General features: G+C 35.6%; 1 pseudogene; it reads left to right on the forward strand.

Annotated features, from left to right (window-relative positions):
- The first annotated feature begins 383 nt into the window (after window positions 1-383).
- On the forward strand, window positions 384-42,450 carry LOC109079081 (annotated as a pseudogene).
- The last annotated feature ends 20,050 nt before the right edge of the window (window positions 42,451-62,500 follow it).

Raw genomic sequence — 62,500 nt, forward strand, 5'->3', positions numbered from 1 at the left:
CACCCAAATCTACTTGTGATCCATTTGCTTGCACAATTACAATACAAGCAACGCTGACAAGGAACTTACTTCAGTCTTGATTCAGTCTTGCACATATATAAAGGCCAAAAACCAATCAGTTCGTTTGCTCCTGTGTGCTGCCTGATTATAACAGTTTTCTAAGGCCACGGGTACTCTGGGATCTGCAGAAAACCTACTCCGAGCCTGGATGAAACACCAGAGGCATTAGTCTAATTCCAACACTACAGGCTAAATGCTATCCTCTACCGATGCCATGTCTTTTACAAATTAAAGCAAACTGCCCTTCTGGGAATATTGCGGCACTGAGAGGCGGTTGGCTGCTTAGCTTCTGAATGTACGGTTATGATAATGAGTTTATGGACATGGGGATTCTTTTTGGCACAAGGGACCAGGTAAGTTCAGCAGACCTCACCTTTACTCTGTATATTTATGTATACTTGAATTGATATATATTAGCTTATATTTAAAATATAGCTTTTTATATTACTTTATATTTCAATTTGTAAAATTATCATATAGTAGTTTTTATTTTAAAATAAATACAATTTTATATATATATATATATATATATATATATATATATATATATATATATATATATATATATATATATATATATATATATATATATAATAAAATATATATAAATATTAAAAATATGAACAAATTTTAAATAAAACAGACATTAAAAATTCAAATGTTTGATTTCAGTTCTTTTTTTTTTTAATTCAGCAAGGGGTGGATTAAATTGATCATACATGACAGTACAGATATTTATAATGTTTACCAAAAAAGATTTCTATTTCAAAACATGTTTTTCTATTTATCAAAAAAAAAAAAACAAAGAATCACAGTTTTCTACAAAAATATGAAGCTGCAAAACTGTTTTCTACCACTATTCACTAATAAGAAATGTTTCTTGAGCAGCAAATCAGCATATTAGAATGATTTCCTAAAGGATCATGTGACACTGGAGTAATGATGCCAGAAAATAATAAATCAGAGAAATACATTAGATTTTAAATTGTACTCAAATGAAAAATCAGTTCTAATAATATTTCACAACATTACTGTTTTTTACTGTATTTCTGATCAAATAAAGTACAGCCTTAGTGAGCATAAACTGACCCCTAAACTCAAGTAATGTATATGAATGATAATTTGTATACATGTGCATGTCAATAAATTCAGGGAATGTAGGTGGAAAAGTACATTTATTTCCGTAATCCAACCTGCTAAATTGTGAAACTCATGTATTGGGCCACACAGAATTCAGTGCGCACAGACTGGAAGTAGTTTAAGTCTTTGGTTCTTTTAGAATTTGTGATGATTTTTGTCTCACATTTAACAAAAAAACAACCACCAATTCACAATCTCAACAAATTAGAATACTTCATAAAGACTAAAAAAAATGGGAAAAAAAAACATTTTTAGTGAATTGTTGGCCTTCTGGAAAGTATGTTCATTTACCTGTACATGTACTCAATACTTGGTAGGGGCTCCTTTTGCTTTAATTACTGCCTCATTAAGTACATTGGCATGAGGTGATCAGTTTGTAATGCACTTGCAGGTGGTATGGAAGCCCAGGTTTCTTTGACAGTGGCCTTCAGCTCATCTGCATTTGAGTCTCTTGTTTCTCATTTTCCTCTTGACTTGAGAATAGATTCTCTCTCTGGGGTTCAGGTCTGAGTGAGTTGCTGGCCAGTCGAAGCACACCAACACCATAGTCATTTAACCAACTTTTTGGTGCTTTTTTTTGGCAGTGTGGGCAGGTGCCAAATCCTGCTGGAAAATGAAATCAGCATCTTCAAAAAAGCTGGTCAGCAGAAGGAAGCATGAAGTGCTCCAAAATTTCTTGAGTAGCGGGTGCAGTGACTTTGGTTTTCAAAAAAAACACAATGGACCAACACCAGCTGATGACATTGCACCCTAAATCATCACAGACTGTGGAAACTTAACACTGGACTTCAAGCATCTTGGGCTATGAGCTTCTCCCCCCCTTCCTCCAGACTCTAGGACCTTGGTTTCCAAATGAAATACAAAACTTGCTCTCATCTGAAAAAGAGGACTTTGGACCACTGGGCAGCAGTCCAGTTCTTCTTCTCCTTAGCCAGGTAAGAGCGCCTCTGATGTTGTCTGTGGTTCAGGAGTGGCTTAACGAGAGGAATCGACAACTGGGCCAAATTCCTTGACAATTCTGTGTGTGGTGGCTCTTGATGCCTTGACTGTCTCCGGTCCATTCCTTGTGAAGTTCACTCAAATTTCTTGAATCGATTTTTGTGACAATCCTCATAAGGCTGCGGTTCTCTCGAGTTGGTTGTGCATCTTTTTTCTTCCACACTTTTTCCTTCACTCAACTTTGTGTTAACATGCTTGGATACAGCACTCTATGAACAGCCAGGTTCTTTGGGAATGAATGTTTGTGGCATACCCTCCTTGTGTCACTGTGAATGTTTTGTCCTCTGGACAACTGTCAGATCCAGCAGTCTTCCCCATGATTGTGTAGCCTAGTAAGACAAACTGAGAGACCATTTTGAAGGCTCAGGAAGCCGCAGCAGGTGTTTTGAGTTGATTAAGCTGACTGGCATGTCACCATATTCTAATTTGTTGAGATAATTGTGAATTGGTGGATTTTTGTTAAATGTGAGCCAAAATCATCACAATTAAAAGAACCAAAGACTTAAACTACTTCAGTCTGTGTGCATTGAATTTATTTAATACATGAGTTTCACAATTTGAGCTGAATTACTGAAATAAATGAACTTTTCCACAAGATTCTAATTTATTGAGATGTACCTGTATGTAATAGTACATATGTTTACATATTTTAATGTTTTGTTCTCTCCAGACTTCAAGACAAACTTCGCTGGTCCCATCCGAGACAGTAGATGTGTATAATGTTTTGTGCAAGGCGCTGGGGATCGAACCCCTGCCAAAACAACGGCTCGTGGTCTCGTGTGGAGTGTATGTTGAGGAGCTCGGCGGCGCTGTACGAGAGAGCGCTCTGATCTACAGCTTCCTGCTGTTGCTGCTGCTGCTGCCACACTAGAATATTCCACCACTGCATCTCACAACTCACAAAGACTATATCAGACTGAAAACTGCAAGATAGCAAATATGAAAACACATATTTTATGCCTTAGTTTGTGCCAAGGCTTCGGATAAATGTCCAGAAAAAAATTTTTATCGGCTTTTTGCTGCACTGGCTCTACTTTTAAAGGTTGTAAATATCATTAAATGCTGAAAGAGTAGAAGAAATTATGTTGGGTGTTGAATAAAACAATTTGCGCATTTCACTGAAAGAGGTTTTATTTTTAGTAAGATATGATCTTTTATTATATCATTTATACTCAGTCATGATAACACATAGAGCAGTTATTTTTCTGATTACTGTAAAATGACTTGACTAGTTTTCTAGTATCACATCTATGTCAAGATATGTACTGCTTTGAATGTAAGGCATTATTTTATTACATTGTTGTTTGTTAAATTTCTACCGTAGATTAAATAACTAGTTTCTCCCTCTCTTTAGGACAGGGTTTGTACTACTTTCTTTCTCATAAAAAATAAATATATTTCCCTCAATAAAAGAGGTTATTTCTTCTAGACTTTTTTTTTTTTGTAATATTATGTTTATTTGTAACTACATGTTGTTCATTCACATTTTGCAGATTTAAAATATATTATTGATATTGTTAATAGGGGACTTGTTTATTCTATATGAGCTTTTACAGCAGCGTTCCGCCACGAAAAACTAATGAGCTCTTTCTCCATCTGCTGGTCTTGGCAGGAGAACTTCAAACGATCTGACGTTTAATATTTGTTCCACATAATTCTATATTTTATTTCCACCTCTTTGTTGACTTATGTTTATTTATAAAATACATTTATTTTGACGTTTTAGTTCAGCAAGGCCTCTGTAACATGCTTTAAAACTCATGAAAAATATATTTTTAAGACTGAAACTGTGAATAAAATGACAGGAAAATGTATTAAAACTTTGATGAGTTTCATGACAAGAAGCACAGTAAAAAAAAGATCTTTTTTTTCCGCGTTAACCAGGTAAAAGAGTATTAGTAACAATGAACATTATGATGGCGCCAAAAGACAATTTTGTCTGCCAAACTTTAAAACCACACTACAAACACCGTCATATTGTGTGTGTGTGTGTGTGTGTGTGTGTGTGTGTGCGTGTTGTGTGTGTTACATGTATTAATTTTATTTTGTCAGTAGAGTAGTAACCAGTGTGATAGATCTATAACTTAAGGCCGTTTGCTGATATGCATCACGCTTTATAAATTATTTTAATATCTGCCATTTCAAAATTAAATCCTTAGTGACTCCTGCAAGTACAGATGTCGCCTCTCTGCCTACTTAAAAGTTTCCGTAGACTTTTGCACTCATTCTTTCCCTATTTTCCCATCAAACATAAAAAACAAGCTGAACCAACAACCAAAAGTGTGTTATAACCAGTCCGGGTCACGCATTTTTCATAGATTTTTAGTTTTTAAGGACACTAAATGAACCTTGGAGTGTGTTGAGTTGCTACCTAGCGAGGGCTACATAGTCAGATGTGGCACGCTTTTCTACTATGGTAAAGACTACCCTGCGATTAATCTTTAATCAGTTAATGCTGACGTTGCTTGTGGTTGCCTTCCTCTAGGTCTCCCAGTCAGTGATTAATTATTATCATGCGGCGAAGCTCTCGCATTACGACATTCGCTCTGTCGACCTACGCACCAACGTCGCTTCTCGGCCAATCAATCTGGCTATTGACGAACGGCACGCTGCTACGTAATGAATAATTCATAAACAATCCCCTTTTCATAGTAGACCTCATGCAAATTCGCCAGTCGAAAGAAGACGGCTGGGGAGCTAAGCAGAACCGAGAACGCTTGTCACCGCGACGGACTGTAAATAAGTTTCATTTTTTCGTCACTTTTGCGGATCAGTTGCGGTGGATAATGAAAATACCTGTGGAGTGAACTCTTAGTATTTACATCTTAGTTTCGCGTCTGAGGCTTAAAAAGTTGAAATCGTCCGCATGTGACGCGCATCTCGACGTTGTTTGTATTAGGGTCCAGTGGATCCCTGAAGGCGTTTCGAGATGTTTTCATACATTTGGATGAGCTTAACGTGGACAGTTGGGTTTGTGTTTTCTTTAACTTGGCGTGATTTGTAGTGCACATATGATGTTCCTTATGCATTTGTGGAGGATTTGAAATTAGCAGGCCATTTAAGCTGTCCTAGAGCCAGCCAGGCTGTCTGGCTGATCATCATCATCATCTCAAGTGCACTGTTGTCATTAGTGAACTGCTCGGATGCAACAGTTGCATGTGCATTTCTTGTATAAAGTGGCTCAGAAGACCAGGCTCACTCTATGTCCCCCCTCTGAATTGTATACGCAATAAACACAGGGGGTGTGATGAGTGAAATCTGGGCTGTGAGCGTCAAGGGGCAGGCAGCCTGTCTTCTGTTGTGCGCACGTGAGGACATGTCACCTTCCAACAGCAGCAGCAGCATCATGCATCCTGATGGCCGAAGCCGCCACGCAGCATAAGATCAGCAGCAGGGTCGGATTTCCTACATGCCCAGCAGCGCACGTCTACCCGTCTCTCTGGGTCCTCGGCGTCGCGGCGGGCGGTGCTGATCCCGACCAAGCTCCGGCTCGTGTATGGAGGACTCACGCTCACCTCCCAATACGGTTTTTCCTCAAACTTCCTTTTTTTATAGTGTCCCTTCGCGTTGTTCTGTTTCCTGCTGCTGATGGGTGTCTCGGGCATGCTGCTGGTGAAGAGAAGCCCCCTGAAGATCAGCAGATTTGGCACCAACAAGGAGACAGTCATCGAAGCTCGTGGATTTATTCAATAAGTTAATGGTAAGACAACGTTATACACAAATAAAGCAAAACAATAATTTGCACTGTCACTGCTGATTGTTTCAAGACTATGGCTATGTCTGACTGGGATGCTATATACAGACAGATAGATTGACATTTAGATAGCATTAGCATCTATCTAAAAAAATATCTATCTATCTATCGATCTAGCCTATCTATCTATCTATATCTATCTATCTCTACACAAACAAATGTATTTTTTTCGTATGATTTTGAGGTAACATAAATATAATAAATTAAAAAAGAGAAAAATGTATATTTATATTTCATTTTCAATGTAAATTTATAGTTTATATGTAAATAATTTATAAAATGACATGAATAACCAGGTTTAGTGAGATTCACTCACACTGTAAACAAAACAAGAAGATATATATTGGACTATCTATATACACAAAAGTAAATGATTAACAGCACAAATTTATTGGCATATATCGTAGAAAAATTCCAGTTTTTACTAGTGCTGTCAAGCGATTAATCGTGATTAATCTCATCCCAAATTACAGTTTTTGTTTACATCAAAATGTGTGTGTGTATTGTGTACATTTATTCGTGTATATCATATAAATAAACCTTACATGCATTAAGAAAATAGGTTATGTTTATATATTTAAATCGTGTGTTATACTATAAATATAAATTATATGAATATAAATATAAACATTGTAAATGCATGTAAATATATTTTCAAAATATATACTGAATGATGTTTGTAGTTTTATATACTACATAAATAAATATACACAATAAACACACATATATTATGTAAAAAAACTTTTATTTTGCGCGAATGCGATTAAATTGTTTGACAGCCACTATCGTTTTTACAAATCAGCCTGGTCTTCTTATGGTATATTATGTTGCCTTTCTGTTGTGATTTTGTGTTGTTAATTTCAACCTGATGGCCGTAATAATTCTGCATGATGGTTTCCAGGAATCTTTTCTACATAATGAGGGTTGTGTAAAGTTGTCTACGAGTGATTTATTCTGTCTAATTTTTGTCTTCCTGACTCTGTAGGGCCGTTTCTCTGTACCTCTGCTGGATTCAGCCCAGACCAGGAGGGTTGTGGTGTCTCTCAATGTGGATAAAGCCCTTAAAGAAGGTGAGTAGTCCAGTTGCAAGCAGGATGCATGGAGACCCCGACAGTTTCTAGCGGCTTCCATGATTTTTAACCCTTTGAACGCTTATTTTCTTCTGATTTGTGAATACATTGTGTTGCCTTTGACTTCAAGCAAAGTAAACAGACATATTTACTCCGGATGAAAATCGTGCACCCTATCAGCATCTCTGTCTCATGGCATCTGACGTCATAACTAGCCCCATTGTTTATCAGTGAATTGCTGTGAAATTCCTGGTCGGGTTCTTCTATGGTGAGGAAAATCAGTTGTTACTGACGCGAGCGTCTTACAGATCCGCCCATCTGTGGCGGCCGCTCTCTGAAGGGAGTGCTCATGTCGTCTGTTAAAGTCTTTCATTCACGGCGATCATTTTAATAGGCCAGAGAGGGTGTGATGTGTGTCAGCTTGCCAAAGAGAGAGAGAGAGGGATGATTGGGATCCGTCAGGTCACACCAACCTCTGTCGCATAAAAAGTGTTTGTCTTGGCTGATGATGAGCTTCGCTCGCGGCCTGCTTTGTACCTCTCCCTGTTGAAAACTGTAGGACATGTGCGGATCTATGAGTAATATCGTAATTGGTTGTTAAACCAATATTGCCAGGGGCGTCCATCGTTGGCGACCTAAAACAGTCGCATTTGCGACCACTAAAAATTTAATTTGCGCAGTGACCGTTTTTTTGGCTGAGATCGCCACTGGCGACTACCCGCCGAAAGCCTCGGGATTTAACCCTAAAAAAGGTTTTCTCAAGGCGGATTGATTGCTGCATTCTAGCAGCGCCCCGTCTGTGATGAACGACCGGGCTGAGGTAAACTACACCAACTACACAGAGTGTGACCTGGGTGTACAACAGCTTTTCAGCCGAGATTCGGTCCATAGAGAAAAGCTGTCGTCAGCCAGAAGTGTTTTGTAGAGTCGGCGCGGCTCTGGTCCATTATCTTCTCACCGATGCCGAGACTGAAACGACAGCGACACATTTCAGCCAGAATAAGCCCCGAGTGTTATTGCTATTGGTATATATTACATGTTATAACTTAAAAATTTGAAGTAATGCCTTTTTCCCTAATTGTTTTGCGATCAAATCTTTTGTTATGTTGCGTATTAAACTGGGGCGATGCGCATTAAGTTTTTAGTGGAAACAGAGAGTTTCAGACAGATCCTCATCTCTGCCGCACATCAGTGCTGCCGCTTACAGTCTGATAAGCGCAGCTCCGCTGTGCAGCGAGAGAGAAATGGCGGAGGCATAAGAAGGGGAAAGTGCAGAAAATACGACAACGTCTGGCCCCCGTTGCACAACCCAGAACAAACTAGAACAGGTAAAGCATCCAGCATGTGTGAATATGGCAATATAGTTAAACAATTCCTAGTTTATAATAAGTACTAATATGGCTTCTTCTAAACAAGATATTTGGTCTGTGTTGTTCTTTTAATGCCGTGAAAACTTCATTATTTGAAGTGCAACTGCCGTCCAATAATCGCAAAAAAGCTCTGTGTGCTTTGTCACTTGTTAATAAAAAACGTCACCAGCTTTAAAATTATTCGAATTCATAAGTAAATTCAAACTGGCCAAGTTTTGGCTTTCCTTAATGCAGTAGGCGCGGTAGCTTTGGCGCCTCAGTTCAGGAGCAAGTGAACTATTTAATCTTCCTCTCTTTACTAATATAGTACAATAGTGAAACATGAATTAACATTCAAAAGGTAGGGCTATTTAATAAGAGATCCTACAGTACAACTTACTGAAATGCATCTCATGTAGGAGGAGCCCAAGCTACCACCTCAGTGGCCAAAGTGATCCTTATGGCTGCCATGATACGGGTACAGATTCTGTGTAACTAGACAATGCTTTGTGGGACTGTAGATTTCAAGCTGGAAAACGACATTTAGTTCCCACTTTAAGTGACACCTTAGTTCCCAGGTCATGTACAAGATGGATTAAAATGCTGATAAAGTCAAGAAAAAGATGAGACAAACCACACTTTGACAGTATGATTGAAATGTTTAAAATGTAAATAAATAAATAATTATAATGCGTAAATATAAATAAAACACGTGTATTCTGTGGCACCTACAAAAATTATTTGGCTCCTAAGTTTTTTTTTTCTTATAAGAGCCAATGGCTCTACTTTCTTTCGATTTTTTGTTTTGGAGCCCTGATATGCAATGTTGCGGATTTTATCCAAGTATATCTCAAATAAACAAAGAGACACACCCAGCAAGTGCATGCATTACACTACATGATGTAGGTTGGTTAGACTACTGCACAAGCACATATAGAGTTCACACTTTGGCTGCAATGGGATGAGGGTTAACTTCATTCTTGTCCTATGTTAAAACAGTGTAGATGCAACCTAAATTGACTCATTCAGATGCAGTTCCACCGCTTCATTTGCAAAACACAAATTTTGTTGTGCTGAGGATTTCTATTTGATTGGTAACAGCCCTACAGTGTTTTATTATTTAAATGTAGTGATTAGATTTAAGAATTTGACACAAAGATTATGCATGCATTTAATTCGGTTAAAAAAATGGCATTATACAGGTAAACAAGGCACTTTAAAAGAAAAAAAAATCGATTTAAGCTTATTGGAAAAGGGGCATTTCTGGTACTCCTGCAAAACTAATTCACTGCACAGAATATGAAGAGAATATCAAGAAGCTTTGGGCTTCCAGCTTCCAAACAAACTATCTCCTTTTGTTTTTCATGGAAAAAAGATTTGGACATCAGAATGAGTAAATGCCGGCTGTTTTTATTTTTTTGGGTGATACTATTCCTTTAAATGCTCTGTTATGGGTTTAGAGGTGAATACTGGACATGTGGACATCCATCAGCTCCAGCACACCACAAAGGCGTCAGAAGCTATTTTCACCTTTGATCTCTGTCAGTCCTGAGACCACGTCTGTGTTCCAGGCGCTCAGACTGGCTGGATTTCTTTGGTTAATCCACAGAGCTTTAGAGTCCAGGAAGCAGATGCAGAGAACCGTTTCAGAGAAGGCATCTGGGGTCTCCCACAGACAGCAGTCTCAAAAGTAGGCGGGTCTAAGGACCCAGGATGTCTGATATGTCATTGCATTAGATATTATTTTAGATATAAAAACAGGCTCTTTATCTGTGATGGACATGCTGGAAATAGTTGTTCTCTTTCATAACATCATTCTTTGCTCAGTGACATATAATCAGATGGTGCTTTGGTTATTTTTAAAGTAGATATACCGCTGTAAAGTCAGTCCCGAATATTCACCTAAGAATGAGAAATTTGCATTAAATGTACTCACCATCAGGCCACCAAAGATGCAGATTAGTTTGTGTTTTCACTGTAGAGACAGAGTTGAGAAGAAATGTCGCATGGCATCACTTGCACACCAAAAGTGTCCACCTCTGCAGTGAATGGGTGCCCGTCAGAATGCGTCATCCAAAACAGCTGATAAAAAACATCACACAATAATCCACACCACTCCCGTTATTTAAAATAACATCTTGTGTAAACAAAAAGCTGCGTGTTTTTAAGAAACTCAGTCACGTGAACAGTAGAAGTCAATGGAATGTTCCCACCATAAAAAGAAAAAACAAGCGTGTGTGTCTAGCAGATTTTACATTTTTTAGGGTGAACTGTTCATTTTACGTGTTCTTGTTGCTTATCTTTTCTTTTTTAAATAAGCGGACACCGTAACAATTAATAAAATAGGGATGTAAATATTAACTCTGTGAGCCGGTTGAAAATCGAATAAAATATGTGACTATCAAAATCGTTTTGCAGATGCCAAACAAATCGTGGCCTAATTGAATTAGGAGTTAATATGAACCATGTATCTCTGAGGGGAACTGACACTCTTTAGAAAGAGGTTTACATGGTATTTTCTTTTCAACTTGCCTCTAGACAATGCATATTAAAGAAGAAGTATAAGTTCATAAAGAGGCGCAGCTCTGCTTTGTTTTACAGCGGTAACCCAGGAAACACTGTATATCACTGCTGTTCATAAGCGCCACCTGCTGTCAGAGAGTGAATCTGAATCTCATTCAAGCTTGTCTGCTGTTTACACTTCGAAAAATGTTTTATGTAGGATAGTTTTCACAAAACTAAAGTTATGCATTTTTGTTTTTTATTCATATTTTGGAGTTGTTTTGTTTAATTAAGTTTAAAAATTTATCATTGCTGTTCAAAAGCACCATTCAGCTCAATGTTTGATTAAAATCTAGTGGTTGCCTCTAATTTTTAACTGGAAAGAGCACAGACAAGCCTTTAGTTTGCTTGATATTAAAAGATTTCTTTTTATTTGTGTTTGATTTGGGGCTTTGTTTTAAAAAATTTCAATTTTAGGTTTTGTTTTATTTTAGGTTTCACAAAGTAGCGTGCAGTAATAGCCTAAAAAGCGAGAAAGTCTTTTTAATAAAGTTCTGTGTGAAAAAACAGACAGTTTTGAAATCATTATTCACTGAAACTCAGTAGGTTTTGGTAAGTCAGTAGGTTTAATTAATATTTTTATACAGCAAAAGACATTTATAATGTTCACGGAAGATTTCTATTTCAATAAATGCTATTCTTGTGAACTTTCTTATTCATCAAAGAATCCCAGAAAAAAATGTATCAAATTGACCACCAAAAAATGAAACAGCTTTAACATTGATAATATATTTCAACATTGATAATAATAAGAAATGTTTCTGTAGCGGGCAGCAAATCAGCATATCAGAATGATTTCTGGGGGATCATGTGACACTGAAGACATAATTAATAAATTGTCATTAAACTATTATTATATTAAAAAAACAGTTAGTTATTTCACAATTTTTACTGGTATTTTTGATCAAATTAAATGCAGTCTTGGTGAGCATAAAGAGCGTTTCTTTGCGTTTCTGACAGCATTATGGCCCTTTCTTTCATGATTCACTCCTGACCAAAAGGATTATGGGTGTTTGTGGGTGTTGTTTTTGTGTTGAAAGGCCTAGATGATCTTTCTCACTTGCTCTCTCCTTACAAGATGAGTGGTCTAAGGTGAGAACGACAGCATCTAGTTGTTGCAGGTGTGGCTGTGAAGACTCGTGCACACAGGTCTGGTTAAACCGAATGAATGATGTGCACTGAAGCCGTTTCTGATCGTTCTTTGTGGACTCAATCCCTCCTGTATTCTGAGACCGCAGGGTGTCACATGGAGGAAGCGATTAATTAGATTGCCATTTGCATTCTCATTGGTGATGTTTGCAAGCAAAACTCACTTTAACCATTGTCTTGCTTTAAACCGGTGTCCATAAAATGAAAATTTCTGTCAGCATTTACTCACCCTGTTGGTCCAAACCTGTATGACACAAAAACACGAAAAGGATAATGTTTTTGTAGTAAAGTTATATTTTCTGTCCGTGCCACTTAAATAAGCCAAAGGAAGGAAAACTTGCAATAGAATAGTGTCAGCAGCACTTCCTGACCGCTCAGCTTGGGAAAGTCAGCATCCTTTGTATGAGGTCCACTGTGGCTATAAATAGTGCTGTTTCCAAGTTCGGGTGGAAAAATGCCTGCAAACCAGTTTTTCAATACACTGCTGTAACAAGGGTGTCACTGAAGCGTATCACTCAGCTGCCAGATCTGCTGTGTTTTGTGACTGTGTGAGTGGGTTGTGGTGGGTGTAGGATCTTAGCATCATTAGAGGACTGTTGCAGTCATTGCCTAGTGCCTTCACATTCATGCCATCTGCCACTGCTGTTGTGTGTGTATGTTTGAGGTGTGGTTTGTGTAGCTCGTTTCTTGATGATAATATGCAAAATGATGACAATTTTATTTCTATCCATCCGTATAAATTTGTTGGATTTTATCTAGTGACAATACAAGACAGCAGATTCTTCATTTAACACCCAATAAAACCAGTGTTGCTGATTAGCTTGAGTTTGCCTTCGTGACTGTATTTTCTTTGGTTGCTCTGTTTGACGCAGGATGTTGATGGGGATGTTGTTTGGCTTTATCATTGCAGATAAAAAAGCTGTGAAGTGAAGACATCTGCTAGCACTCATCGACGTTAAGAGATACCTTCTCCCAAAATGAAATTTTTGTCATTATTTCACTTCCAAACCCGTAATAAGCTTTGTTCATCTTAGGAACACAATTTAAGATATTTTGGATGATAACACGGGAGGCTTGTGACTGTCCCCATAGACTGCAAAGTAAAATACAACTGTCAAGTCCCAGGAAAAGTATGAACAACATCATCAGAACTACTACATCTGCCATCAGTGGTTCAAACCGTAACGTTATGGAAGCGACGAACAAATACTTTTTGTATGCGAATAAAACAAAAATAAAGACTTTATTCAACAATTTGGTCTGCTCTGTCATCACCACCCAGAAAGAGCATACACTGCCCTGCGTACTGCTCAGAGTTTCGCCAAACTGGCGCTACGCTGATAGCAGATGGAGTATTCTGATGATGCTTTCATACTTTTCTGGACCTTGACAGTGTATTTTACTTTGCAGTCTTATGGGAACAGTCACAAGCGGTCCCGGTTGTTCATCCAAAAGTATCTTAAATTGTGTTCCAAAGCGAGAACAAAGCTTTTACGGGTTTTGGAATGACATGGGGGTGAAGTGATTTCAATGACAAAATTTTCATATTTGGGTGCGATATCCCTTTAAGAGGCCTGTTTTTATGTTTTTTTTATTTTTTTTTTTATATATATGTGAAATGTAGGTATTTTAAAAAAGCTATTGTTATCACTTCAACGCATTGTATGTTTTAACTGAGAGAGTGTCATCCAGTTAGGATCTTGGAAATAAATGTCAAAAAATGGTGGTTTTGCATTGCTTTGTGGGATAAGGCATTCTGCACAATATGCACTGGTTCATTACTAAATGTTTGTAATTCTGAAATCATGTGGTGAAACCGATTGTTTTAATTATTAATCAGTGGACATTCTGCTCTGTTTCTCTCCCTGCAGTTTTTGACGACAGCTATCGGGGACTACTATTCTGTCGTGGTACGTCCCCTTGAGTCGAGATGAGGGCCATCTCTATTCAGATGTTGCATGAGGACTTTTGGGGAAATGACCAAACAGCTGCGAATGCGTCTGTCTGATGTGGATGTGGTCAAACCTGGTCTGTAATACGACATGGTCAAGGACCCTCCACACACACTTTCCTGTGACCTTAAGGCTTGCTAACTCAAGGTGAGACACACAGCGCGAACTAAGTGGTTCACGTTACAGGGGATAACATTTTTATTGTTTATTTTACCGAAGTGTGTGCAAAATGTAACCTTATCCATTGTCAAGGCCTGCCAGCGGACTTGGAAGCAAGGTGAAATACAGACTGGGTTGTTTTCAGCATGTTTGAATATTGTCCATGACGAAGTATTATTTGGTATACTGAACGAGTACTTTATTTTTGAGCTGGTCGAGTGATTAGTAATTAACGCCCTTTTCATGGATAATGTCTAAAAAATCTAGTAACAAATGTAAAAAATGAAACCACATTCTGTAGTGTATTCTGTGCGTACATAGTAACCATTTAAAAAGTGTCGGGTCAGTGAGTTTTTTTTTTTTTTTTTTTTTGGGAACTATATAGTAATTTGCACTTTTTCAAACGGTGCATTAAAATTAATCAAAAAATGACAATAAAAGACATTTATTACTTGTAAAAGAACGCTGAAAAATGGTTTTTCCAAAATAATAAGCAGCACAACTGTTTTTCAACATTGATAATGATCAGAAATAGTTTCTTGAGCAGCACATCAGGCATATTAGAAATGATTTCTGAAGGGTCGCATGTGACAGTGAAGACTGGAGTAATGATGCTGAAAATTCAGAGCCTTTCTTCTTCAAGGAATAAATACAATTTAAAATCTATTAAAATAAGAAAATAGTTATTTTAAATTGTAATAATTGTCATATTATAAATTTTTTTTACTGTATTTTTGATCAAATAAATCCAGCATTGGTGAGAATAAGAGACTTCTATCAAAAACATTACCAACCACAAACTTCTGAATGCTGATGTATATGTTGTAAGTGTTTTACTTCTTCCACCAAAAACACAAAGTGTTTAATGTGGTCTCTTTAAAACACTCAAATGCGGTGATGTTATCTGGATTTGTTTTCTCTGATACACAGCCTTACAGCCCAGAAAAAAAGTACCTTTCTTCATGGGCAAAAGCAGAAGAATGCAAAACCTTTGTGCTTGTTGAAATTCAATCTGCTTGCTTTCCTCCTTGATTGGATTCATTGATTACTTATTTGTCAGTGGACAGAAAAGCCAAAGATTGCTATATAAACACACAACACACCCACCAACACACACACACACACACACACACACACACACACACACACACACACACACACACACACACACACACACACACACACACACACACACACACTGGAGATTCATATTTCTCAGTTTGATTGATTAACATGCTGAAGACTACTTCAGCCTGTAATGTGACCCTTTGTTTTACACAAAAAATCACAAACACTTACACACTTCTCATTCTGTGTTATTCCATTTGCTTACACACACACACACTCTCTCTGTGTGTGATGTTTTGGATGCGGATGCAGTAATGAGCATATCACAACCATCGTGTCTTCATATTGTGTGTGTGTGTGTGTCAGGGATCGATCTGCACAGCTCATTAGCTGAGTGGACAGGCATCTTCTGTTGCCTCTTTTTTTCTGGCATCTCATACTGTCTTCCTCCACCTGTTCTGTTTATCTGTCTCTGTCCATCTTTATGAAATATTGCCTCCTTCATATTTTATGGTCTTAATTTGTTTGTGTGATTGCTTTTAAATAAGAAATAGTTAAAATAAATAAATAAAATCTAGTATGATAAATTGAATACATAATGATTGCTTTGTGCTTATTGCAATGAACAGTAATAATTATGTATATTATATTAAAAATAAAAAAGTATTAATTATATTATAATATATATATAAGCATTATTATATATATATATATAATATTATATATATATAATATAATATATATATATTATTCTATTCTAATAATAGACTGTTTATTGTAACTTTATGGATGATAGCTTTGCATATTGTCAAGGAAGAAAGGAGCAAAATATAATTAGAATTAAAAAATAAAACAAAACAAGATATTAATTTGTTATTATTTTATTAATATCTCTTGCAATTTTACATTTTCAAAACACTTTATTTGCCAAATAAGAAAAAGGAAAAAAAATAGTGTTACTATAATATAATTTGATTAAAATAAAATAAAACAAGATATTAACTTCTGTCTCTTACAATTAAAATGTTCAGATTGTTTCATTGGCATGATGATTTGAAATCCAGTAGAATCCAATAGTGTCATCTGTCTCTCCAGGCTGGAGTGAGAAGTACCACGGCCTCGTGTTTCCGTTGCAACCGTGTCTGCGCACAGTCCCGATTGAGCGATGAGGAGCTGCGTTTACCCCTGCGCTGCTGCGCCCGTCTGCTCAGCGCGCGTCTGCTACCCGCACGGGACGCTCGTTCACGCAGTCCTGAGCCTAGACGCATTTTTGTGGTTGGTGTCGTCTATTATAGGTGTGTCTCTCTGTGAATTTTGTGTACTGTGTGTTATTTTTCTGTCGTTATTATTGGTGCTGTCCTTATGATTTTTGTCGTTAAAGTTATCTATCTATCTGTCTGTCTATCTGGTCTGTCTATTCTATCTATACTATCTATCTATCTATCTACTTCTATGCTATATTCTATCTATCTATCTAGCTATCTATCTATCGATTTCGATCGCCCCCCACAGAACAGACAGAAAGACCACAGGAACAGAAACTCCAACATATGTAGTGGTAGAGTGGAAGTAGTAGAAGAAACCAAAACAATATTGTGATGTTATATAGCCAAAACTTCACAATGATGTCTTTTTTTGGGCTGATGTGATATAAAGAAATAAAGATGATCTTTTCTTCACTTACAGGGATAACGCCACCCCCAAGCTGACAATTTTGGGTCATTGACTCACGTTACCCCCATCATCATGTTTTTTCCAACACCTGTGTGTTGTTTTGTTGTAATAAACTCTTTGTTCGTCCTCGCGAAACACAAGTTTAATATTTATATTTGGATTTTATTGGGTTGGGGTTTTTTTAATATATTTTGATGTTGAAAAGGGAGGGGCTGGAGGATGAGGCTTGTGAGGAGGCTTGTGGGGAGAGGAACGGGCCAAATAGGAGGAAGAAAGGGAGGCCGGAGCGGCTTTTGTCAGGAAGGATGAGGGAAGGAGGCTTGGACTCTCTGAGAGCTTGTGTGGTGGGGAGGAGTAAGAGGCTTTTGTGACTGTCCCATAGACTGCCAAATAAATAATATAAAAACACTGTCACAGGTCCAGAGGAAAAAAAGTATTAAACGCCAATCCGGCAGATCATCCCATATGCCATCAGTGATTCAACTTGCTAACGTTATTGATAGCGACGGAGAACAACCTTTTTGTACGCGAAAGACAATAAAACAAAAAAATATTATTTATTTCAACAATTTGTTTCCTCTGTGTCCACTTCCACATCAGGCGTAGTGCCATTTTTGGCGAATCTGAACGCAGTACACAGGTCAGCGTCACGCTATTCTGTATCACGCCGCGGACAACAGGATGAGCCATTTTTCCTTTCAAAATCAAAGTGTAAATATAGTAGGTAGGGAAAAACATATCCTTGTGGCAACGGATGGGCTGACACAGAAGAGTGGTGTTTTAAGTTGTTTGTAGTGTTAGTGAATCCTGATGGCCAGATGCTTCCCCGGTTCGGTTTCATCCAAAATATCTTTAAATTGTTGTTCCGAAGACGAACTGAGCTTTTATGGCTTTGGAAGGACATGGGGGTGGGGTGGTGTGGGTGAATGGGGGGGGTAAAGTGATTTAATGACAAAAATTTTCATTTGGGGTGGTTGTGAGTATCCCTCACTGCGGGGTTGGGAAGGAAGTGGGGGGGAGTTTGGAGTCTATCCCTTTAATATGCGATTGAAAGCAGTCCAAGACCTTCGATAAGTAAGAAATTTTAAAAAATTTGATCTTTCATGAATCAAAATGAGATTCCAGAGATTTGGTGCTCATGTTTCTACAACACTGATAAATCCCAACTCCCACGAAACAAAGGCCTCCAAATTCAACTGACAGTTTCAATACTTGAGAATTAGACTTTTGAGAGAATCTTGACTTTCTTGGCTCGAGCGTTCAGTGTCTCAGGCGTGGCAATCTCTCTGATTGGAGCGTGATTGAACTGTTCAATGGCTCATCGGTGTGTTCTTAGCACAATGCTGCTTACCTGTGTAGAGAACGTAAATGAAACATCTACAGTAATGCGTTTGTTTGTTTGTGTTTTGTTAGTAACAAAATCATGAATATTGATGTTCCAGGATATTTTCGAGAGAGCACCAGCTGTTGTGATTGTAGAATTGTCCTTTGATTTGCCAATGAAAATTATTAATAACACCTATATGTAGGCGGACTGACGGACAGGCTTTGGAGGGAGATTTGAAGGCGGGGGTAGTTCAGGTCAGTGTGGATATGAGAAGATGATGGTTACTGCTCAATATTTAAAGAATCTCTGTGGGTGCTCAGAAATCTAGCCATGCACGTACACATAATGAATTAGAAGTAATTTACTATTGGCTAAGACATTTGCTGCCTAAAGGAATAGTGGCGCTCCAATAATTTAAATTTGACTGAAAATGTTACTCACCCTCAGGCTATCGCAAGAGGATGCAAGAATATCCTAGAGAATTTACTTAAATGAACTGCACTTTAAAAGGACTTAAAGTGCCCCATATCTTCAGGAATGCAGGATCTGCTAGATTAACTTCTAACCCGTTTTCCTCTGTTTCTGAGGTTATACTGGAGGGGGAAGTGTTTGCATCTGTTGTCCTCTAAGACTGCGCAGGTTTTTTGTTTTTGTTAAAGGGCGAGACGTCAACCGCCAGCTCTGTCTGGCAGTAAAGTAATGATGGCACGGCCCCGCGTGCTCCGTCCCTGCAACAGCAACAAGCCTCGCTGAGGATGTTTGTAGGGGAATCTCATCATAATGATTACGGACTACGAGATACTTGACTAAAACTTATTACAGTGGTAATGAGCTGTTTGTTTTTTTGCAGTGTACAGTTAAGCCAGAGCTTACTCCTCATAAGGCAAGCATTTTAACTAAAAGGAAACTTTCGATAAAAGGCTTGATTTGAAGTTGGCCCTTGGCCCAGACAGAGAATTCATAACTGACGTCAATAGCACACTCCAGTGAAATAAATTGGTTAGGAATTTGACTCAGAATTGAGTTGTTTGGCCATGTTTAAGGTCAAATGAATTGAATTCAAATTATTATATATGATGTCTTTGCAGATGGCTGCATTTTCATGAATTAGATTGATTTTATTATTATTGTTTTTTTCTTTATTTGTGTTCCGTAATTTCCCTGGTGAATCTTTTTATGTATTATTTGTGATCTGCAGTTTAAATATTTTACAATCTTTTAATTTAATTTGAATAATTTTTCATTTCTTTCTTTCTTTGTTTTAAGTGAAATAGTTAGATGCGCTCTGTGTTTTTCTTGGGTATAACAATTGCAATTAAATATTTTTTTTTTTTTTTTTTTTTTTTAGTTGAATTTAGTCTAAATATGTATGTTCATGTAAATTATTGCACCGCGTATTGAAGATCCTATTTCAAATGCATGGCCTCGTATATTAGATTTGGGAATGATGGTTTTTTATGTAATCATTGTTTCATAGCACGAGTGCACAATGATCTGATTTGAAATTAGGTAGTCATCATGTTCATTTGAGCATAGGTGCAAGATTAACATGCCATTTTCATTGGTTTTAAGGTGAATTTCATTCATTTTGAATCTTTTGTTCTTCTGTGTTTGAACTGTAAATTGAACCATTATTAAATATTTGCTGTAATTTAATAATTCTCATTTTCTTTTTTTTTTTTTTTAGGTGATATATTTAGTTGCATTTTGTTATTGTCTCGGTTATGTACATTTTGTGTTTTTTTAATGAACTTGTATTTAAATATATTTATTTGTTTAGTGGTTGTCTGAATCCATATTATCATATAATGCTAGTCACCCCAAAAGTATTTATTGTTGCTTTTTGTAAAATGCTTTGATAGGTAAAAATCATTAAGTAGATTTGGATAGAAAAATATTAAGAAATCTTATGCAGCGACTTTTTCTGAGAAATTCACGTGTAGCTACCGTAATTGGATTTATTAAAAGGTGGCTTGACCTAATTAGTTCAGTTTATGAAGTAGCTTGTCGTTTATATGAAGACACTGGAAGCAGAGTATAATTGTGCGTGTTGAGGTTGTCACTCACTGGGTTTGGCTCAAAGCTATTAACTTGTTCGTCTCTATCTCTCTCTCTTTGTATCTAAAGCCGTGGTTGGATGTTTTGAGTGATCCGGACTACATTAACTGCAATGCTGCTAGCTCAGTTAAGCACCGAGAGCAGGTGACGAAGCAGCATAAGAAAGCGTACACGTACGTCTGGGCCGTCCTACAGGAGTTCTCAAACTCATCACATCAGCTCTGACATACAGTTCCAACGCTCCGTCGAAAGCACACAGTGCCCTCATTGCAATATTTACCATGCATTCTGCCATTCATGGTTTAGTCGTGCTTTCTGTTATTGCTACTATGTAGCTAAGGGATTATTAGTCCCATTGAAATTTTGTTTTTTTCTCCAAAAAATTCCATGTTTTTCCATTTAACGGGTTAAATAAATTGAAGATCAAAAAAGTGATTTCTATTCATTTGAATTCACAAAAACTTTAATTTATTAAATTTTAACAATAGTGCCCTAACAAAAAGTGTTTTTATTTATTTATTTTTTTATTTATTTATTTTTTTTTTCTGTATTTTTATGATTTAATACTTTTTTTCTAATTTATTTGTTCAAAAATATTGTCAATTGGTGAATGCCTTTTGGTATCATTGAAATACTATTATATTTTTTATTAATATTTGGGTCAGTTTTTTATTTTCGGTATTTTCTGTTTTTCATTTTTTAATTTTAGTTAAAGTTGTGGTAATTTTATTGCACATATTTTTATCATTTGAAAAGACAAAAAATGATATTAGTTATATTGTGTGTGTGTGTCTATGTAGTGTTTATTCATTTTTATTTTTAGTTGTTGTAGCACATGAAGTAAAACTAAATTAAAGTGCCTTGGCTTCTAGCTGAAAAAAAAAAAATAATTTGAATGTTTATTTTATTTCAGGTAACAAAAATGGTTTAAGTTAATTACAACTTTAAAAATAAACCTTTTAAACAGAAATCTTAATTTCTTTAATTGTCCTGGCAATACAGGTGCACGACGCGGTTTACAGATTAAATTAAAACTGGGTGGTAACAGTGAACAATAAATTCCATTTTTATGACTGCATTTGCGATTCTGTCCACATTTTCGCATCGTGATCATAGGTTTTCTAGAGTTGAAAGAACCTCGCACACTTCTTACTATATGCTACTTTTATTTAAAAAAAAAAAGGTAAATTGTAAAGCCCGTTCAGTAGTATGTGAACATGCCTGTAATACTGCTCTGCGGTTCCAGCTTTATCTTGACCGTGATAATAGTTAGTGATAATTAGTGTGTTATATATGACTCACTAATCTGTCTGGACTCAGGCAATTCCAACTCTGTATCCAAACCCCAATTTATTTAATAATAAAAATAGGGTCTGTTGGAAAGCAATTTCTGTTTCTTTCGTTCAGACAAATCACTCTTTAAATAGGTGAACAGGAAGTCAGCACTGTCATTTGTCATTGCTTTTCAGCTTGCGTTATCAGCTCGTATCGGAGGGGACATTCGTCATTTAAGCTTTGTTCCGCTAGAGTTCAGCTCTGGATGAATTATCCGTGAGTCGTGAGACAGTGACATTTAAAGGCTCAGAGAAACTTTTCAGCCGTATTGATCTGCAGGAGGAAAGGATGGAGATGGATCGGGGGCGACAGGCAGGAACAGACAGATTCTGGCGTTCTGAAATAAAAGCATTGTGGTTATAGTGTGTTTTCTTGACATGCATTATAAAGATAGACCTTTTCAGTGTGTTAGGGTTTAGTTGTAGTGCTTTTTAGTAGTTATTGCAAAGGCTACTGCTTTAGAGCTAAAAAGCTGTAGAGAAGCCTGCAGTTTACAATGAAAGAAAAGTATTTGAAACTTCCATAGAAAATAGGGCTTGGAGGAAAAAGCCATCTGTCTGTTGTTCAATGCCAGCCATTATGGAAAAGCTTCAACATTAATCTTCGAAAAGGAAAGTTATACTCCCAGTGTTTGTAGTCAGATTGTGCTAGGAGGAGATAACATATTATTCAATTAAGAAGAAAGGTTGGCACAAATGCCTACTGTTATAGCTTCTGAGCTTGAATAATATACTAAAGTTTAGCTCATGCTAAATTAATACTTTTATATATTGGGATATAAGGATGCCTTCAGAAAAAGTAACAGAGTTGACAGATTCAAAGTTCATTTAGCCATTACTTGCCTTGTGTTCAAGATAATTCTGTCTGTCTGTCTGTCTATACAGACAAACATGATTTCTTTTTATGTTTTCAAAATAAGCATTTAATGTTTACTAAGGTTGCATTTATTTGATCCAAAACAAAGTAATCAAAAACACAATTTAAAATAATGGTTTTCTTTTTAAATATATTTTAAAATGTAATAATTTTTTGACAGATCACATGAAACTGAAGAATTTTCAGCTTTGCATCATTGGAGTAAAATATAATTTAAAATAAATTCAAACAGCTATTCTAAATTGTTTCTATATATATATAGATATATAGATATATATATATATAGATATATATATATATATATATCTATATATCTATATATATAAAATTGGTCTAATTTAGTTATAATTATAATACAATTATAACAATATACAATAATTACAATTTGGTAACAATTTTGGTCTAAACTAGTTATATATATATATATATATATAGCTAGATAAGTATGATCTATATATTATATATATATATTATATATATAGATAATATATATATATATATATATCATATATATATATATAAAACCATTTAGATTTAATTTATATTTATTTAAATTAATATGAATATATTTTAATATATATTTTTATAATTTAGATTTAATTTATATTTAAATAATTTTTCGGATTATTTTTGCCATTATTTAAAAAGCCACTGGTTTTTAAATTTGTTTAGAAAAATATTAATTAGCACATTAAGTACCACATTAAATAGTCATTATTTACATATGTTAATGAGGATGCTTTGTATTACGAGCACTTCCTGTGATGAATCGCTTGTTGTATTCCTCAATTGTAAGTTTCTGTGGATAAAAGCGTCTGCTAAAGGATTAAATATAAATGTAGGATGCAGACTGTTTTGAAGAATGATCCTAAATATCTTAACCTGCTTGTGGAAATGTTTCTGAAAGTCTCTGTGATGATGTATTATTAATTATTAGATGATATCTGTACTGTCACCTTTAATAACAGCCAGAAGCTCGTAGTCTGTCAGCTCTATAGTTTACCTGAGACCTTTTGTTTCCATGACAACTGTAAGCCTCTTGGGCTTTTCTTCAGTCGCATTGACACTTTAAGTAAACACTGAACATCTCATCAGCCAAAGAGGGTGTTTTTGTCAATAAATATGCACAAGGGGTTAAACAGTCTTTGTTTGAAAGCTGGAAGGAAAAGGACGTTTGTTATGTTGAGGAAATTCAGCATCTATAATTTGACCATCTCATTTCACACCTGAAGTCAGATAATGAGATTGTTGCTAGGTGACACAATTAAACACACAGGTTTCTGACCGCGCCAGAGACCGTAAAAACAACTTGAGTTGTGTTTGATTTAGTTTTGAAGAAGCAGCTTAAAGATTAGAGCTCTGAAAAAAGCTTTATGGAAATTGATTTAGTGTAAAAGCCATCAGTAGGATGGGAAAATCCACTCATGGAGCTTGATCTGTTCATATTTCTCTCCTGATTCAGACAGATAACTTTTTCATTGTTGAGAGATGTTTTCTTTTTTAGTGGAGTAATATTTTTTGTGGATTTTCGGTTTGATATTTTTTGAATATTTTGGTGTGGATTATTGTGATATTTTATCAGTTGTTTGGAAAGCTGCCAGTATTTTACTCTAAGTGTCACATATTTTTTTAAAATATTTAATGTACTAGTTTACATTAACTAACAATGACTAGTTGTATTTTCATTAACTAATGTTAAAAAGATGAATAAATGCTGTAACAAATCTATTTCTTATTGTTAGTTAATGGATTCTAACTAATAGAAACTTATTGTAAAGTGTTACCAACATATATATTTCAGTTCGTTGCCAAGGCATCCTTTTCAGTTTTTGAGTTTTCATCTAGTATTTATATATTTCAACTTTATTTCAGTTACCGAAAACGGTTTTTAATAGTTTTAGTTAAAAATAACAACACTGGACAAATTCATGTCATTTCACAAAAAGCCAAACATGCACTAATATAATCAGCTTACATAATTGTGTTGTATGTTTATGGTACTGTTTTATGGAGCCATCATGTAAAAGTCAAAGAAACAAATAGCAGTTTTAATTTTCAGTCAAACATCACTATTGCTCACACTTAAGAAAAAAACACCTAAGAAAAAAATGACTGTGCTGGCCTACTGGCTTGATAAACAAACATTTATTCATTTATTTATTTGTACTAATAAATTTAATAATATGATTTAAAATTACATAGCAACATGCTTCAGCAACCATTTGCAATGCTTTTTTTGGTGTTTTTTTTGCATGTTTAAACCCCACTCAGAAAATTTAATATCCTGTGTATGTCCAAATAATTGATTTCATCACTCTGCTGTGGTTTTGTCTTTCTTCAGGTATCAGATAGTTGTGGAGATCATCCAGGCGACCACCATTAGCAGTATCCCACAGCTGAAGAGACAGAAAGGTAGGATGACTGTCAAACACATCGGCCAATCATATCTCTCATTATTGAGGAATAAAAACTCTGATTTGCTGCTTTCTTCCTCTTTTTCTTCATTTGACTCGAATGGCCAACCTTTAAGGAAACTTAATTTGTGTTCTCCTTTTTCATTTTGATGTTTTGTAATTTCCTTTAATGGAGTCTAACGGTCTGAAGAGCATTGTGATGGACGGTCTAAGAGAAAAAAAATCTACGCTAAATTGAAGGTGTTATACTGGCATAGGGTTGGGAAGCGAAAATCGATTCTGATTCCAGAATCGGATACTTGTTGTCAAATTAAAATTCCGATTTCGCCTATAGATTCCTATGTGCTTTTTTTTTCTTTATCCGTGAGGACCGGACCTAGCGATCTGCCAGGACCTTGCTCACTAATTCAAGCGCTCCAAAAAACTCCATTTATTCAGAATCATGCAGTTCTATTTTGCACACAAACAGCTTTTATGTAGCATATTGTTTTTTGTTCATGGTATTCAACTCCAGTAAATGGTTTGCAAAAAAGAGACACAGGAAAAATGTTTAATGTCATTATTTAATCACATTGGAATTGAAACTGGGAATCGATAAGCAGAATCGGAATCGGAATTGATAAAATTCAAACGATACCCAACCCTATACTGGCACGACAACACACGCACTAGAGTTGTTATTGTGTGTCATTTTTGGAGGATTTCTTTGTTAGCGCAAAAGGTTGTGGGTTCGATTCCTAGGGAACACATGTTAGGTAAAAATGTTAGCCTGAATGCACTGTAAGTCGCTTTGGATAAAAGCGTCTGCTGAATGCATAAATGCATGCACGACCAAAATAAAAAATGCGCTATATAAATAAGTTCTGACAGCACATTTGCGTACTGACAAGGTTAATAGCTGTTAATACACAATTACCATTTTAGATCGACAAAACTGTTCTATATAAGATTTCTTTTCAAACTGGAAGCATAAATCTAGGCAATCCCATGCCGTTTTCAAAGCACAATGCAAAACTGTAGCATTCATTCACTGATGCTCTTTAATCAGCAGCAGCACTAAATCCAGAAGCACGTATAGTTACTTGCCAGCAACCCGCCAAAATAAAAGCCTGCTGATTTTAAGTTTGAAAATGATGAAAATGCTTTTATTTTTTTATTTTTTTTTTGACATTTTTATCCAAAGCAACTTACAATCGAGGAATACATAAAGCGATTCTTCTTAAAGAGGAAAATAAAGAAAGTAGTAGTAAATATTAGCATTTTATTTTTGTTTACTATAAAATAATTGTATTTGTATTTAATACTAGGCTTACCTTTTATTTTTAATAATATTATCACACATTATTAATTAGTTTATTGCTTTGTTAAAAAAACTAAATAAAGTGCAATAATATTATAACTATTATTAATTAATTTTTTATAGGCCGAAAAAATTATGTGCCCCCCTGATTATAAAAATGTTGTGCTCTTCCTGAAGAGAGCTTCTGTAGTTCACATTTAAATAATTAAATATAGTTTTTTTCGGAAAGCAACATCTAAAGATGTTGTTTGTTTGTTTGTTTGTTTGTTTGTTCATTGTTTGTTGATCTAAAGATGTTGTTTGTTTGTTTGTTTGTTTGTTTGTTCATTGTTTTGTATTCATTTGTTTGTTCGGAAGCAACATTCGTTCATTTCATTGTTTTCGTTTGTTTGTTCATTGTTTGTTTGTTCATTCGTTCATTCATTGTTCATTTGTTTGTTCATTCGTTCATTCATTGTTCATTTGTTTGTTCATTCATTCGTTCATTTGTTCATTCATTTTATTTATTAATTTCTTTTATTTCATTCATTTATTCATTCATTTTTTGTTAATTCATTTATTTATTCAGTCATTTTTGTTAATTTGTTCATTCATTGTTCATTCATTCGTTCGTTCATTCATTGTTTGTTTGTTCATTTGTTTGTACATTCATTCATTGTCTGTTATTTGATTTATTCATTCATTCGCTCATTCATTCGTTCATTGTTCATTCATTCATTCATTCGTTCATTCGTTCATTCCTACGTTATGTAATGTTCCATTGTGTTTACTAAGGAAGTTTATTTTATATTTAATTATTTTTTATTTATTTATTTTATTCCATAGAATTTTATGCAATGTTCCATTGCATTTACTAAGGAAAATATTATAAAGATCTAAGAGAGTAAAGAGTTTAGACATGAATATGTTTTCAGCTTCACAAATACAACAGAGCTAATAAACTCTGGTTATGTATGAGGAGGCTTTCTTTGACTAAACGAGCAAACTTACTGCTGAACATCTTTGATTGGAGTTAAGGTTAATTAATCGTGCCTTCATTTCAGTGCTGGATTAATTAAAGCTCATTTTATTCACGCAGTGGGAAGCATTTATGTTATGTTAGTTCTTGCAGAGAGTCAGGAAAGGGGCTGTTTATTTGTCGTCATGTTTTCCGTCTCCTGCTGCTCTGTAATGGGCAAATCTATAAATCTACCCGCTGGTTCGGCACAATGACCGCGGCTATTAAAGGAAGGAGAGCAGGGAATGCTTGTGTAAAAGTCACTCCCCTCCCCACTGGTTTCCAGCAGCAGACAGAGTGTGCTGTGAGACGGATGCTGGTTGGTGGTGATTGCTCATATTTCCAGACTCATTCTGAGCACTGTGAATGCCACAGGTGGCCCTTTCCATTCAAACTTAACATGGCAAGTCCATGGATCGTCAACAACTGATGCCTACCTATAAAAAAGTACCTAGTAGTACTAATAAATTGCATGTATCTAATAGGTAATAATTTAGTGGCAGTATTTGTATTGTACATTATTTTTAGTACTAAATTAGTTTATTATTGTAAAACTGTAAAATAAATGTCTTTTAGATTGTTTGCCTTAAGACTCAGGAACTGGAAAGAGCATTGTTTGCATCTCATGTAATGAACTGTCCAATTATTTTTTTTTATGTTCATTGGCATTTGGATCAAGGAAAGCATTTGGCAAATGGGGTTTGCAAATTTTGCAACCCTGTTTTCAAAATTTGAGAAATTTGGGAATAGTTTGAAATGCTGATTTAATAATAAACATTAAATAAACATAAAAATGTAATTATTAAACTCATATATATAATAAAATTATATTTCATCTAACATTTTTTCCAACTTCAACTTCATTGATTTAGTCTGCAGATCTTTTTTATTTTTTTTTATTTTTTGACATTGAAATTAATAATAAAAAAGGCAGTTTTTGCCTAAATTAAGCTTTTTTAAAGTTTTTAAATGTTTTTTTTAAATTTAATTATTTTAAATACAACTATTTTATTTGTTATTTTTTATTAATTATTTGGTAATTTTTTGCTTTATTTTAAAGTGTCTTCCTAGTGTTCTTTTATTTATTTAGGTGTTTGTAATCTGATTTTTTATTTTATTTTATATTTATTTTTAATCAGTTTTTCTTACACCTTTTTGTGTTTACTGAGTGAAACCTTTTATTTATTTATTTATTTATTTTTACTTATTTAGTTAGTTAAACATGAAAGTATTTTGCTTTACTTTTTTATTTTATATTTTTTTTCAATGGAAGTTTTTAACCTTTGAAAGCAGGAATGAGTTTTGAATAGGTTCAACAATGTGTCATTTCAGTTTGTTTGTGTACTTGCTTGATGTCTATTTTGATCTCTGTGTGAAGGTGACACAGATGAAGCAAAAGGGAATGGTCCTGGTACACATCGTGAGCCATTTACATCATATCAGCTCCTGACATCAGAGCTGGTTTCTCTCAGTTATCTATCACAGCGTCTGAATTCCCTTTCTCTCTCTCTCTCTCTCTCTGCAGACAGTAAAGGCAAAGAGGCCGCCGCTCTGAAGGCTGACATGTTACGTGCCAGAAACATGAAGCGTTACATTAACCAGCTCACAGTGGCAAAGAAGCAGTGTGAGAAGCGGATCCGGCTCCTCGGGGGTCCGAACTATGAGCAGCAGGAGGACGGAGCCCAGGATGAAGGGGATGGTCCACAGGGCCAAAGGGTACAGGAAGAAATTACAGTCACATAAACATCATATCTAAGCCAATACGAAATCAAAAATTATTGGTTTATTGTATTATCCCATAGTTGACATAATTACATTTATGCAACCATTGCATATGACCATGCGAGTGTGTTTATTACAGGACTATAAGGGCTCATAGTCCAAATGTGTACATACTTAGAGACATATTTATATATTTACACGTTAACTTCATATTTCTTTAGACAGAATCATAATTTCTGTTAGTTTTCCACTGAATAATGTGATTTGCTGCTTCTAGCGCTATTTGTCTGTGTTTTCAGTTCCGCGATCGCTATTCTGACTTATATTAGTGATGGGCACTTTTGGCCCTGTCCTAAATGGAACACTTCATGTGTGCTTATGGTCTTGTGGACTTACAATGGCCGGCACATGCATGTGTTCGTTAAGTCCACGAGACCATAGGGTGTCCCATTTGTCATTTTAGCTTTCAGAAGGGTGCTCGCGAGTGCCCCGCCCCCTTTGCGGCCACCATGCACGCTCGTTGCAAAATTCATCCCCCATACGGGTAAAATTAGCTATATAGACTAAAACCACTTTGTGTACCAGGCTGTAAACATACTATTTTTCTGCTGTAAAGTTGAGCAGTTTAACATGGGGGGGTCTATGGGATTGACTCCCTTTTGGAGCCGGTCTCTAGCGGCCAGTCAATGAATTGCAGTTTAATTCACGTTCGTGTCTGTTTCAAGAGAGAGACCGGAAGGTTGCTTCTTGGTCATATTATGCGTTCATAACTCACCCTTGCCTCTTTCGATAACAAACTTCCACTAGTTGGGTAAATACTGGGATCAAAGCAATGTGAATGGTTAAACCATGTAATGCCAGAATAATTGCTGAATAAAAACAAAAGAATAATGATAAAAGAGCAGAAAATACTGTACCATACAGAGCAGCTCACTGTTCATGATGTGTGAAATATCGGATGAAAATCCTAGATACTGAATTTGGTGCGGGGGTTTATATGCAATTTTTCAATTTCAAACACTAATAGACCGAATCTCCTGCTCTGAAAACCTGCTTAGAAGAACACAGGAACCCCAGTGTGTAAAGCTTAAAACATCACTGCATGATGATGACTCTGCTTCCTGGAAAGAAAGGATTTTCTTTGCATTCTTTTGATGCGAAGCGCCTTCCACAGACTATTCACTGCAAAAATGGGTCATTTAGAAATTGTCATGGTTATAGTCTAAACACATTTACTAGTGTTCAGAATAGAGAACCGGTTTTTATTCAGACTTAGACCAGGGTTATTATAGTTAACTGAAACTAAAATGTAAAAAAAAAAAAAAATTATTATTGTTCAGAAATATATATTATATATATATATATATAAAAAAAAAAATAGTTTAACTTTATGTACTAAAATAAACTAAGAATTCAAATGATTAAAACTATATAGACATATTTAACATGTATACAAATGAAAAAAAAAATACTACAACTTTAACTAAAACAATTCAACTAAATAATAAATAAATAAAATATTTAGTAAAAAGAATAACACTGACCTAAACTACCAATTAAAAAGTTTGGTCAGTAAGCAATTATTGTTAATGTTTTTGTTTGTTTGTTTTTTTTTAAAGAAATTTTCATTGAACAAAGATGTATTTATGTATTTAAATTTATTAATTGCTATTAAATGCTATTCTTTTGAGCTTTCTATTCATCAAAGTATCCTGAAAAACCTAAAAGATGAGAAGCATCATCCTCATCAGCAGGTGTCACTGATACTGATAAATTACCCGGCCTTCTTGAGATGAAACGCCACTTCCTCCACAGTGTCATGTTTGCAAGTGTTTTTAATAACAACACTGTCTGCTTCATTTGTTTCTTGTCCTCTCACAGATACTTCAGTTTGAGGAGATCATGTCAAATGCAATGTACCGCGGGCATTTCCGTGTCTACATGGAGCGCGTGGATAAGAGGGCTCTGATTAGCTTTTGGGAGCTGGTGGAGATGCTCAAGAGCGCCAACAAGGTCAGCAGAACACCAAGACCTTGAGCTGAAGCTCTGTCAGCAGACGAGTGAAAGAGTCACTGCCATTACTCCGATTCAGACAATAACTCTTTCTCATGGGGATGTCTGTAAAAATACATTTGCATAGTGATTTATTCATGGTGGAGGAGTGAGTTCTGTGATACTACAGTACAATCCTGAAAACACGCAGCTCAAGTGGTCAGTCACATGATCGTCAATATCCTAAAATACAGATTTCTTGATTTTAAACTATTTTCATTTGGATGTACCGATATCGATTGTGAAATCCCAAGAATTGAGCTACAATTTGAGGTTTTCAGTTGATGCGTGAACAAAACATTATTTATTAAACATCTGTGCTTCGTTACTTTTCGTTACTAGTTTTTATGAAATTCAAACATTAAATACAATTTTAGCGCATTTTATTACAATTTACATTTTTATTATAAAAACTGCCTTATGTGCAACTTAAATGTTTGTTTACAAATCACTTAAGTTAGTAATGCACCAACTGACAGGGTTTATTGTGTAGTTGTGTAGTTTATAGCATTAGAGTTTTTTTTTTTCCTTGGAAATAAATTTTGTACAGCACTTGCCTATAGTCCAAATAAACTGAATTGAACTCGAGTTTGAAATTGAATCAAACTGCAAGCTTGTGAATGGAAATCAAAATCGAATCGTGAAAATTTGTCTCAGTGCCCAGCCATAGTCAGAATAATACTTGTTATGGCTTGAACAATTAGTGAATTCATATTTAAATCAATGATAGGGAATGTATTTATTTATTTATTTGGTTGGTTATTTAAATATCCCATTAAAAAAATAGAAAATTGACATGCTATAGTTTTCTGTCTTCCTTTTTTATTTCTCAAAATGATTTAAAAATGTGGAGATTAGGAGAAATATGTCAACATAAACTTATTTGTTTACATAAGATAAACATTTAACTCTGCTACTAACTCCAAGATGTGGAGTCGGACGGCTATAAATGACCACACAACCTTGGTGTTTGTCAAAAAACAAATATTTCTGATTTCTTAGAATCAGTAGAATTACTGACAAGCCCCTGTAACTGTTAACATTGTCTTACATCCCCATGAGAAAGAATTGCCTTCTGAATAGGGCTGTAGTCATATCGAGAGAAATTAGACAGATTTGAGGGGGCGTGTGTCCTAAAAGGTTGAAAACCCCTGGTGTATTGAATATAGATTATAAACAAGGCTATTAACAAGGCTGATAAATGTTTGAGGAGGTACATTTGGTTCATTTCTATGCAACAGCAGATTTGCAATAATCTGTTTTAATATTGTTGTCATATCATATTAAGAGTTAGCATCTGTTCATCATGAAACCAAACCAAACGATTAAGATTAGCCATATGTTTTATTGCTTGTGGGTTCTGACATTACCAGTGTTCTTCTGGATTTAGTCAGTCTCAGTTTATTCTGTTTCTTCAAAAGATAAAAATAACTGGTTTAAAACCTTTTTTACTAATACTAATAGCCTAAGACTTTTGCACAGTACTATATATAAACACTTATTATATACTGAAAGTCATTGAAAATGATAGGAATTATGAAATTATGTAAAACATTATTTTGTATTTTTTATGTGTTTTGGTTTTGGTTTCGATGTGTATTGTTTTTTTTTTTTTTTTTTTTTGTTTATTTATTGTTTTGTTAAATTAATGAATGACCTAACTGTGAGATTGAATTTGAAAGAAGTGCCCTCAGTGAGCTTCTTCCTCTTCCTCTGTGCAGAATGAAGTGGCGCAGCTGGTGGGAGAGATCTACCAGAACTTCTTTGTGGAGAGCAGGGAGATCCCGGTGGAGAAGGCTCTTTATAAAGAGATCCAGCAGACACTGGTGGGGAACAAGGGTACAGACGTGTTCCACAGGATCCAGGGAGACGTGTACGAGACCATGAAGGAGCGCTATTACCCATCCTTCCTGGTCAGCGACCTGTACGAGCGGCTCATTAAACGAGAGGAGCAAAGGAGCAGCTCACAGTCCAGCAGCGAGGAGAAAGAGGACAGCGTGAGTTCTACACGGCTTCTACATCCAAACACTCCGTCGCCATTTTCTGGGACTTTCCTGTGACTTTGTATTTCTGTGTGTTTAGGGTCAGGTGATGGAAGGAGGGGACGTGGCCCTGGATGAGGGCAGCAAAGGCATCAACGAACAGGCCAGTTACGCCGCCACCAAACTACACCAGCTGTACGAGAGGCTGGAGTACAAACGCCAAGCCTTGGGCTCCATCCAGAATGCACCGCGACCTGATAAAAAGGTACACCCGGAATTATAGCCCCATTAATGTGAAATATTATCCTTTTATTTGAAATAATAATAAAGAAATGAAGACTGATACCCAGGGGTTGTGCATTTCCCCACACATATATAATATTTTTTTTTATCAACCTGAAATAATGAAACCATCCGCGATCGATTAACTAGTAGAAAATCTCCCCTCTCCTTTAGACTGTTCTGTGTTAGCACATAAATATATATTATATTGGTATGTCTGTACTAATGGATGTGAAATGCTTTCTAATAGGGTGTCAAAAGCCCCCCCCCCCCATTATTAGTAAAACTGAGATCTGTCACTGTGGTCAAACCTGTGGTCACTGCGGTCTGATTATAAACAGTCAAGCCAGCCATGACGAAAATATTGGTGTGAACTTCCTTTGAAAACCACATATTACTGGTGTAGATGAAGCAACACTGATAAATGATGTCTGAACGACCTGCTTTCAGTTTGCAGCTTTGTTCTTTTTGACTTAGAATGCATTGATTTTAGGAGTTTTATTTGTGCTATACTAGACACTGCTTATAGATATACTACTGTTAAAAAGTTTGGGGTGAGGAAGAATTTATTTATTTATTTTTTTTTTTTTTTTAGAAATCTGTACATTTATTCAGCAAGGATGCATTAAATTGATCAAAAGTGGCAGTGAAGAAATTCAAAAAAATTGTCTCATGGTTTCCACAAAAATATGAAGCAGAGCAACTGTTTTCAACATGTTCAGAAATGTTTCTTGAGCAGCGAATCATCATATTAGAATGATTTCTGAAGGACCATGTGACACTGAAGACTGGAGTAATGATGCTGAAAATTCAGCTTTGATCACAGAAATAAATTACATTGAAAATATATTCAAATAGAAAACAGTTCTTTTAAATTCCACATTATTACTGTTTTTGCTGTGTGTTTGATCAAATAAATGCAATCTTAACTGCTGAAACAACTATTTATTTATGTAAGTTGTTACTTGTACTGGTATCGACTACTGACATTTGGGAGTTGATACAGTCTGTACTGTGTATGGTTTGATTTGATCCATGAGCTGAGGCAGGAATCGATTTCTCTCTGTCATGGTCACAGTGTGTTCTCTGAGGGTCTCTTTATTACTGTGTTGGCAGAGATCTCAGGGTCAGCGTTTCCATTCTCCTTCAGAGCAGCCTCTTCCTTCTCCTTCTGATGCGCTGGAACTCACTCAAAATGCCTTTCTTCTAGATTGTGTCATTACTGAAGGAGGAAATCTGCGCCATGGAGAAGGAGCACAGCGACCTCCAGCTGCACATTTCACGGACGGACTGCTGGTGTGAGAACCTGGGCAGCTGGAGAGCCGTCATCAGCACCGCAGAGGTCAGTACTGACTCCTGAATACTGTTCAGGAAAACATTCTGGGTTAAATACAAGTTTAGCTCAAGCGACAGCATCTGTGGCATAATGGCAGTTAATCATTGTTATTTTTGTGTATTTAATATACTATAGATATTTTCTGAATTTTTATTTTTCTATTTTCTATTTTCATTTTAAATTTTGTTAAAGTTTCAGTAATTTTGTTCCCCAGTAGTCTGTTTCATTCATTAGTCAATGTAGTTTTTATTAATTTTATTTCAGTTTTAGGTGTATTATTTCAACTTAATGTTTTTATATATTTTGTTATTCCAGTAAAAAAAAAAAGTCATTTATTTCTGTTCATACAAGTGTTTCTATCACTCTAGTCTCATGTTAACTTTATTTTATTTTATTTTATTTTATTTTAAGATATATGAGGATTTTTAAGCATCATCTGTTAACTTTATATATATATATATATATATATATATATATATATATATATATATATATATATATATATAACATTTATTTTTTATTTTTATTTTTTTACTTCATTTACCATTTATTTTATTTCTGCAATGAAATATATATATTTTTTTTATAATTTTAGTTTAGTTTAATTAACGATAAAAACCCTGTGGTAAACCCAATAAAAATATTTTGGAAAAGGAAAAAAGAAAATAAATGTTGTCCATCAGTAAAAAGTAAAGTAAAATGAAATAAAATAAAATAAAGTGTTAGCATGAGCCTAGTGTGATAGAAACACTTGCTAAACTTGTCTGTGTAAAGTTATATCTAATCTTTCTGTCATGACCAAGATAAGCTGGTAAATCTGGTAATCCTGGAAAACCTTCTAACTTTCCCATGCATGCTGTATGCAAGTATACCAGAAAGGGACGTGATGCAACTTTTGGTAAAGTCCTGTTTACATGCTGTTCACTGCAACCACAGGAATTACGCCAGAAACACAAAGTACTTCTGCTTCAAAAGAAGGGCATTTTAAGAATCAAATAAATACTGTAACCGCACAGTGCAACAGTGACATACTAACAGTGTTTTCACACATTCTGACTTCACTGTTACAGCCAGTTGTTACTTTTTTGCAATTGTTACAGTTCTGTGATCGCCACAGCAATATATTGTAGCATCATTTGCCTGATTGTCTGTGATGTTTTATTCAGCTGTCAAAACATTCTTTCCTTAAAGCCACAGTGATTCATTTGCTGTGTGTTTGACTCTTTTACAAACACTGTCAGTAGATCTTAATCCTTAATCATCTGTCATTCAATCCGTTTAACTTCACAAAGCATCACCATCTCAATAAAGTCTCCGTAATAACCGTGTCAGTGCTCTTAGAGGAATGTTCGACTGATCTACAGTATATACAGTAGCATGTCAAGAACTAATGCATTGTGTGTATCTCGCAGGCCTCTGAGGAGAATGGAGAGCAGATGGCATGTTACTTTGTAGCCGTGAGCCTTTTTGAGGACGACGACTGCAAGAACAACCGCTGGATGGTCTCCAGGAAGCTCTGCGAGTTTCAGGCTTTGCACAGGAAGCTGACAGAGGTACAGCTGATATTTACAGTAGGCTGCCACACCTCAGATGTGTGATATCATGTTTCAAATACCACTGATCCATCGTCATGTTGCCGTGGCAATGAACGTAGTGACACATCACACTGTTGTACATTATTAGTTCTGATACACATTATTCATGACAAGAACACAAACCACTGACTGGTTCTTATACACCGTTTATCTTTTGCAGTGTTTTCCGTCACTCAAGAAAGTCCAGCTTCCCTCACTCAGTAAACTGCCGTTCAAATCCATCGACCAAAAATTCCTTGACAAATCCAAAAGCCAACTTAACACGTTTTTACAGGTGAGTCTTCCCTAGTCTCATTGCAGCCAGACTTGTCAGCATTAAAAGCCTGTAGACTGTGTGTTCTGAAATTCTGTCCATCCAAAGTAATGTGTCTCCTCTAGAGCTTCATAGAAGATCTCAGCAGGGTCTCAATCTGATCACTGCTCACACTTAAATCAGCATTTAATAGTCTCTCCATAGGGTTCAATTCAAAAAGATTTTTTTTCCGCCTCATATTCTCAGTTTAATCCTGACTGGGTTCTATGTGTTGAAAGTTCCTTTGTGATGTCACAAACAAAAGAATGTGCTAGTGAAAACAAATAACCTTTGACTTGTGTTTTCTTAAATTAATTAATTAATTAATTAGTTAATTTGTATTTGTTTATTTATTTTCGCCTATTTGATCCAAACTTATTGCAGGAAAACATTTTCAAACACATAAAAAAACATTTAAAAAAAAAATTGTTTACTTTTTGAGTCATGAATTTCAGAACGTTTTCTGTATTTGACCTAAACAAAATGTACATTTTCATCAAAAAGGCCAAAATATGTGATGTTTTAAACACTTAATGACCTTAATCTTTTTTTTCTTTTTTTTTTTTTTTAAATATTAATAACATTTTAAAACAAAATCACTTTAATGCTTAATAATAAATAAAAGATTATGCCAAATTCTACTAATGGCAACCTATTTTATTTTATTATTTTGTTTTGTTTTGTTTTATTTAATTTTGTTTTGTTTTGTTTTGTTTTGTTTATATTTTGTAATTTCATTTCATTTGATCTTTTTTTGTTTGGACATTTATACTGCACCAATTTTCTTTAAACACTTAAAAAATATCAAAATGACTTTTAGAGATACAATATATCAGCACCTTATCTGTTATCGACTGATACTGGCTTTATTTTTCATTCATTTTTATTGGATATTAATTTTTTACACCTTATAATTAAATATCCATGATGATATGATGATATATTTAAGCCATATATCATCATCTAGCACTAACTAAAGGTTTAAATGTCTAAGATTTAAATCATTATCATGCTTACTATGCTTACTAAAGCTTTCCACTGTGTCCGTTTACTTTGAGCCACCTGCTCTGTCACATCTCAGACCTCTGATTAGTCAACGATGTACTACAGGAGAGTATGCTTGGCCAAGCATCTGTATCTGTGTTTCTGTATATTTCTGCTCTCATTTGATTCAGTGCTGTGATTTTAAGAATTGTATTTTTAGATTCATGAAGTTTTAGTTTGGATGTGTTTTTTTCCCTCTGTAGAAAGTGTTGACAGATGAGCGCATGTGTCAGAGTGAGGCGCTGTACGCGCGTGGTCTTCTCAGTCCGTTCACCAGAGTAACCTGAAGGTCATCGACATCCAGAAGAAATCCTCCTTCTCTCTCGCATCCTTCCTGGAGAGACTGCCGGGAGACTTCTTCTCACACCAGGAGGTACATCTCTCGCATCCTTCACACACACGTTATAGGTAGGCACATTCCAGGATCTGGGTCTGGGTGTCAATAAAAGCTTTTATTTTCAGAAAGAAGGACGTTTTCAATTCTGAAACATTACAGGATATTCTTTTGGTTCGGTGATCTCTTATATATCAAAAGCCTCAAGTAAAAGTGGATTTCTTACCTCATGACACCTTTAGTGTGGACATGCAATAGACTTGTTGTTTTTACGATAATTATGAGCCATCACCCTCACAGAAGACTTGCATTTGAAAATATTAAAATAAAATCTTGTTCTTACAAACAAAGTAAGTCTCTGAATGTTCTCTAAATGAGGTTTTTTTGAGTCAGATTTCCACAGATTTACCACACCACCACCTGCTGAATACATGCTGTATAATGGATTAAAAAAATAAATAAAACTAAAAAAAATTATGAGTTGAAAATACTGTGGGTTTGCATTCGAAATGAGTTGTTTGCATTTTCAGCGTGGCTGCTGTTTTTCAGCAAAAAAATGTAAACATGGTTATTACTTGAGAAGAAAAGTAGCTAACATTATTATCTATCTATGAATTTTTGCAACATTTTTTGTAACAAAACAGGATTAAAAAAAACGATTTGCTTATAGCCATAAGAAAAATAACCCTGTTTTCTTCCTTGTTCATTCATATTGAATTAATTTTTGTGTTGTTATAATTATTTTTTTTGTACCCCCCCCTTTATATTATTTTTTTTTTTTTTTTTTTCTGGAAATCAAACAAGACAAAATATTGATTAACACTTTATATTTTTGCATGACATAACTCTTACACTGCAAAAAAAAAAAAAAAAAAAAAAACTTCCCCAGTATTTTTGTCTTATTTTCCAGTACAAGTATATAAAAATCCTTAAATCAGATACATATACTTAAGAAGCAAATTACAAAGGTATTAAATGAAATAAAAATTTAATTGATTTAATGCTTAAACCAAGAAAAAAGTACCTTAAAAATAAATTAGAAAATATTTTTGAGAGATTTGGCACAGATGACAGGTCGGATGTGATGATCTGAGTGTGTGTGTTGTGTGGTGTGTGTTAGGATGAAGGGTGAGGATGACAGCGACCTCTCAGACTACGGTGATTGAGACGGACGTGAGGAAGGATGCGCTGGCGGAGCCCTGCTTCAAATGCTGATCGGAGAGATCTTTGAACTCAGGGGCAGTGAGTACAACACGCTGCTGAAATGACTCACTGTCACCCGCAGTTGATGCAATGTGTGCAGTCAGACTGTGACTGTGTGAAACTCAACAGATCTGTGAGCACAGGACAGTGTGACTGATGTTTGTCTAGCTGAAGTGCACTTGTGTCTGCTGCTAAAGACTAGTGCACAACACCCAGCACATAAACGCTGGTTTATAAAGTCACACTACAGGAAAAACTAAACACTTTTAATGCTAAATTGAAACACTAATGCAAGGACTGTAAGTTACTTTATTTAGCACAAAAAAATGAAAAAAGACACATGAAGCACAAGCTAAATCATTATAAATGTCTTCACTGTTACTTTTGATAAATTTAATGCATCCTTTGCTAAATAAAAGTATCAGTTTCTTTCTTTCTTTCAAAAAAAAAAAATAATAAAAGGTTTCTGATGTTACTTGTGTGTGTTTTCTCTCTGCAGTGTTTAAGTGGGTGTGCGGAAAACACTAATTTGCACTAGTTCAGGTCACGTTTGGACGGACTATAAACAAGTAAGCATTAATGGATGGACGTAATGGAAACTTGCTTACATGAGCTCACTGAGTTGATCTTTCTCTCTCGTCCTCTGCAGGCAATCAGAGACACTGTAAACTGGATCTTCAGTGAGCAGATGTTGGTTTACTACATTAATATATTCCGGGACACGTTTTGGCCCAACGGGAAACTTGCGCCTCATAACAAAAGCCGCTCAGAGAGTGAACGCAGAGAAACCAAGAAAAGGGCACAACAGAAGCTTCTAGACAACATCCCAGGTGAGCAGAAATATGAAACTGATGAGTGCTCAAATGAATGCATTTGTGGCCATATTTTTGATAGCAAAATACACTAATTCACTTCCAGATACTCTCGGAAAATACTGAACAGTGTAATTTTAGCAAAAAAAATATTTTTGATAGCAAAATACACTAATTCACTTCCAGAAAATTCATATATATATATATATATATAGAATATATTCATATCTATATATATATATATATATATATATATATATATACACACACTGAACAAAATTATAAAAGCAACACTTTCGTTTTTGCCCCCATCTTTCATGAGCTGAACTCAAAGATCTAAGACTTTTTCTATGTACACAAAAGGCCAGTTTCTCTCAAATATTGTTCACAAATCTGTCTAAATCTGTATCAGTGAGCACTTCCCCTTTGCCGAGATAATCCATCCACCTCACAGGTGTGGCATATCAAGATGCTGATTAGACAGCATGATTATTGCACAGGTGTGCCTTAGGCTGGCCACAATAAAAGGCCACTTTAAAATGTGGAGTTTTACTGTATTGGGGGGTCCGGGGGGGTTCGAAAACCAGTCATTATCTGGTGTGACCACCATTTGCCTCACGCAGTGCAACACATCTCCTTCGCATAGAGTTGATCAGGTTGTTGATTGTGGCCTGTGGAATGATGGTCCACTTCTCTTCAATGGCTGTGTGAAGTTGCTGGATATTGGCAGGAACTGGAACACGCTGTTGTATACGCTGATCCAGAGCATCCCAAACAAGCTCAATGGGTGACATGTCCTGTGAGTATGCTGGCCATGCAAGAACTGGGATGTTTTCACCCACACAACACCATACACGCTGTCGGTCAATTGCACACTCCCTCAAAACTTGCGACATCTGTGGCATTGTGCTGTGTGATAAAACTGCACATTTTAGAGTGGCCTTTTATTGTGGCCAGCCTAAGGCACACCTGTGCAATAAATCATGCTGTTTAATCAGCATCTTGATATGCCACACCTGTGAGGTGGATGGATTATCTCGGCAAAGGAGAAGTGCTCACTGATACAGATTTAGACAGATTTGTGAACAATATTTGAGAGAAACAGGCCTTTTGTGTACATAGAAAAAGTCTTAGATCTTTGAGTTCAGCTCATGAAAAATGGGGGCAAAAACAAAAGCGTTTCGTTTATAACTTTGTTCAGTGTGTATTTATATATATATATTTTATTAATATTGTTGAAACACTTTTTAAAATTCAAATGAATTCAAAAAGTAATCCTGTGCTGATTCTGTCACTCTGGAACAAGGTTTTATTTTGTGCTAAAGTGCGAGGCTGTTAATGTAAAAGGCTTCATGGCTGTTTCTGGCTGCGTGCTGTTTTTTAATTAGAGTGGGACACTTAAAACACACTCCTGCGAGAGCGATTCCACCTGCCTGAGCTCAGAGCGCTACACTATACTGCTTCACTCTCAGAAGCCCACACCACAGAGACCAGCAATGATCAAAGCTGCTTTTTAATGAAGGTTTCATCTATAAGAGCAAAGATGATTGTTTTTGTTGTGTAGATGCACTTCAGAATCTCGTGGGGCAGCAGAACGCGAGATACGGGATCATCCGGATCTTTAATGCACTTCAGGAGGCCAGTGCCAACAGACATCTTCTCTACGTAAGTCACCCGATGCTCTGTGACTGACCGTTAACCCGGCTCGAGTTTGTTTATATCTCAGCTCTGGTTTTCATCTGATCCGTCGAAGGGAAAGTGAAAGGAATGAACCTGAATGAAGTGTCACTTGAGCTTTTTTCACTCTTCATTTGAAGATGAGATTTACTTTTGACCAAATAAATGTCTGTCCCTGTAGATAATTCAGAAATGTAATCTTTTGTTTATTAAGGGATGATACTGTAGCGCCATCTAGCGGTGGAATGAAAGATTGATGATTAATGAGTGTTATTGATGACTGTATTTGTGATTTATACACTGAGTGTGCATCGTCTTCTCTGTTTCACTTTAGATTTGGTTGGAGATGCTGCTTAAAGAACTCTATCCTGAGCTGAGCGTGGAGGCCGTACAGGCCTGAACATCCTCACATCACATCAGAGGCTCACCATGTGGTTTTTTTTTTGCTCTGTTGTTTTATTTCTGAAACACTTGACTCTGTAGTGCTGGATCTAGAAAGCGTCATGAATATGTTTGTGTTTTAATCCGTTGATGTGTTTCTCTCCGGTGGAATCGGAGGAACAGACCACATCCACTGCCAGCTGTCATCTTCTGCTTTTCTTTCTCTCTTTCGTTGTCCTCTCGGGGGTTTTGCTGTGTAATGTGAATAACAGTGGAACGAGTGTTACACGTGTAAAAAGAAGAACCCAGACTCTCTACATATTATTGTGACCATTATGAAAGCTTTTAATCGTGCAATATGTCATGTACAGTTATTGTGAAGGTTCTGTTTGTGATATTATTATTATTATTAATAATATTGTTATTATTATAGAATTGTATTTTTACCAAAATAGTCTCGAGCATTTATAAGCAATAAATTGCAAAAGAAGATTTGCCATGTGTCGTGTCTTTAATATAATGCGATATTAAATATATACATTAAAATGCAATTCATATCTTAAACTTTAATAGTTTCTTACAGTTTCAATTGTTTTTATTTATTTCATATCATAAATGTTAATACAGTTTCTTAGTATAAATTTGTATTTGTTTTTTGTTTGTTTTATACTTTAATTCTTCAAAAATATCTTTCTTTATACCTGTAAATATATATATATATATATAAATAAAAGTAATTCATACCATTCTTTCTTTCTTTAAAAATATCTAAATGGTAATTAATTTTGTAAATATGTAAAAAAAAAAAAAAAAAAAAAAAAAAAGACAAAAATCTAAAAAAAAAAAAAAGTAATGAAGTATTTTAATATTGTTTATTAAAATGTGTGTTTTGTTTTTTAAATAGAACATGTTTGAAAACTTTATAGTCATATTTAAAATGTAAGCAAAATCTTTCCAAAAAAAAAACAACAAAAAACTTGAATATGAAGATTAGATTTCTTTTGGCGTGTGCATTTTCAACAATATATATATATATATTTTTTTCCTTTGCATTGTTCTTATATGTCACTGAAGGAATACTAAACATTTTGATTCATCATTTATTATAAACGATTTATTTACAAGCTTGTTAGCAACTGTTAGAACAAAACACGAAAGTCTCTTCCAGTAATGCTACTGCAAGCACAGATCTTATTATTCTCAGAAATCACAAACCTCTATTCTGAAAACCCATTAGAAATTCTCAAAAGAACCCAATGCTAATTCTTTTCTACATTCCAGCAGCTCTACGGGTCAGAGCTTCAGCTGGTGATGCATGATGGTTGTCAGTGATCTCAGACGACTTATACAGCGCTGCGTATCTGATACAGCAGCCCACTTCAGACCAATCCCAGAATGCAGCTGTTCTCATGCCCTGGTAAAGTTCATGGGTTTCACGTGAACAAATTCAGCACTGCTTTTCCAATGAGATAACACTTTACAAATAGCTTTCTTTTGTAAACAATATTTAACTACATTGGTTAACATTAATTTCAAAACACTAATCCGGCAGAATATTCATTAATCGTGATCGATGCTCTCAGAGAGGACCTGGTGTTCGGCTCTGATGGCCGGAGGTTCATGCCCTACACCAGTCGTGTGGTGGAGAGAGGCTCTTCTCACAGCTTCATAGCCAAAGCCAGACCGCCCACCGTCACCATGCCCAGAATTAAGGTGAATTACACACAAATCAAATCCTTTCTTAACCTAGTTTTGATTCCCCATATGGGATGTTTTTGCCTATTTTGTCAACATGTGCTATTATATTACTAATTCTAATTTATTTAAATATTTAATCTTATTTATAATAATATTAATTATAATACTATATTATAATGTTTAATTTGCTATTTTTTTAAATGTTGATATTTGCTACTAATTTGATATTTTTTGATAGATGATATTAATTGAATGTATATTCAATAATTTGTCAAATGACATTATTTAAACACAAAATTGGTTGAAAAATTCTAATTAATGTAATTAAATATTTAAAAGTATTGTTATTATGAATGAATATGGAATAAAAATATTTTCTAATATTTAATTTGATATGTATTTTTAATCCTGCAAAATAATAAAATTTATATTCAACAATTCATGTCAAAATACTGGCATTATTTTAAATAGAGTGAAAACCAACAGTGTTGCATGCAAAATGTGGGACACTGCTAAATATGCAAATATATTTAATAATATGAATATATAATAATATACATTTAAATAATTAATTCTAATACAAATTACTACTACTACTAATAATAATTGTTAAACAGTTATCTAATTAAATATTACATTTAATATTTTTTTTGTGCTGCAAATTAACTGATTGTATATCCAACGAATTATATCAAAATAATGTTATTTTAAATAGGGTGAAAATAACAGTGTTGAATGCAAAATGTGGGACACTGCTAAATGTGATTCATTCTAATGAATTTAATTAAATATTTAATCATATTTATTTATATGTTTTGTTTTTAACAAGCCACAACAGCTTTGCGACTTTTTGAATGAATTTTCACAGGAAGAAAATGCTGATATCTGTTTTTTGACTGACATGCTATAGACAGAAAGGACAGTATGTTGATGAATTCTGTTCTGTTTATTAACTTATGATGCAGGTCCATCCACATGCTGATCAGAATCATTGATTGATGTGTGAGATGTTAGAGGTTATCAGTGATATCTGTACAGGCATATCAGTAGTTTGCACTCATGATAAAAAACAGAATCTCTAATTCTGCATCTGCTAGGACTAAATAAGGTCTTTTAATCAGCTGATTGGCCCAAGTTTTCCAGCATGCATCTCATATGACCTGCATTATATGAGTCGTGTCCCAACTCAAGTGTCCAGCAGATGGCAGTCCTGTTCTATTGGTCCTAAAAGACTTCTGTCACATCACTGCAGGGCTCTCAGCTGTGAACCACTGAGACATGGCCAGCTAACAGTCTTCCAGAGATCAGTCAGATTTTTTACCTAACATGTGTTCGCACTGTCCATGAACAGCAACAGGCGAGTGAAAGCAAGCACTTAAACATCAGAAAAGACAGAAGGAGTCACAGGGTTGCTGTTGGTTTAAAATTATGATAAACTTATATTTTCTTATAGTAATTCTTATAGTAATTTTGGTAATTTATTAGAAATAAAATAATATTATTTTTATATTTTTTTTTTGTTTTTTTTTTAGTTTTTATTTTTATTTTTTTTTGTTTTTTTGTCATCATTTATTTTTACATTTATTTTAAATTATTTTTAAATATTTTATTTAGCTTTTATTTATTTTTATTCCAGGTTTTTTTTTTTGTTTTTGTTTTTTTAGTAATTTTAGCACTCCAACTTAAACTTAGTCATTAATGTTAGTTGTCAAGGCAATTTTTAATGTTTTAAGTTAAGTTTTTCATGATATATTTATATTTGATCCTTTTTCAGCTTTATTTTAATTAACAAAAATGGTTTATTTTATTATTATTATTTTTTTTATACTTTTAGTTGACAATTTATTTCAAAATGTAGAAAATTTTAAGAGATTATATACTTAATATTATAATTAGGGATTATAACAGAACATATAAAAATAAACTAATTCAAATTATTAATAAAATCTGTGTAATAGTATGTCAATGATATTAAATAATACTAGCTACACACTCAGAAAAAAAAAAAGGTAAAAAAGCTGTCCTTGTGCCAGTTCCCTTTCAAAAGGTACTAATATGCACCCTTTAATATTTTAATATGCACCACTTAGGGGGTAAATAAGGTACAAAAGTGTACTGCCACACTGACAGCTTTTTTTGTACAGTAGAATTTTTTTTTTATGAATTTCAACCAGACAGCATGTTTGTTTTCTGTTATCCAACTCATATTTTCCAGAACCGAATCAAACAATATGATTGCATTTAAACTCTGTTAGAATGCTCGACACAATGAACACTGTATGCCCTCCAGTGTAAGAGCATGAGGCAGACCGCTGGTTGCTGTGTCGCTGCTGCTGATGTCATGACATCCTGGTGAACGGAGCTCGCGGTCAAACGTCTGGGTCACTGTGAGCACTTCTGTCATCACTTCTGTGAGGAGTTTCAATGACTTTATACTCAAATCAAACGCAACGGAGGGCTGAAATGTAATTATTAAATAAACCATAATTTACCCAGAATTCTCCCTGAAATTCCACAGCGACTTTGAAATATAGATGCTTCATGTTAAAAGATTTTGTATTGGCAGTGCTTGGTTCATTTTAAGCATAATAAGAAAATATAGTTGTGAAAAATGACTCCGTGTTGCTGCTGTGGTCATTTTAGGAAGTTTCATGTAAATACGCAGATTTTTTGCTGATTTTTTGGATTTTTTTTTGATTTTTTTGAAGGTGTTTTTTTTTTTTTTAGTTTTCTCTTTTTTCTTTTAGTTTTCTCTCTCTCTTAGCTTTTATTTTTATTATTGAAGCTATAATTTTATTGTATGCTTTTTTCATTTTTAAAATATTTTTATTTAGCTTTTATTTTTTTTATTTCAGTTTTAGTAATTTGAGTTCTTAAACTTAAGGTCAGCATTCCTAATTTTCGCTTAAGCTTTCAGTTTTTCAGCTATTTATTGCATTTTTTTTCCAAGTAACAAAAATGATTTGTAATCATTTTAGCTTTAGATTTAGTTAACTATAACAACATTGATCACAGCATTTTTGTGATTCGAGTCCAATCAAAGATTCGTGGGTGATCTATTCCTTTGATTATAGTATTTGACAAGCCAATTGAACAACTGGAAAAACTACATTTTTAGGGCCCTACGCAATTTTTATACATTTAAATTTTTTCACAAATTCTGTTTTATGTTTCCCAAATTCTGAAAGGTTTATTTTATTTTCCTGCACAGATAAGCTCTTGGCTTACAGGGTTTCTGCCTGCTATGTTAATGCTGTAAAGAAAAATGCTGCTTCTGTCCTACTTTTCATGTCTCCAGTCATCAGGATTGACATGTGAAGAGGTGGGATGTATTTCCAAACTGCAAATCGGCCTGTCTGGAGGCGGAATTCATCAATCAGCATCACAGAAAGAGTGTTAAATAAAAAACAACAACTTTGAAAGTTGAAACTTTGAAAGTTGCCCATGGTGCAGTAGTGATGTACTGTTATTTATTTGTGCTTATTGGTCTTTAAGAATCATGTGTACTGCTGTTGAACTATTTTTGTCTTATTGTGCACAAAATATTTTTTTTCTTTTATGTTTGCCTGAGAAACTTTTTTTTCCCCCTTGCGTGTCAAAAATGCAAATGTTTAAACTTAGTGGGCGGAGTCTGCAGTTTATGTTGAATGCAAGACATGTTTCTATTGGTCTGTTTTCATTGGATTGACAGCACTTTTTCTTTTGAGCTGTGTGGAAGAGTGAAAAAGAAGCAAAACTCTTTGAAACATTAAAAAAAAAAAAAAACTTTTTTTAAATGCTTTCGAACACAAATGCTTGAAAGCAAAACTTTTTGAGTCTCAACCAAAATCTTAAATATTTATTGGTGATTTTGTTGTCACAACTCTTTTAGGATGCACAGTAATAACATAAAAATGACTTCTTTTTATAACTGGTTGGACTGCTCTGTTTATGTGTGATAATATAGAATATTAAATTATGATAATCTTGTATTTCCCTCCTTCCATATATAAATGTGTTAATGTTAGGCAGTGTTTCGAAAATCATTAAATTTTCGTAAATCAGTAGGTGGAATTTTCACATTAATTGACTTTATTCACACAATATAACACAACTTTATATTAGTGGTGTCCAAATTGGCGCGTTAAAGTAGGCGATACTTTTTTTCAGTTATAAAAATATTTAACGCAGTTGATGCAGGGACGGGGCTAGGGTTGGCCACCCCACTCACAACTGCTGCTTCGGTCTCTTTTTCTCTTGACAAGAAGTGCATTTATTCAGTCGCAGAACGACTAATAATGGGAGACGTTTCAGACTCGTGCTCCTCTTCACTTCAGCGCCAGGCGTGAGTCAAACAAGTGCGGAAACGGTGCTGTGCTCATAGCGCGTGCTTTTCAATTGCACACACAAAGAAATATAATTAAAACGGTGCAGGTGTCGCTGAAGCTATGTGATACAGTATTTTCAACTAGCTAGCTACCAACCTCAATTAGATATATATAATTTTATTTTTATTTTTTATTGTGGCAATGAATTAAGAATAAGTCCCCCTCGACGGGCCCCCAATCATCCCGGCCCCATATGCACATGCATACCCAGACGCTGCACCCCTGCTGTAAGGGTATTAATATTTTTCATTCATCATACTGTTAAACAAAAATGCATGATTTTTTAATTAGATACTTATTTTTGGTGTCTGTATGACCTTTATTGATTGAGATCAGGGTGTTGTATATATTTGACAAAGTTTGTTATTGACATTTAAGCTTCAGTGTTTCAGCTTTGATCAGACTGAGAGTTTTCTGCATTTAAATTGTGCTGTTATGAGTTTAGTGAACATCTCAGGCATTCAAATCATCCTCAGCCCATCAGATGGCAGACCTTATCAGGGGCGTTTGATTGTTTGTTGAACTCTGGGATATAAAAGGTGGAGAAAACATTAGATTTAGACGAGTGTTTTACATTGTATGAATGTAACATAAATGGTGCATCATGCTTGTGTAAAAGTCACCGCCTTATTGCTAAAGTGTTCTCAACGATTTTTAGTGTGTTACTATACGGTTGTTGTAATATTTTAGGTGGTTGCTAGGGTGTTGCTAGGTGGCCAGGACCCAGGACCAATAGTTTCACAACTTCTTTAGGCACACAACTCCGCTGAATTTATTATGAAATTGAATCACTAATATTTTTACCATCTCACAAATGAATATTGAGTTTCAAAAAGTGCCAAGCAATTTCCTGTCTCAAAGTGATCCTCCATTTAGCAGATGTGCTGCTGCTGCTGATGTAACTGTATGGAGAAACTTAGGGCTTTTAATTCTGGCAGAAATGCTTTATCTGTTCAGCAAAGCCACTGGCAATCCTCTCTGTCTTTGAATGCTTTTTGGAGCAGCGGTTAGCAAGCATACAAATTTAAACCTTTCCTGGTGCCAGAATCTCTAATGCGGCATAAAACTACTGCAGAGGGGAGCCAGAATCCTCTAATTGCTCACGTTTCACTACAAATGTGACAAGAGTTAAGCAATTAGCCTGTGATTTCTGAAAAGCTCGGAGTCTGGTTAGTGAAGGAGGTTCTGTGAGATCTTCTGATGGAGCAACGAGAGGAAGGATATTTATATTCTTTATAATTATATAATCATTCATGTGTAATGTCTATGTAATATTTTAAATAATTCACAGTATTTTTATCATTTTGATGAGATTGTATTTGTCCATTAGCTTTCTATTCTATAAGACTGATGTTTTATTAGGGTCCCTAAATTAAATTTTAGTGTAACTTTGAGTTAAAATGTTTAACGCTGATTTTGATTCATTCACGTGAATCATTTCACAATGGCAGTTTTAAAACAAACTGCATTGAAGCAATCTCTATAAAAAAATAAAGGTTACTTGACTTGCAGTTAATGCATTTGTTTGCAACATCATTCAAAAATATAACATTTTATACTGTATATTAAAATTATTGCTGCATCTATTTTGTACAGTAAGATTATGGTTTTGAAAGAAATGTATACTTTTATTCTTCAAGGACACATTAAAAGCTTAAAAGCATGCTATTTCAAATAAATGCTGTTCTTTTGAAACTTTTTAATCCTCAAAGATTCCTGAAAAAATCTAGCATGGTTTCCGCAAAAATATTTAGCAGCATTGAAAATAATAAGAAATGTTTCTTGAGCATTAAACCATCATATTAGAATGATTTCTGAAGGATCATGTGACACTAAAAGACTGGAGAAAATTCATTTGCATCACAGGAATGAATGAAATTTTAAAATATATTCAAATAGAACACTTTAAAGTGTAATGATATTTCAAGATATTACCATTTTTACAGTAGTTTTAATCAAATAATCAAAGCCTTGGTGAGCAGAAGACTTTCTTGTGACTACTGTATGTCTACATAATACATCAAACTCTTATATTTAAAAAAAGCAATATGATAGAGACAGACGGTGTGATGGAAACACCTGTTTTAGCACTAGTCTAATAAGACCGAGATCTAGTGATGTTTATGATGACAGCTGCTGTTTTCCCCCCTCATCTCTCTGTGTTAATTGTCTCTGAGAAGCATGTTACGCTAGATGACAGTAATTGTGTTGTGTACACTAACAGACATGCAATCAATACCCTCATTATAATCTACACCACAAATAGGAGGGGTGGCCTCGTGTGTTTGTTTTCCTAGTTTTCATCATTAGATGATGTCGGTCCTGAGAGATGAGGAATGGCTGAGGGAATTATGGTTCGGTTTTCCAGGAGGGTGAGGGAGAGTTTTTTTTTTTAATTTTGTAAATTTGTGGTTCTGTTCCCAGAATAGCTAATGAGGTATCTGGCCTATTTAAGTGTCTCTGGTCATTTACATTCAGATTCACATTTCTTTTTTTTTTTTTATAGCCAGACTGTGTAAATTTGAGACTTTATTAGCCGAGAAATCTTTTAAGTACACTGAAAACAACAGGCTTTTCTTTTCAAAAATGTCTGTTTTTTTTCTCCCCCCATAAATCTATATTTCTGGTGTGCTCTGCCTTCTTTTATATCAGCTGTCAAAACTGTAGAAATATCAAATTGTATTGTTTACAAGGCGTAAATGGAGCAGTTGAAATTTTATAGAGGCTATATTCTGCTTGTTTCTTACCTGAAGTGAATTTCTAATGGTTTAAAGAAATAGTTAACCAAAAAATGAAAATATGCTGAAAACTTACTCACCCTCAGCCCATGCAAGAAGTAGATGAGTTTGTTTCCTCATGGGAACAGATTTGGAGAAATTTAGCAATGCATCATTTGCTTGCAAATGGATCCCCTGAAGTGAATGGGTGCCGTCAGAATGAGAGTCCAAACAGCTGATTTAACCATCACAATAATCCACAAGTAATCTACACCACTCCAGTCCATAAATTAACAACTTGTGAAGCAAGATAAGTGTTTGTAAGAAACAAATCCATCATGAAGATTTTTTTGGGGGGGGGGGGTTCACTTTAAACCGCCACTTCTGGCCAACAAAAAAACAGTCCATTGTCCATAATAGCATTGCTTCCTCCATTGAAAAATTCCATCTCCTGTTGTCCTCTGTGAACGGTTCTTGATCGGTGCATATTTCTCTCCTGTTTCAGATGGAGAGAGCTACAGTATATTATGTATGGAGGACTTACATTTTTGGGTGAACTTTTCTTTTAAGGCCTCTTTGGACAGTAAAGATATTTTCTGGTTTCTTAAACAGCAATATTTGTGTGAAAGATTTCCCACACAGATTTTGTAAGAGGAAGTGAGGAGAAAGTTCTTAACCCTATAAAGCCTGACATTTGAAATAATAGAAATGTTTTTTAAATTGTTAAGTTTATTGAACCTATAGACAAAAATCTAATTTTTTTAAGTATCATAGTTGAGGCTTCAGCCTTTTATGGCTCATATTGTATGCTATGTGAGAAAATGGAGCTCATATGAGGAAAATATTTCTCGTTTTTTTTTTTTTCCTAATTGAGAAGAAAATATGAAGTTTAGTGCAGATGCTGATATTTATACAGCCAGAATGTTTATTTGTAAATCAATGAGATCTTTATAGCAGTATAGCAGAAAATGTACATAAAATGCATATCAGTTGTCACTTTATATCTCCCAATAATATGTCTTAGTAAGATGATATTTAAATGCTTAGTTTTATGATTCAAAGCTCTGAAGTTATTAAACAAAAAGTTATTAAATGCTTGCCTACAAGACGACCACTGGCATGGCGCCAACATACCTAAGCTCATTAGTTCAATCTTATGCGCCCTCCAGAAGTTTGCACTCTGCAAGTGAACGACGCCTTGTGGTGCCATCTCAAAGAGGTTCAAAATCACTCTCACGGACTTTTTCCTGGACTTCGCCCAGCTGATGGAATGACCTCCCGATATCAATTCGAACAGCTGAGTCTTTACTCATTTTCAAAAAACATCTAAAGACTCATCTTTTTCGCATGCACTTAACCAACTAATACTAGTACTTACCTTTTCTTTTTCTTGTCTATCATATTCATTAAAAAAAAAAAAAAAAAAAACCCTGGTTAAGTGTTCTGTACTGGATTAACTGAGACTTGTCATAGCACTTGTATACCGTTGTTGTTCTCTTGTTGATCTGATTGTTTCTACTGTTCTCATTTGTAAGTCGCTTTGGATAAAAGCGTCTGCTAAATGATTAAATGTAATGTAATGTAAACATATAATGCAATGCAGTGCATGACTGAGTGATGAACAAATAATCGTTCCTCAAAAGCCTGACTATCATATTTTATGCTTAGATTTGAACATGATTTTTCTAAAAATAATGTTACAATAAACTAACAATATAAAAGTAATTCTTACTTTTACTTTATACAAATCGGAAAAGATTTCACAGCAAGGAAGGAGGACGTTTTTACAGTTACATTAACAGGCCTAGCTCTTTTACTTGAAGTATAAACTATAAATCAGACAACAGAAGACAAGTAGTATTTTGTGTGCAACAGGTTTTGATCATCTTGATCATTTAGAGGCCTTAGGAATTTGCATATCAAATATGATACAGGATTAAAGTTACATTGGCTACTTAGTATAATAACATCAACATCACACAAAGTTTGATTCCTCATGACCCCTTAAGCTTATTTTATGTTTTTTATGAAGTCTAAGAGTCTTCATTTGTTTGTTTTCCTCTCACCCTCTCTCAGATTTGAATATCTCCTTCTCGTTCTGTCAGGTGGACAATAATGTGACCCGTCATCTGGACGGCACTCTGAAGCGAGATGACTGGGATATTCTGATTCTGCATTATCTGGGTCTGGACCACATCAGACATATCAGTGGACCCCACAGCTCTCTGATAGGACCCAAACTCATGGAAATGGACGACATCATCAAGAAGATACATTCCTCGCTCATATCAAAGGTGTGCTTTGCTTTTCTTTAACTTCTCTTCTACCAGATCTTTGTTCTTGACCTCTTCAGCATCTCTGACCTGTCCTAAAGAACCGTTGAAAAAAACCCTAAAAAACACTAAGTATTAAACTTCAGTGTGTAACTAAAGCGTTTTTGCTCCAGACATGAATGATTCCTCAAATTGTGTGCTTTTATTTTACTCGGTCACCAGACGCACGATTTTAACATGCTGCATGATTAAACAGGTAAAAATATCCCACAGACATGCATTGGATATCATAGGAGACCAAAATATCATAGTTTAAGGGTGGACTCTTTTTACTTGAGCCTAGCAACCACATAGTAAGACCCTAGCAACTGCACACAAAAGCCTGGATTTATGACGTCTTCTGCAGGAGCAGCATCACAAGTTTTTCATCCTGTCAGAGTGAGGCTCGTTATTCTTTCTCGTTTTCTTCCTGAAAAGTCTCCTCTCACTGTATTTTTAAGGACTAAGCAGTTCTGCTACATCCTGACCCAAATGCAGATCTATTCCCCAGCGGACCGTTTGCCTGGTTTGAAAAATTAGAAAGGGTGCCCTGGCAACTAAGTGAAATAGCAAATCCCTGGAAATAAATAAAAACTAAAATAAAAATTCATTAAACATAAATAGTAACCGTAAAAGTAAAAAAAAAAAAAAAAACATAAAAAAAAATGACAAAAGTATAAAAAGCACAAAAATTAATAAAAATTAATTTTTAAACTAAAATTACATTTAAAACTGAAAATATAAAAAAGCTAATTCAAAATATTAATAAAAACTATAATAGTATTTACAGTGTTATTAAAATTAAACTGCAAACATCTAGAGAAATCTCTCTCTCTGTCTTTCTGTTGCTCTTTTCTCGTGTAGATTAACAGATGATGTTTAGCTCAGTGATGTTTCACGCTGGATTGTACTGTAGGAATGTGGCAAACAGTGAGGCGTTCACATTATAAATCTTATAGTTGCCATGGAAACATTTAAACGAGAGCTTAACGACTTTCCAGACACATCAGTTACTCTCATTTCCATCATAATAGTTCAATAATTAGGCCTAAAACATCACTGTGACAATGGTGAATATAAAAATGCATAATTTTGTGGAAGACAACTTTTCTCCTCTTCTGTATCTCTCTTCAGGAAGTTTACTTTCTGTCAGCGACTCCGCTTTGGGTAATTACGTAATTATGTAATTATGTACATTGCGCTATTTCGCTATGTGACATTGGCCCTGACTGATTTGGTGTCTGATTTGCAGAATTAGCTGTTCATGCAGCCCACAGCATCCGTTAGGCAGATCATTCTGTTGCTCTTAAAGTCGTTTTTTTTTTTACTTTGCACTGCGTTCAAACAAATTAAACTTGTTTTAAATGTAATTACACCGCTTTGTGTCATATCTACTGAATGAAATCCAATGCTTGTTTCTTACTGATTTTGTGTTGCTGATTCCAAAAATAGTGCCTGTTTGAGCATGTCACTCTTTCTTACAAAATATGATGCATTTCATATAACTTTTTTGCTTTCAACAACCATTTGTAAGGTGAGGTCCTTTGCAGATTGTAAGTTAAATTACACATTTTGAATACTTCTTTTAAGGGCCTAAAATGAACACTTGCCAAGCACCAAATGTCCCTGTTTTAAGTTTCCCTGCATTTTCCCACCAAAATAAATGAATGAATTTCAGTGAAATCGAGGAACACTACATTATCAGTAACGTCTCTAACAGAAATGCACCCACTTTTTTGTCTGTCACGGGGCCTAAACACGCCTCTTAAATGGTGACATCTGTGTAACCAGCTGTGTCCTACTTTAGCAGCCTGCAGGCCTGCTGCCCATTATAATATCTGCATGTGAAATCCGTTCCCTCTGCAGGTGAGAGAGTTTAACTCCCTTCAGGACCAGAGGAGCACCGGAGCTCCCCGCAGTGTGACGCATCCAACTCTCATTAATCATCACAGCCCTTTATCAAAGATCTTATAGGAGCCGTTAATGTAGGTTATTCAGAGCATTGCCTTAAGTAACAATGAATTTTGGGACATGATAAAATGGTGCGTCAGTTAACATCTACAAATAAGAACAACTTGAGTTATTTTAAAGGATGAAAAATCACATTACTCGAGACAAAATAGCTCAGTGTACTATGATAATAGGTAAATAAAAACAATCCTAGGTAATGTCCGGATTATCTTGGTGGTTCTAAAGATTATTTTATCAGATTTTCCTGTGGTGTGAGGTGTGTTAAGAGTGACTGAATCTGCTGGGAAGAACGTCAGAGGCGCCCGATCACAAATCGTAAATATTCAACATAAATATTCAACATGTTGAATATTTACGATCAGAAATCCTGATGTGTGGGGGGAAACCCCAAGAACAAACGTGCATACAATCTGGAGATTGTCACGTAAAATGAAATAATATCCGATCAGAAAGCGAGCTGACAGAAGACGGAAGCATAACAAACGCAGTCATGGCGCAGCACAAAGTTATGCTGGGTACACACCACAAGATAATCGGGCTGATTTTGGGCCGATTTCTCCTCTCCTATCCCTTTTCCTTTTTTTTTCTTTTCATGAATTTTCTGTCAAAATCATTCCAAACACTATCATCGCAGAGTGTCTTTAAACCCCTCTTTTGTGCAAACTTTCTTTCTGCCACAGATTCAAATCTCAGTTTAACAGCTGAGCTCAAGATCCGTTACTATTTTGAAAACGTCACTTTAGAACTAGTTAGAAAGGAACGTTGAGTTGCTTCATTGAAAGCTGCTTGTATTAGTTTGATTACAATCACGTGATTCTGATGACGTGCAAAATTCAGATGGAGTGCAGGAAGTGAAAAGCAGAATGGATGAGATGGAAAGTCCGTGCTGTACTGTTTTAGACACTATTACAAGAGAAAGGTATGAACAAAAAATCATGACATATGTTGGACGTAATCATAATGTTATTCAGAGGAGTGATTTTTCCTAAATTGAAGTACTTGCCTGCCATCGAGGCGATGGATATAGGCAAAGCAACTAACCCTGATTGCAAACAAGCTATTTTGAAAGTGATTCCCACATTTATATGAGGGATGCAGGATATATGTCACTCCTGTAACTGCATGTACAGGGTATGTGGCCGTTGGTCCTGTTAGCAGCACGTAAAACAAAACTTTTATTCAAATTATGAATTGATTATAGTCTAGAACAGTGGTTTTCAACCTGTGGGCCGCGGCCCCCTAGTGGGTCGCGATGGTATTGCAGGTGGGCCGCCAATTACTATTAAAATAAATAATAATATTGTTAATATATGTAAAAATGTCTAAGTAATAACATAATAACATCATATCATATATATAATTAAATAAGCCCGAGTTATTTTCTATTCATTGCCAGTTAATTCTAGGGCTGTGCGATAGAAATCGTCATAAAATCACGATTTGAGCGTGCGCGATTTCTAAATCAGCACGATTTTCCGCGGCCCTGACCTCCCGCAGTATGCCATCCGATCTAATCAGAATGCAACGCGCCTAGCGCGAGAACAGAACAGACTGGGAATATGCCTGCGTAACTCCAGGTTCACACACTGTCTGTGATGCGCCTTTTTTCCGAGCCCATGTTAACGGATCAGAGCGTTCACACTGCACGCGGTAAAAGGCTAGAAACAGACCGTGCGAAAATAATTCATATCTAGCACATGAGAATAGAGAGTTGTGAGTGCACAGGACGCAGTTTGAGTGAGAGAAGACACGTTTTAAGTGCGCACTTTCTCCGGGCGAGAGCAGCGTGTATCAGAGCAAGCGCGTCTGTTTTTGTGACCGAGCAAACGAAATCTGCGTGCGTGCGGACAGATTTCGCGCTCGCGCATTAATTCAATGTGCTGTCGCGGTACATTAATGCGCTCTCGCTGCTGCTTCTGCACCGCATACACATACGATATACGCATTGCAAACGGAGTAGGCCTACGTGTGAACCTGTATAAGTCTAGAAATTTTGTTACACCTTTACTATAGTGATTATTTTGACTTACGTCTTTTCTAGAGATGTTACAACTTTTTGATAAAGCTCTAATCGGTTTTCTTTTGGAAATATGTTTCAAATTCATCCTGAATGCATTTATGACTGTAAAGCATATGTGTGTGTCAAAATTGTGATTAAAATCAAAATCTCAAAATTGATCAAAGAAATCGCGATAGTTTTTTTTTTTTTGTCCATATCGCACATCCATAGTTCATTCAATAAATACAGTTAACAATCTAGCTTCTGAGTACTAAGTTATTAACCCAACAATAGCGGGGTCAGTTAATTTTTTGCAGTGGGCCCCGCAAACATATGTGTTTGGTTGTGTGGGCCGAGAGTTGAAAAAGGTTGGGAACCACTGGTCTAGAAAGCTAATAGCGCCATATAATCACTAAAAAGCTCACTCACTTCAATGTATCACAATTTAACTATGTTCCGTTATAATCAATGAAGCTCTCTAAACTGCACATATAATATCTTATTTACATCGTGTCTACATGTACAGGACTAACTTTTTGCACTGGTTGCACTGGTGCGCCTAATTATAATTTTTTTTTTAGGTGCACCAGCACAAAAGTTAGGTGCACCCAAATTTTCGACCGCATTGCATTTAACACCGCAGTTTTACAAGTTCACTTTTTTTTAATCGCTGTCCATATAGGCAATATTGACTTGTAAATGATTAACTAACAATCTGGTCAACATAAAGGTCTTTATTTGAAGCACAGTTCTACAAGAAAAGTAACTTTCTGAAAAAGTGTTGGTGCTTAAATTGCTTCACTGAGCTGAAATTCAAACTAAAAACATCTCAAGATAAATTCAATAAAAAGAAAATCTAAATTAAGTGTTTTAAGAGGTTCAAACTGAAAATCTCATGGCTCAATGTCTTATAGACTATCCTCCATTGCAGTCACATGCCCCTCAGATGGCCAACTCATGTAGTTTGGCCTTCTTGATCTTTGGCCTTAGCTAAACCAGCTGGCCACACTCTCTCTAGCAGCAAAATCTTCCAGACTTGGCCCCTCTACACTGATTCTTATCAGATCTTCCACTGTGTCTGAATGAAGGGATGCTGATTTGAACAGCTAAACAGTCCCTAAATAGCTTATACTACTGTCTCAGCTATTAAAATAGTTCAGTTTAGTATATAATAGCAAAGTGATTATATTTTGTTTCATTTTTTTATTAAGTTAATTTAGAAAAACGTTTGGAGCATTTTTTGTTTGTTAAATATAATTATTTTTTTTTTTTTTTTTAAAGTAACGACCAAGCGGCCAGCGGGAGACAGTGAGCCTATGTTTGATGAATTTAGCCTTCTGAAATCATCACGACTCGCCTAAAATAAAATCTATAGATATAAAAGAGTTCAAGCATATAACAATGTTTTAAACATTAGACCCAGATAAGTGTGCCCTATATCCAATAGTTTGTGCGGAGACCCTTCAGGACATGGAAACCCCAACATGATCACTTGCATTTTTTCAGTAGATATGCCGTCATTTTTGCACATGAAGGTAAGAGTAATACATCATTAGTAACTGCAAAGGGTTACTAAAACAAACACGATGCGCTTTCTGCGTCTCGTCTTTAACAGGAGTACAAAAATGAACCGAAACTCAGTGAAAACATGCCTCACAGACATGATAAATATATCTATAGATAGCTTTAAATGATTGCATAACGAAATAAAACAAATCGAAAACAAAAACTCTTTCATTGTAATCATAATCCGTGAAAATGAACTTCTCTCTAAAGGTGCTTCTAATGAGATGGCGAGTCAGGATCAGCAACATCATCCTTGCGACACAGACTCAGAAAACACTAGTTTATTAGTTAATAATTCAAATATCTCCTTACTATTTCCCCCTGTCACATTTATGGTAATTACTTTTGCCGGTGCTTCGCGGCAAGCTTGAGCCTATTGCGTGTATTTGAACGGAGAATTGTTCAGCTGCGCTGCTGTTGCGGGAAACTAAACACCGTCAAGCCGCTCTTGACAGTCGCGGTAGCACGGTCTCGTGTTGTTTCCAAAATATAAAATGTCTAAAATATAAAAGTAAGGAGAAGTCTAAAACAGGCGGGAGGCCCGGTCCGTGTCTGAACTATGACGTGAAAATTATCCCGAAGCCCAGCTCGAGGGGCGTAAAAAAGTCGGGGTCCGTCGGGCTCGGGCTGAAAATGCAGGGCTCTAGTGTTTGTTGTTGAACCACAGGGAGACTTTCAGAGTCGCAAAACTTTTTTTCACCTCGAACTGCTGGTCAAACTGTTGCAACCTCTGATTTTTTTTTTAGTGGCTCGATTGAGTAGTTTGGTCGCATGTGCGACCAAATTGGTCACACTCTAGAGCCCTGATATAGCGTTTGGCATTGAGTGAATTCTTACTGTGTCATGCTGAATGCGTGAGAGTTGGCAGCCCTGTATCTATTTATATATTTCTTTATTAATATCTTTTTTATGTATCGTATGTATTTGAACCCATAAGCATTATCTGACTTGGCTCCTCCTGACCGCAGACGCAGGTTTACAAGCCACTTTTTCTTGCATTTTTCAGTCAACTTCTTGCCTTTTCCCCCTTATGAACAACAACATTTCCGTACACGATAAAAGCTCCTTGTGGTTTCTCGGTTTGACCGATTTGAGCATCCATAAACATTGGAAGGAATTGTATTTTTGAGTTTCTGCTAGCGATTCCTATATAGAAAAATCACTTCCTGCCCTCCAGCTGCATTTCACGCCACAGCAATGACGTCATGTGCAAACAAACCCATTAAAAGCTCACTGTATTATGTAAAGTAGAGTATAATGAAAGAAAGATGGATTGAGCTATTGTGATTACCTCCATCTGATACAGCATTCATTCTTCAGCTCAATCTCATATTCACAATAACATATTAGTTTGAATGTCCTCTGAGGAAAGCGATATCTTTGTCATACTGTCCTTTCATCTGTTAAGGGTGATTTCTGATGACAGCACTGCTAAGTGCATCTTACAAGCTGTTATTAAAGTCTGCATGAAATCAAAATTTACTAAATTAATTTTTTTAGCGCCCGTTGCTAATCTTGAGGTGAACAATGTATCCGTGCAAGTTAATTCACTGAAAAAATTGTTTGTCTTACAGAATGTTTTAATCATAATCTGAACGTTTGGCTTCTGCTCTGGAATGACATTCCTTCTCTGATGACGTCAGTTTGATGGTTTGGGCCATGGCTTGGTCAGAATATGCTTAACCAAGCCCCTCCAATCGTTAGTTTGCTGCTAGTGAGAGATGAGATGTGGAAAATATGAGAGGCAAAAATAAAACCCAGCCCTCTATTCAATATTCAGGTTAACTTGGAAATAAGTCGCTATACTGATGTCCCGTTCACGTGGATAAAAGTAAAAGTAACTTCCATTCCAGTCTCTTTCAATATAAAAGTCTTTACTGCTGACTCATAAAACTCTTGGCACAACCTAATGGCAGAACAATATCACAAAAATCACCATCACAAACACACACACACACACACACACACACACACACACACACACACACACACACACACACACACACACACACACACACACACACACACACACACAGTTTCCCAATACTAAATACTATATAAAAATATTATTTATTGAATAATAAACAACAACAACAGCCATCATGAAAGTTGCTAGACAATTCAGTCAAAAGTACAAAGGCATAAATATAACATGATGAGATTTTGCCCTCAGCCAAAACTATTTACTCTGGAACAAATAAAAGATTAATGAGACCAAAGACTGCCCATTAGAATTACCCAAAACTAATTGTACAGGTCCTTCTCAAAAAATTTGCATATTGTGAAAAAGTTCATTATTTTCCATAATGTAATGATAAAAATTAAACTTTCATATATTGAGATTTTAGATTCATTGCACACCAACTGAAAATATTTCAGTGTCTTTTTATATGTTTTAATACTGATGATTTTGGGCATACAGCTCATGAAAACCCAAAATTCCTATCTCGAAAAAAATTAGCATAGTTCATCCGACCATAAAAGAAAAGTGTTTTTAATACAAAAAAAAGTCAACCTTCAAATAATTATGTTCAGTTATGCACTCAATACTTGGTCAGGAATCCTTTTGCAGAAATGGACTGCTTCAATGCGTGCGTGGCATGGCGGCAATCAGCCTGTGGCACTGCTGAGGTGTTATGGAGGCCCAGGATGCTTCGATAGCGGCCTTAAAAACCTCATCCAGAGTGTTGGGTCTTGCGTCTCTCTTCACAATATCCCACAGATTCTCTATGGGGTTCAGGTCAGGAGAGTTGGCAGGCCAATTGAGCACAGTAATACCATGTAAACCATTTACCAGTGGTTTTGGCAGGTGCCAGGTCGTGCTGAAAAACGAAATCTTCATCTCCATAAAGCTTTTCAGCAGATGGAAGCATGAAGTGCTCCAAAATCTCCTGATAGCTAGCTGCATTGACCCTGCCCTTGATAAAACACAGTGGACCAACACTAGCAGCTGACATGGCACACCCAAGACCATCACTGACTGTGGGTACTTGACACTGGACTTCAGGCATTTTGGCATTTCCTTCTCCCCAGTCTTCCTCCAGACTCTGGCACCTTGATTTCCGAATGACATGCAAAATTTGCTTTCATCCGAAAAAAGTACTTTGGACCACTGAGCAACAGTCCAGTGCTTGGCTTCTCTGTAGCTCAGGTCAGGCGCTTCTGCCGCTGTTTCTGGTTCAAAAGCACACGCCTGTGCACGGTGGCTCTGGATGTTTCTACTCCAGACTCAGTCCACTGCTTCCGCAGGTCCCCCCAAGGTCTGGAATCGGTCCTTCTCCACAATCTTCCTCAGGGTCCGGTCACCTCTTCTCGTTGTGCAGCGTTTTTTGCCACACTTGTTTCCTTCCCACAGACTTCCCACTGGGGTGCCTTGATACAGCACTCTGGGAACAGCCTAATTCGTTCAGGAATTTCTTTCTGTGTCTTACCCTCTCGCTTGAGGGTGTCAATGATGGCCTTCTGGACAGCAGTCAGGGCGGCAGTCTTACCCATGATTGCGGTTTTGAGTAATGAACCAGGCTGGGAGTTTTTTAAAAGCCTCAGGAATCTTTTGCAGGTGTTTAGAGTTAATTAGTTGATTCAGATGATTAGGTTAATAGCTCGTTTAGAGAACCTTTTCATGATATGCTAATTTTTTGAGAAGGACCTGTATATCATGTTTGACCACTATAGAGACATCAGAGCCAGTGGCAAATTCCAGAAGATCTGGCTGAGGTGAGGCTGCTCTCGGCGGGTTCATGAGCGCTGAACGGCTGCTGACTCCCTGAAGCTCACATCTCCGGAAACACTGAAGCAAATTTTTAAATAGACATTATCTTTATTAACAAACCCCATATTTGAAGTCTAAACAAGTACATTCTTGACCTAAAAAACTTTTAAAACTGCATTCTGTGACACACAAACAATATTATT

This window comes from Cyprinus carpio, chromosome A14 (genome assembly GCF_018340385.1).
Source record: "Cyprinus carpio isolate SPL01 chromosome A14, ASM1834038v1, whole genome shotgun sequence".
Taxonomy (NCBI): domain Eukaryota; kingdom Metazoa; phylum Chordata; class Actinopteri; order Cypriniformes; family Cyprinidae; genus Cyprinus; species Cyprinus carpio.